Consider the following 72,089-nt stretch of genomic DNA (forward strand, 5'->3'; position numbering starts at 1 on the left):
GACGTGGCAAGTGTAGCCAACGGGCTCCACAACAACTAAATTATCTATTCAGTCTTAGTTACCGAAATCCTTCCGGAGATGACGGGTTAGATGAGGTTATGATAGAAGTAGATATGTTACCGGGGGGAAACAGGTCGGGTGGTAAAGAACTATATCTGCAGGGGTAAATGGTAATAAATATCATGGATTTACTTTCCTCAAATCAGCATTGTGATCGAAACACGTTGCTGGGAGGTCATTTCACTATAGAACGTACGCACAATAGATAGCCTCATTTGGTAGGTCAGAAAGAGCATTCTATTGTACATTATAAGCTTCTCTCCCTCTGGAAGTTTACAAGGACACTTCGCAACACAACCTAGTCACATATACGTATTAGGTGATGAGTGGCATGTAGAAGTGATACGCATACGGAAGAGTGAGTGAGTGGATGTCAACATTTATATTATGAGGAAAACAACGATTCGGAGTATATCCTTACTCCTTCATCGGGTGAATAGATGAAGGAGTAAGGATATACTCCGAATAGTTGTGTTCCTCATAAATAAAGAAGTTGACATCCCCAAAACCACTCTTCCTTTTACGTATGTACTTGTGTCTTTAAGGAGATCGGATCAACAAAACGTAGAATTTTCATGTCAAGGGTAACCTCGTAACTCGTTGCCAACGCAATGTTGGTAGGAAAGTTAAAAGCCAATTCTTTGTGTTCCCAACGTGATATGGTTTAAACATATTTATTTCCAAAAGAGGAGCCGGATTGGTAAACAAGCAGTATGGTGCTTATCTGAATACCGCTCCGGAATACAGATAAATTATAGATATAATAATCGTGCGGAGAAAAACATGATATTAACAAACGATAAACAATAGCTTTCTGGAAATGCAACTATCATAAACTGTAATATAGCCGCTTTTAACGTTAGAACCATTAGTGTCGGAAAATACTTAATAGTAAGTGCAATTTCGTTTTTACTATTACAACACAAATCTGCCTGATAGTACAATGAAAGCATGGATAGATTCTAATAATTCAAGATTACCTTTAGTAGATCCATGAGAGTGGCCGTATAGTATTGATTTGATGTCATATCCTTTAGTATAGAAGTGCATTTTATGTCTTATGTCAGTGTAATTAACGCACGAAAAGAAATAGTGAATTGGATCTTCGTAACAGTAGCCACAAGAACAAGAGGGATTTGAAGATATAAATCGTTGATATTTATGTGCGTTTAAATCGCTGCAACCGAGCCTGAGGCGTGAATGGATATTCTGACAGAATCTTGTTCCAAAGCTTAAATTGAAGTAATTTTGACTATTATTATTTGACCCATTAATCTGTTTCTTAAAACTACCCAAAGTAGCCGTTTCTCTATAATCGGTAGACAAACGATTCCACAATCTTACTTTATCTGGGAGAAATGACTTAGCATAACTTGCACTTTTACTATCGATAGTTTGGAGCTTCAAACGGTCTCGGAAAATGTAGCTTGTTGTGTCAGATACCTTAGGAGGGACGAGATCGCTCAGATATTTTGGAGTTAAATTATTAACCATCTTATAGAAAAACGTTAGTTTTGGGATGTATCTTCGAGTACATAGTGGTTGGAAATTTGTCTCATCATAAATTTGGTTGTGACGTGATATAGCTGGTATATTGAGGGAAACGGTGTTACGCAAAACTCACGTACTCACTCACTGATGTTAAATGCTAGAAACACCTGTAAATCTATGAGCTACTTACCGATTGTGTTTTTCCGGCAAAAAAGACACACACTGACAGGATTGGCCATAGTAGTTTCATGATGAGATTCCGTATTATACATTTAACAATTTTTCCTACTTTACATGTCGTATATAGGTGTACAGAGACTGTGGATATTAAATGTGGCAAGGGTGACAGAAGTAAGCAGACCCTGAAACGAAAACACACTGACGTCATGTGGAAATAATCAGTTAAATAGGGTTTTCAAAGAATCGATTTTCTGTTCAATACATCGCTCATGCACATTAAACATTGGCACATTGGGGAGTGTACTTCTCTCGTGTTTCATTACAAGTGTGTACACTCTGCCTTCTCAGTCGCCCTTGTTATACACGCGAACACGTTCATGTCAATCGTGTTCATTCAAGGTCGCACGTTGCAGCTATTGCTCAACAATGAGACATACACTTACCCACAATGCATCACTTTATCGACCAGTCTCATTCGGCGTTGAACGTATGTTGAATAAATATATGTATAATGACTGAATGGGTTGTTGTAATGACTAAGGTATCCATGAAAACAACCATTGGTAGTACGATGAAACTTAACACTGAATTGCCATAAAGTCGGGCCGGGCTAAGACTGACAACGAGTTTTGGTTTCCCTATTATCAACCATACCTACAAGTTATTAATGACACCTACCTCTTAATAATACACTCATACCTCTCCTGAACTACCACCAGCTACAAACGGGCAACATAATTAGTTATTGCGGGTAAAACGAGCGATCTTTGCCGACTAAGCTAAATAATGACACTTTTTCGTCTCAAAGAGAGTCATTATTATGCAATGAGTATAAATTGAAATTCATAATTGGATATTTCAGATGTGTCAAATATTTAATATAAATTGAATTAGATACGATAAATTGTAAACTGTACACACTCTTGATAAAATATCCGTATATGAGTAATTATATGGTAGTTTCATGTGTCCTGACGTGTTGGTTTGAAAATATTTGCATGTAGTTATTGTACAATATCCACAAACACCTACGAGTATTGGTGAACACCAATTATTAATCAATCTAATAATACAATATATATATATAATAAAGGAAAGCTTTAAAAACTATGTTGTAGACCCGTGGTTTTTCGTGTGAGCAATGTCCTTGCCGTTGCATGTGTTTGTGACGAGCGCCACAGGTGGGACAGAATACGCCCACCTTTTCGCGTAACCCTGTATCGTTACTATGGAAGTTGTTCATATCAACATGCGTATGATAAAGACGGAATCACTCAGCGGCCTCTGTATTCAGCAGAAACGGTATTGATGGGGGTTTACATTCAATAATTATGGCATCTCATAAGCTCACCGTGTCAATATGATTGAAACCAAAACTTCGGAAGTGAATTCACTGATTTGTATATAGGGACGTATAGTGTTCATTGTCCTTTACGCGGGTCATTCGAAAATTCTCGTTCACCCAGAAGCTTTTGTTTTTAGTGGTGCGAGATAATCCTCAATGACAAAAGATGCGCTTCTTATTTCTGTCCCATGTGAACCTTGGTCACATGCACTCTTGGACCCCGTGCTAATTAGTCACTGTGTTATATTGGTTGTTGTGTTGTTATTTGGTCGTATAAGCTTCTGGGTGAACGAGAAGACCCCGTGTCATTCACGTTCTTTACAACCCCATGGCTGGACGTCGATCAGATTAGCAAATTTGAATACTGATGTGTGTATCCACGAATTAAGACGAAACGTGTTAAAGTATGTATCTATTTACCATTTTTCCGAGATATGAGCGTATGTCATGAAAACATGTACATATAAGAACCCATGCTATAAGTATGCAAATCAGATATTCTAAAGCTGAATATCAGTGAAGTGTATACCAGAGATATACTAGACATAAAATCGTTGCTACCGTTATTAAAGTAAAACTGTTTCAATTATTCAGGTACTTCTCCACATAATCAGAATCTGACGAACAATTTTCTTATTGATTTTTCAATCACAAATGAAGTTAACAATTTCACAGTTTGGTTCACACGGCAATGGAAACCATGTATCAATACTGACGATACATACGTACAATGTCGACGTTTCTGATGCTACTGCTGATGCATCTATTTCTTAAAAAGGAAACAGGGATAAATAGAAACTCGTGTTTTATGACTTGGGAAATTTTAACCTCGTCGCAGTAAAGGCTGGGCAAATACTAATAAACTAAGACTCTGTTGATAATTCCATCTAGATAAACATGCTCCAGTGCGTTACACGCCAGTTGTTGTGTCGATATTTATGCACTCATATATAAATGCATCTTATCACTTTGAGAAACCTAGAACTTTGCATTCACCACCATGTATGCTTAGGTAATCCTTAAGAAATATGACATGAATAATTAAAATATTCTAATTGAACTTAATTACGTAATTCATTTTAAGGATATGATAAGAATAGTAATGTTGTATAATTCTAAGTAATTATATGAGAACAAATCAATACTTTTCCTAACGTTCCTAATCTATTTATGAAATATACTCTCCCAAAAAGGAAACGCATCATGGAAATAGCAATTTCATGTAGCAATGAATTAAAACGTAATTCATTTTACAAAAGGTTTTGCTCTGTTTATGAGTCCTATGGTGTTATGTTTTGAAACATCACAACAAAAAGCACCATCCGTAAAATACCCGTATTTAACAGCATGATTGTCAATTTCGGCGTGTAGTGTCACAGAATACACAATTCAGATGCAATGCATGTGAAAGTTGGGGATCAGATAGTCTCAATGATGGGTATAAAAGGTTGATCGCTGTCTGTCGATTATTCACTGTATTTGGAATATTGTTGACGAACGCAAAATGCCACGCCTAAGTGAAGTCAACCGTCATATCGCCATTGGTTTGCTTGAAGCTGGCCAGTTTCAACGTGCAGTTGCCCGACGCATGAATGTTCACCAAAGCACCATTTCACGGCTCTGGGAGAGATATCGCCCTGTGCTTCGACAACAACATCGTCGACATCGAGTTCAATGGTGCACCAACGTTCAGGCCTGGAACCTACCGAATTGGCGTAGAATCTGGCTCAGTGATGAATCATGATTTCTATTGGAACGACGCGATGGAAGAATGCGGGTGTACAGACGTCGACGTGAACGTTTCGCCGACGCTTGCGTTCCCCAGGTGGACAGATTCGGCCGGGTAAGTGTTATGATGTGAGGAGCGATCACCTGCCGTAGGAGAAGTGATTTGGTGATGATCCAGGGCAACCTGACAGCTCAACGGTACTGTGACGAAATCCTACGCCCACACCTTCTTCCAATCATTGATCGCCAGAGGGAGTTGTTTCAACAGGACAATGCCAGGCCCCACACAGCACGTCACACTAGAGACTTCCTCCAGAACCACAACATCAATGTGCTCCCCTGGCCCTCAAGATCACCGGACTTAAACCCAATCGAACATCTGTGGGATGCCCTGGACAGTCGGGTGCGACGCCGTAACCTTCAGCCCCAGACACTTCAGCAACTCGCACAGGCACTACAGGCAGAGTGGGCTGCGATTGGGCAACACGAGATTCTGAGACTTATTCGTTCGATGCCGAGGCGATGCCGTACAGTTCTGGATGCCCACGGTGGCCACCACACGTCTCCATGTGACACTCAATCTGACTTCCTCGAGTTGGTGCCAAAGACGGATAAGTCTGCATTCCCAGTGTGCAATTTCGGTATATTTCATTGACTCATAAAGCCTACAAGATGTTTCAAAATAAACATAAAAATACAGTTGAAATTCCTATATGCGTTTCTTTTTTTGGAGAGTATAGTTTTATTGTTTCCTGTAACAACTTTGTTACTTTATGTTTAATTATGTATTTCTGTCAAGAAATATTCATGGCAGCATTGTGTGTCAAGAATCCATTTGCAAAAAACTATAACATTGCACAGACACGGGTCAGGTCTGAATTATAATGCGTTGTCTCCGGTTCCACCTTTACTTATGTATGACGGACGGATGTGTAGCAAATAAAACGCTAGAACTATATCGGAATCAAGTAATTTGGGTTTGAGTGAAACCTGTACCAGTTGATCGATGTAACGAGGTTTTTATTGTATGTTTGTATACTCTTCCAAACAAGAAACGCATAGGTGTAATTTCATGAATGTAATCTGGTAACTTTAAAGTGAGACAACACACGTAATTATGGACCAGTTGGAGCCTCAGTATAGAAGATCAAATGTTTGTTAACGTGAATAGCTTATGAAACTTAAGGTTAAATAAGTGAAGGCGTCCGTTCTCAGTTGGGCGTTGTCTTCAATATCTGTCGTGTCCACCATGAGCCCTTAAACTGCTCTGCACCGTCTTTTCATGGACTGATTAAGTCTTTATATTCGACCTTGTGGAATTCTGGCCCATTCCTCTTGCAATGCCTGCGACAGTTGATCAAACGTCTTGGGCATCGGTTGACGTTCACGTACGAGTCGGCCGAGCTCATCGTACAGATAGATGCTCGATGGGATTGAGCTCGAAATAGAAGGCCATGGAAGCAATGTAATGTTCTCATTTTGAAGATACTGTACAGTGGCATGTGCTGTGTGAGGCCTTGCATTATATCAACAATTAAACTGTCCTGAAGGCGCATAAAGTTAGAGTTCTACGTGTAGCTTCCCACACACGTACTCTAGAAAACGTGACGCGTCACTGAACCATATACGTCGCCAGTTTTGTAGATTCCAGAATCGAACGTTATTGCACCACTGGACCCGTCGACGTCGATGTAGTCGTAGCAGCACAGGGCTGAAATAGTATCTTCCGGCTCGAACGATTCTCGTGAACGATTACGAATGCATTGCGGCAATACACTACTTAAACCAGACAGTGCACTTGCAGTTGCATTTGCTGTGACAGTTCGATTCCGCAAATGAAGGCCCCGGGTGTGTTTATCCTGGTGCAGTGGTAATCCGAAGTCTACCACTTCGAGGCCGTTCTTGCGTTGAATGAGCTTGTTGATACCGGTCCTATAAACGACTGATGGTGATGTGCAACTGCAGATTGAGACGACGCAGCCTGTTTCGATTTACAGCAGTGAGTCGCGGCATAACGATATTCTTTCATTTACCTAAAACATGCCAATGCCGTCTAAACGCAAAACGGTCTTATATAGGCAATGTCCTTGCTCACTTTTCCTCAGAACTGCAAACCACATTGCTAACCACCTTTTCGCCATGACATTTTCATGCAAGTTGATACTTTCGAACGAAAGCATTAAAACGTTTCCAAAGGTGCGTTTTCGCGCCGTGCATTCGTTCCATGTACACAAACCAGCATTATCATGGCGAAATTGTGACAATCAAACACTAATTTGAAAAACAAATATTTGAACTTTCATCCATCGTTATTACCTATGGGTTTCCTTGTTGGGAGAATATATTTGTTTCAGATTTAGTGGATCCGTGACCGAGTAACCTACATGTATGTCACAGTCTTCAAGGACTTATACCCTGGAAATATGAGTACAAGAGTTCCGAGGAAGAACTTGCTGTACGCAGTACTGTGTTAGGTTATATCTTGTTTGAACTGTGCCCTTTGTTTTGTATGGATTGTAAACGATAATGGGTTTCGCATACAGCGGATGCTTAATGATACGCATAACACTACGACACAACACGTAGTGGAGGGAAACTATTTAATTCCATTTTCACATGAGGGATAAGAAGTATCAGAATTACTTACACATGGGAACCAGAAGCAATACTATGTAACGTAAAAGGGCAATATCTTAAATCTATGTTAAATTACTTGAAAAACAATTATCGTGGAAGAGATAGATGTAAAACGTTATTTTATAAAGCCTTTGTATCTGAAAAAGCATAATGATTTCTAAATTTGACATCATTATAGTCGATAAGGAGCTGTGTTATGATGTATACGAAATGACGAAACACATTATAAATGTACGGAAGACAAATGTTCTGTTTATTGTGTATTTGAAACTAATCTCCTCGATCCTTCTCTCGGGGTGGAGGGGAAGCCAAGTGGTTAAAGCGTTCGCTCGTCACGCCGAAGACACGGGTGCGATTCCCCACATGGATACAATGTGTGAAGCCCATTTCTTGTGTCCCCCGCCGTGATATTGCTGGAATATTGCTCAAACCGGCTTAAAACCGACTCACTCAATACTTCCTAAATAACCTAATTATTAAAGAGAAAGAGGCCCTGTAAATGGTTCTTTATTGGGGTGAAAAGTTGTCTACCCTCTCTTGTACATGAAAGTGTTCCTGAACCTTACAAACATTAAACTATGTTCGATCAGGCAATGGCTGCCGTCTTATCCAACGGCTTGAGTGTTCAAAACGACGCGGTTTTTCGTGCAACTGGAACAGTAAACCGGTTTACTTGTTTAATAATCAACCATCGGCAGAAGCAGCAGAATACATCCGCTTGTCTTTGTGAAACATGATCCTGTGCTCGACAACACGATTAAATAACATATAAGCATTATATACACGTAATGTCAACGCTGGTCTACTTTGGCGCTGCAGCAATGGCTTGAGTGGTATTCCCTGGGACGGGCACCAACTGTTTGACCCTGACATTCTGGGTCATGGGAACCATGCTCTTGATCTTCACCATCTGCTGCTGTTGCTTCACAGGAACGATTCTGCGCACGCGCATGAGTTGTGGTGGTGGAGGGGCGACCGGGACTGGTACGTATTGAATGGAAGGAGGACCTGCAAGAGAATAGAAATCGTGAGATTATTTTCACAGGTAGGTTTAGTATTAAGCGTGGTATTATAGCAAAACACCGCGACTACAAATGGAATGAAACTGGCCGTACACATTGACTTATATAGAAATTCGAACCAGGACCTTCTGTGTGACCGGTCAATGCGTTACCACTAGGCTACCCGATCTCACCGTAACACACATAAGACCCTGAGAGAAAATTACAATTTCTTCATGCCATCTGTACATATGATTAATGAAATATACAGAATTTCTTTAATGTGGAAGTATTAGAGATTTCACATGGGGCGGTACAAACTCATAAACAAGGTTTCACTGTTTGGATTTTACCATATATGTTTTCTACTTACGTTCAATTTCGATGTGCTTTGGTGTTACAGGCGTTCTGTAATGAAAACACAATTTGTTGATTACAGTCATATGAAGGTGCTCTGGTAAAATATACATACTGACGTGTATCCTCATTGTGTTAGTTGAGTTACATTAACTAACAGTACAGTACAGTAACTAGATTAACGTTACGACGTAGCTTTAACCATCTTACTTTACGCGTGGTGGTGGTGTCGGCGGGGTAATGGGTCGCACCTTCCTGGGCGGCGTCCATGTCCTGCGGCAAAACAGATTTTGTTTAGTTTACACATTTGCCTTTAACGATTTTTTTTATAAAAATATACGAAAATGTAAATAATAAATTATTAATCGCCATAGGGCATCTCAGTATTGGTGAAAGAAGAAAATGAGGTGAAATTGTTACTTGTTTTATCATATGTTAGTTTGTTGTTTAACCCGCACTCAGCAATATTCCAGCGATATGGCAGCGGTCTGTAAATAATCGAGTCTGGACTAGACAATCCAGTGATCAACATCATATATCTGCGCAACTGGGATACGATGATATGTTTAAAGTAAGAGCCAACTCATAACATGGGCAGGACACAATGATTGGTTGATCGTATGTTGCCCCCCTCCTACAGAATGTATTGTTGCTCGTGATATCATCCATGCTCGTGTTGTGGTGGTTCTCAGTGCCAACATGTTAGACTGACAGATCGCCGTGACAAAGACGAAATGTAGATGGATGTCGCGTAAAACTATTCAGTTCCTCTCTCACTATAGTGCAACTTGTTCACACCTTAAGCATTGTGGCCAAGAGCGGACATCCACGTATCTTTTTCAGTTACGGTCGCTAAATTGCGATAAACCGATGACTCGAGACAAGGAAGCGAAACAAGATGGCACGGCTCGAGAAAGCGATGGTGATACACGAGAGTATATCGCTTTCTCGCTTCGCGCTGTAATTATTCTGTCTCCTTTCATCGGGCTATATGTTATCGGTTTGTCGTGGCCAAATTGAAGTCGATAAAGCGAAGTCCTCTTTTGGCCACAATTCTTAGGGCATACGAAGATGAACTGTCACAAAGTTATAATGACAGCTATTGGCGGCGGTCTGTAAATAATCGAGTCTGGACCAGACAACCCAGTGAGCAACAGCATGAGCATCGATCTACGCAATTAGGATACGATGACATGTGTCAACCAAGCCAGCGAGCCTGACCACCCGATCCCGTTTGTGGCCTCTTACGACAAGCATAGGTTACTGAAGATCAGTTCTAACCCGGACCTTCACGGGTCCACAAAGTTATAACGTGACACCATAAGCTGACCTGAATGAACATTTACCTTTTAACCTCCACGGGTCTGTTACAGCAGTATCTGTATAGCAAAGCAGACAGCAGTCCGAGAAGACCGAGCGCCAGCAGGCTTGCAAGGACCGTCAGGGCAATGTTGCCAGCGTCGCAGAAGAAACCAGTACATGTGGCTGCGGCTGCTGTTGTTGTTGTTGCCGGAGCAACTGTGGCAACAGTGTTCACGACAGTGCCAGTACCAGTGCCAGTTCCAGTTCCTGTTCCTGTTCCGCTGTTGACAACGACGGTCACCGGTTGCGTCGTCGTGCACGTTTGTCCAACTAGGGTGATGGTGACAGGGTTGCGGCTGGTCTGGAAGCCCGGGTACTCTCCTCTATCTTGCGCATATACTGTCAGTGACGATACCGTCCCTGCTGGGATCTGGCCGCTTTGGATGATGTCGCCACTCGGCGTGACGGTCAGGTAACTGTTGGATGTGGCTAAAATGGTGCTGTAGTTATTACTCTGATAGGCGGAGTCGACGGTGTCCTCAGCCCACAGCTTGCCGAGGGTCGCCCCGAGCTGCCCACAGGAACTGACTGAGAATGATTGTGATGTGGAGTTGGCACTGAACTCAGGCGGGTTGTCGTTGGCATCAAGGATGTACAAGTTTACAGTAGCGTTGTCTATGGCGCCTCCCTTCCGGTCTTGAACCTGCAGCATAATTGTGTTACAGTGACCCAAATGAAATAGTAAATGTGATTAGTAACAGCTTTGCCTTAACGTTACAGTTTCAGAAAATAAAAGTGTACGTATGTGGAGTTGTGTCCCGTTGGAGTAGCAGGATCGGCTGATGGGTTTGAGTCCAAGATAAGCTGTGATTCTGAACCTTGGTTAGCCCTCACCATATCCGTATTCGTAGGTATTCGTGAGTCTAACGAAATGTGTTTTGTGTGGATTCTTATTTTGTTGTCTCTTCAGCAACGTCACTAAATACTTACTGAGTTGCATTATTTGTGTTATGTGTCATATTACCTGTACAAGGAGCGTTGCATTTGTAGGCATTCTTCCTTGATCCACGTCATATACTACAGAACTGCTGATAACGCCAGTGGCCGGGTCGATGGTGAAGTAGCCGTTGTCGTTACCCGACACGATGCTGTATGTGTGGGAGTCGTCCAGGTCCTCGTCAGTAATGGTGAACTCGGGATTGACAGTTATCTGAACACAAAGTTACCTTATAGCATCGCCATAGTATTATAAATTGGAGGGTGAATGTGTGACATCGATTTGTTATTTTATCACACAATACAATGAAACAGCTACTCGTATTTGGTTGTATTTTATCATACAAACCGTCCCGTACATGTCTTGGTTGCAGATTATGGCAATAACCGCCTCCGTACACGTTTTGGCTGTAAAATATGATAATAACCGCCCTAGTATACGTCTTGTTTGGAGAATATGACAATAACCGCCCCGTACACGCCGTGGTTGTCAAATATTATAAAAACCGTCCCTTGCACGTCTTGGTTGTCAAATATTATTCTAACCGTCCATAATATATTGTTTTGGTTGTGAAAGGTCATGCAGCCCACTTGCATACAGATTCAAACTTGTATTAACCACCCACCTGCAGTCTGTCAAGGTTGTAAACAGTTCCCTCATATATTGTCTAGGTTGTAAACAGCATACTTACCGTCCCCTCGTCTAGGTTGTAAACAGCATACTTACCGTCGCCTCATATATTGTCTAGGTTGTAAACAGCATACTTACAGTTACCTCATACACTGTCTAGGTTGTAAACAGCATACTTACAGTTCCTTCGTACACTGTTTTGGTGACATTTTTCGGCCCCAGTTGGGGCAGATCGTTGGCGTCAGTGACCCGGATGTAGAGGTACTGGGTGTCTGGCGGACATTTGCCGTTGTCGGCCTTGATGCTGACATTGATGTTCCGTTGTTGTGTGTTCTCATAGTTCAGAAGACCCGCTAGTTTCAAGTCATTTGCTGAAACAATATGGCAGGTACATGTAATAGAGTTGACATAAATACAAACAGAAACGAACAAGGGACTTGACACTTCCTTACAGAGTGAATGTATTCTTGTCCAAAACAAATGCATCTACTTGTAATTATAGAGGAAAATGGCATGCAATGTTTGCACGTTCTCTCTGTGTTTTGCCCTCAGTTGTGTGACAGTGTGATCCAGATTATGATCCTTGATGTGTCACGTTGATGTTCCCGTGCTTCATCCCTATTGCTAAGCGTCAACGACTGGTGTCATTTAGGGCTTTCGTGCTGCTCTGAGCTGATACACCTTGATATGTCCGAAATACTGTTCCAAAGGCATAAGACCCGTGAAGATCCGGGTTAGATTTGGTCATCAGTAACCCATGCTTGTCGTAAGAGGCGACTAACAGGATCGGGTGCCAGGCTCGCTGACTTGGTTGACATATGTTATCGTATCCCAATTGCGTAGATCGATGCTCATGCTGTTGCTCACTGGATTGTCTGGTCCAGACTCGATTATATACAGACCGCCGCCATATAGCTGGAATATTTCTGAGTGTTGCGTAAACCTAAACGCACTCACTCCAAAGGCATACACACGCGTCTCACTCACTCCGTGACTACTTACGTGTACTGGTCACGTCAAACAAAGTCACGGCGGTGGCTGGGACTGTCGCGATCTCATAATTCATCGTCAGAGATGGTTCGCTGGGTTCAGTGACGAACGTGATCAGCGACGTGTCCAAGGCCGTGTCTTCGCTGACAAAGATCTCTTTGTCGACATTCGCAATCTTTGGTGTCGTGTACTCTGTCACATTATAAGGCAAAATGTATTCAATAATATGATTGCATCAGTTGTTGTTTGTATTATTACTGTTATTATTGCAACAATAATAGCAATGTAAGTACTCGTCTTATAGCATTCGTGATTATGTCCGGGTTAGAATTGATCTTCAGTAACCATGCTTGTCGTAAGAGGCGACTAACGTGATCGGGTGGTCAACCTCGCTGGCTTGGTTGACACATGTCATCGTATCCCAATTTCGTAGATCGAGGTTCATGCTGTTGATCATTGGATTATCTGGTCCAGACTCGATTATTTACAGACCGCCGCCATAGAGCTGGCATAGTGTTGAGTGCGGCGTGAAACTAAACTCACTTACTCACTCCTAAAGATCTTTTCCGCTAAATATGGATATTATCGTCCTCATTGTTACTGATATGTGTTATATTGTGTTTGTTTTCGTTGCAAATATAATTCTATGTTTGTAATCATTTGTATACATTTTTAGCATTTAAAACATTTGAATAAATAGTTGAAAATAATGCCCATTACGTGTTGTACGTACTGTTAGTTACGGTGCAGGACACGACGACAGGGCCGACAGCGTTGTGCTTGTTGTCAGTGACGTTGATGTAGAATGTGACATCAGAGTTACATTCAACATCAAGGTTGTTTAAAGCTGCAATTTGGATTTCCTCTGCATACAGAAAGTAACAAATTAAACATCAACGGCACATCAATGCTGGCAAGCACTGTATCAACACGTAGCACACAACTCAAGGCAATAAACCATATTTATCCTGCTGAGTTCAGGTCTGTTTAATGGGTTTTTGTTGTCGTGGTGGTGGTGGTAGTGGCAGTGGTAGTGGTGGAGATATCAAAAGTCGCCCAACCCTGATGCCAAATAGTGTATACCTTGATTTTCAATAATCACAACGGTGATATATATTCAGAAATACAGAATTTGTTTGGACTTTTCTTCGTACTAATCCAGTTGACATAATTGACTCATCGTGACAGTCATAGCCGTCAATCAGTTAACTGAGTTAACTCACTATGACCGACGTAGCTATCAACCAATTGACGAATTTGACTCACCGTAACCGACCTCGCCATCAACCAGTTAAGTGACTTGACTCGGCGTGACCGACCTCGCCATCAACCAGTTAAGTGACTTTACTCACCGTAACCGACCTCGCCATCAACCAGTTAAGTGACTTGACTCACCGTAACCGACCTCGCCATCAACCAGTTAAGAGACTTGACTCACCGTGACCGACCTCGCCATCAACCAGTTAAGAGACTTGACTCACCGTAACCGACCTCGCCATCAACCAGTTAAGTGACTTGACTCACCGTAACCAACCTCGCCATCAACCAGTTAAGTGACTTGACTCACCGTAACCGACCTCGCCATCAACCAGTTAAGTGACTTTGACTCAGCGTGACCGACCTCACCATCAACAAATTGACTGAGCTGACTCACCGTAACCAGGACTGGGCTTTACTATTTCATAGTTGACTGCAGCAGACGCGGGGACGGTTGTCAACGTGTACGTAAGGACGTCGTTGTCTGTGTCGTTGAAGGTGATGGGACTGGTTAGAAGGGTTGTCCCAGCTGCGGTAGACTTCGCATCATACGAGCAGGTTTCTACAAACGGATGTACTTATATCACATCAGTCCATGCTAACATGTGGGATAACACAAGAAATTTCTTTCCGAAAGGAGTCACGTGGCTTTGTGTCTTCAGTACATGTAAACAGTAAATTTACCAGCAACCGCACTGCGTATATGCGTTTTAGGCAAGACAAGAGTTGGATATTCATGTAATGAATATCTATTAAAAGGACCAAAACCTTTTCGCAGTCATACAATAAGCTCTGCTGAAAAGACTAATATTTGTAACATTCAGACTATTTTTAGAAAAACCGTTTTGGTTTTTTCATCGGCCCCAACCGACCAGCATTGCTCGCACTGATAATAATTTGTTCAATTTGCTTTAAAAGTGTATTGTGTTTCCTAATTTGTTGTAGATGTTACACATTTTAACCTGAAAGTGGTGACGTTATGCGAGGTGGTTCGTTTGTCCGAATCCTTATCTCGACATTTTCCTCAACAAAGGCTTGGTCGCTGTCGGTACACCGGATCCTGATGTTGTAGGCTCGAACTCGCTTGTAATCAGGTGACCCCTGGCTGGGCAGGTAGCGGATGCAGAACTCTGCCAGAGATATCACATAAAAGCATACATGTGAGGAATACACTGCACTTAAATTAGAAACACAAAAGGCTTGCGTGAACCGTTAATCAGTCTTCGATAGAAATAACGGAATTCTCGGTCAAAGACTTCAGCTGCGACATCCGAATCGGTTCATTTACAATATCCTAATTCTCGAGACTTTCCGATATCAGCCCACAGAAAAACCCCGTCAGTTATGTTCTACAATTCACCTGATGCAGGGGCAAGACGTAGCCCAGAAACGTCGTGTTGTAAAGTTGTAAATCCATACCATACGTTGTTATGTGGGGCGGTGGGGTAGCCTAGTGGTTAAAGCGTTGGCTCGTCACGCCGAAGACCCGGGTTCGAATCCCCACATGGGTACATTGTGTGAAGCCAATTTCTGGTGTCCCCCGCCGTGATGTTGCTGGAATTTTGCTAAAAGCGGCGTAAAACTAAACTCAGTCAGTCAGTCAGTCGTTGTTACGTACAACAGTAGCTGTATGGAACGAAGGTGAATATGATTCTATATGATTCTATATGATTCTATATCATTATATTATACCGGCAGGTCTGGAGAGTTTGGTCCCTTAGGCTCGCCAGCAACCGATGATGGCTGGTTCGAATCCCAGTTTGCCCCGATCATATGTCTATGCGTGTCAGCACATACACGTGCACATGGATTTCGCCAAGGTTATGCATTCTTGGATCTGTATCAGTTTAGTCTTTTCTGCCCCGTTACGAAGACACTCCGTGGTGTAACTGGAATACTGTTCAAAGCGGAGTCAAACCCAACTCACTCACTTACAGATTTATACCGGCAATGTTAAACGAGGGACATTATGTGATGCGGATCATTATGGGAATTTCAGATTATTCAGATCAAACAGTACAGAACACTGTGTTTGATGATGCCTAACCTTGACTGCCGTCGATTCTGTAGACATCAAAGAACCTTGCACTTGGTGTGATGGACTGGTCGGACACCTCTATGTTCTTGTTGTCAGGGCTGGTACAGTTGATACACACCAGTTCGGTCTCTACAGCTGTCTCCTCGTGCAGGTTGGCCACGATTGGTGCACCGGAGATCACGGGTTGCTGGGTAGAAGGAGAAAGTCAACTGTGGGTACTATCAGGCGGTTTACTTGTGTATATTATGTAACATCAGAGCAATTACCCAGCCTTGACTATCCTCAGAAATAGATTGCTTTGGGTGAAAATTACAAACTTGCTATGAAAATCATATGGATGAACCACAAAAAAACAGTGATGACACCAGGTGTTCCCACAAAGAGTTTCCTCGCTTTCCTGCTGTACCCTTTATTCACAAAACTAGTTAAATAAATAATGATACAGTACGATTCTACAGCCCAACGCCATACAGTTGTACCCCTGTCAGGTAACGGCAGACTGTAAACAAACACTCAAGTGGGCGGTGAAACTGACAATCTGGTTGGTAATTTTGAATTACGACTACTGTGTTTAGAGCTTCCCTGCCTTCAACCAGAGAAACATGTTTGTGAAATAAATGTGTTTCACAACAATAGTCAGTCTTTATGTCTAAGCAATTAAAAATGGTCGTTACATGGTTAAAGGACACATACCGTTAATTTGCAATTCACCACTGCAAGCTTTCTAGCGGCATCAGACAAAAATCAAATAAATTTAGAATGAGGTTTAGTGAGTTTAGGTTTACCCCGTACTCAGCAATATTCCAGCTATCTGGCGGCAAATATAGAATGAAATGGTGTGTGTGTATGGTACCACAAGAACGGGTTTTCTTATTTATTGATGACATTCCCAAGCTCTTGCTTTTGGTAACCGTTCATCAAGCCACCCGCCACGTACTGTCTTCTCCCGGAAACGTACCCGCCGAATACAGAAATACTGTTTGAAGCGACATGTTGTGTCAAAATATTCATTTTCTCACTCAAGTACAATCCCACCAACTCTTTCAAAAAGCCTATAACTGGTCAATGATGTTATTCTTGTAGCAATTCCCATTTAATAATTTACTTTGATTTTCTGTTAGTTCACTGAATTAAAAACCTTTATAGTGTGACAGCCAAACTGTATGAAAACTGGTGTTTCTAAATCGTAAATGTCAAGTTTCCATGTTTCCTTAGTGTGTGTTTAACGGCTACCAATAACATAGGTACACCTTTCAAATTGGGCATATGATAGTAATGACATTGTACTGACTGACTGAGTTTAGTTTCACGCCGCTTTTAGCAATATTCCAGCAATATTACGGCGGGGACACCAGAAATGGGCTTAACACATTGTGCCCATGTGGTGAATCGAACCAGGGTCTTCGGCGTGACGAGCGAACGCTTTAACCACTAGGCTACCCTACCGCCCCAATGACATTGTACGATCATTTGGTTTTCATTATACTCCTGCTGTCATCACATGCTACACACTATAATGATAAATGTCATACAATACTGACCTGATATGATATACACTTCAGCGATACATGTCATACAATACTGACCTGATATGATGGAGCAATAAAGGAAACCAGGAGGAACACCACCACGGATGTTATACACTTCAGCGATACATGTCATACAACACTGACCTGATATGATATACACTTCAGCGATACATGTCATACAATACTGACCTGATATGATGGAGCAATAAAGGAAACAAGGAGGAACACCACCACGGATGCTATTAGGACCTTCATCATGGTTGTGATTTTATCCTCTAGAATTACCTCCACCTGTCAGGTGGACATGAGCGTTAATCAACGTCACCATCTACGAGGGTTTCTCAGGGTGGCTTCAGGTTCTATTCATGTTAGCAATGACGTGGGTAGGCCTTAACGTACATGTACAGACCCTATGGGCCTGTTTGACTATATATGTTTGCACAATTGTTTGTATAATTAGGCATAGTGTTTAAATATCGTTATACAAACACGTCTGAATTCATTGTCAGAAGGCCGATAGCATTGGTGTGAATAACATGCCAGAGTTTGAGTCTGTTGTATGTAAATAGGTTGGTACATATAAGCTGTCTGCTAATGTGCTGTCTACCATAGTGCTGTATTGAGTTCATAGTTTGGCCATTTCAATACGGTGACCGTGCCGTATCGGCAGATAACACACTGGGAATGACCAATAGAGACCATATCTGGCGTCAACAGGCGGGCATAAAACGTCACGTAGTGTTAAGAAGAAGACGTGCCTGTGAAAGAGCTATAATAGGTATTGGATGTGTTTAATCGAGGGTTATGTTTACAAAGTAAGCACATGCATATATGTTCAGTTAACAACTACGTAGTAAGCTCGTCCTGTCTTACAAGTAATTATGAAGAAGAAATGAGTGAGTGAGTTTGGTTTTACACCGCTTTTAGCAATATTCCAACAATATCACGGCAGGGGACACCAAAAATGGGCCTCACACATTGTACCCATGTGGGGAATCGAACCCGGGTCTTTGGCGTGACGAGCAAATGCTTTAACCACTCGGCTACTCCATCGCCCCAAGAAGAAATGCCAGAATAGAGCTCTTATACAGTTATATGGAAAATGTTATAATGACTTGATGAACACATTAGTGTTATCGAGGTAATATTTCATGTAGAAAATAATATAGAAGAAGCAAGTGTGTCCAATTTTACAGTTACTGGAAGGGTGATATGCTCTCTGTGACAGCACAGTCGACGTAATAGATAGACTCAATAACATGTAATATATAATGATGGTGTTCATTTAACCCCGCATATGTAGCCGTCATCATTTCTCGAATGTCCTATCTTCTTCCTGCAGTGGGGCGGTGGGGTAGCCTAGTGGTTAAAGTGTTGGCTCGCCATGCCGAAGACCCGGGTTCGAATCCCCACATGGGTACAATGGATGAAGCCCAATCCTGGTGTCCCCCGCCGTGATGTTGCTGGAATATTGCTAAAAGCGGCGTAAAACTAAACTCAGTCAGTCAGTCAGTCAGTCTTCCTGCAGTATGTTGGCCACTTGTGCAAGTGCCTGTGACGCATGTTGATGTTGACCTTGACACACACCCCATCGACTTCATCTCACAGATGATCAGATCCGGAGTGAGACAAGCTTTCACAGTGAGACAAGCTTTCTGTGACATGTTAACACAACCCTTCATACGGTTGATAAACGGAAGAAGGCGATGGTGGAGTCGGCATTCTGCTCTTAATTTTCAATGGTGTATTCATGCAGTCTTGTAAACAATGTTGTATAAAGCTACAAATTTTGTTTGTGCACTTCACCAGTTAACGAGCATCAAGGACAAACATCATTCAGTTAAAATTTCGTCTTTGTTCTGAATGTATCATGATTAAACAAAACCATCACCTCTCAGACGTTTCTATTTTGGGAGACTCGCTCAGACTATGCGTTCATGAACCCATTAAATCTAGGAAATGGTTGTGACGTCATATCGAAAGACGCTAGAAAACTCACTGTAAGATATACTTTATAATTCTCCAAAACCCGGCTGTTCTCAATCGCATTACGGGAACATTTACATTTTCTATCCAAAAGGTAACTGTACTAATTTGCAAAGCAGGCCCTGTGATTTGATTGTGTTTTCGGCCAAACGTTTACAGTCTTTCGGCGACTGTTTTCAGCCTCGTAACATTTAACAACGGCTTTGGTTGGGCAGACTAAATTTTCAAGAGTGTGCTTACTTTAACCCTACAGTTAAAGTTTGATCACAAACGTATACAGGAGCTGTTACCTTGTATTATGTATTGGTACAAAATTGTATATATGGTGCTCTGCATAGATAATTAGATATATCATGAATACATTCAGGTTTTCTAATATTCAGTTTATGTTTTTGGTCAAAGGTCAAAATATTTTCTATAACCATAAGTAATCACTGCTGAAATCCAAATTCGTTTTTCGATTCCACGTATATTTTAGAATGTGTTCATGAATCAATAATTATCCATTAGTAGGGTTACAAGATGTTCGCAATAGGATGCGTTGTCCTGCAAATCTGACTGGCACCGTCCCAAACACATGCAAAAGCAAGACACTTTTTCACCTTGACAAACACGTGAAGACATTTCACACGTACTCGCCTACTACCTCATCAACTAAAGAAAAATGCTCGAACAACGGTAATCATTCGGGCCTTTGAATGTCCAAAATAAGTATTGACGAGCAACCGTGTTTTGTCAGGTGGACAAATGGAAATTGCTTAATTTAGTTCATAATCAGTCATCGTTGGTAATGAATAGGAAACTAAATCAATTTCTATTTCATACATCTCTCTGTTGAAGCCATGTTATTAAATAGTTAAAGCTCGGGGCAGTAAGACTTGTATCCATGTTTATGGGAAGCTCGTACAATATGCTATTAAAAAGAAGGATTGGCATTGTGGTCAGTATTTGCTCAGGGCGGTGGGGTAGCCTAGTGTTTGATGAATTTCGTCGTCACACCGAAGGCTCGGGTTCGGTTCCATACTTGGGTACAATGTACAAGGACCCGATATCGCAGGTATAGTCTCCGAAACGGCGTCAAACCATACTCACTATTACCTTCTAAGGGATTCCACACCACGTTTTCACTTTAAACTATCCAGTCTTTTACATTGCCTCTCCCATCCACCTCTACCCGCCTTTTAACAGACCCACAAAGAGTTTGGTTCAACTCTCGGAGCAGTATCTCAGTTCACGCTTTCGGTAACTGTGAAGTTCGGGTTAGAATTGATCTTCACCAACCCATACTTGTCGAACGAGGCGACTAACGGGATCGGGTGGTCATCTCGCTGATTTGGCTGACACATGTCATCGTATCCCAATTGCGTAGATCGATTCTCACGCTGTATATCACAGTATTGTCTGGTCCAGACTCGATTATTTATAGTACGCGGCCATATAGCTGGAATATTGCTGAGTTATGGTTTAACAAGAAACCAACATACTTGGTGGAACCCACGGATACAGTGTGGCAAACCAAGGATCATAAGCATGGCACATTGGCAGTGAGAACCCACGACCACCGGATCCTGACACGTCAAAGAGACGCAACTCGACAGAGGGAATGGCGCATCAGACTACTGGGCTATCCACACACACAATATCACTCGTGTCCTAATAAGCGACACGTCTAAGAAACTGGCGTTCCAACTGGCTTATGATTGTGTCATCGTGACTCCATGTCACAAATCCCAACTTGGAAGTCACAACTTCAACATGGACTCTTCTGGCAGTTACCAGAGGAGTCGCTCCTTGGTACAACCGAAGGAACACCATGCCATATGGTGGTTGTCATCCCGAAATGAAATCTGTCAATTTGATCTCATTCATATTGTAGTTATATAACAAATTTATTCATCATTCGATAAACATTACAGAATAAACAGAATTTGTGAGCTTGGAAAGACATGCTGCAATAATGACTGTTCACTACGCTAAATAATATCACTTTATGTAAAAACACAAAACATTATTCATGTAAGGAATCGTGATTTATTAACAACACAAGACAGTTTCAGGACTTATTGATTCGTGGTCACGGTCTTTGACACCCATGTGTATCGTTTTGTCTCTCGTGCTTTAACCATATCAGAATCGACAGTGCTGACCATCGGAGAGATCAGAATATCTTCGCAATCGCACCATTCTCGTACTGGTCATCTGAAGGAGAGATACAAGTGTTAAATTCTGTTATTGCCTATCGGTCATATACCAAATTCAATACATACTGCACCAAAACTTTAGACTGGCAGAAAATAAAATCCGAAGTCACAAACAAAATCATAGCTCCAATTACTGCAGGACATAGGAACAGCCTGTATTTCCGTCTCTGGAGAGTTCAGTTTATCACGTTTAGTTATAAAGTAAAAGATGCGGTGGTTAAAGCGTTCGCCTGTCATCAGACCCGGGTTCGATTCACCAGATGGGTACAATGTGTGAAGCCCATTCCTGGTGTGCTCCGGATATTGCTGGAATATTGCTAAAAACGGCGTAGACCACACACACTCACCAATGCACCATGAAGTCAAAATAAACTAAATTATCAATCCGGACATGATCCCAGTCTACTCACCAGACTTCCAGAATGGGTCTTTATAGTCTCCGTTAATGCGCGGTGGCTGCTGTCGCATGCTGCAAAAAACAAATGGAAAGTGTGTGTATAATTAAAGTGATGGAAGTGAATTCATACTTAGAACATTTCGAACCAATTCCCTGTCTGGGTCATTCTTAAATGTCATCTGATATTACTGAATTATTAACAGTTTGTAACAGAAATAATTCCCATAACAATTTCTTTGACAATTTGTAAGTTCATGAAATGACACACACAAGATGTGGAACAGCTCGTAACTTGAAACATATTTCTAACACAGACACATTAACGGAATAGACTGAAAATAGTGAGCGATAGCGACATATACGTAGGGGCGGTGGGGAAGCCTAGTGGTTAAAGCGTTGACTCGTCACGCCGAAGACCCGGGTTCGATTCCCCACATGGGCACAATGTGTTAAGCCCATTTCTGGTGTCCCTCGCCGTGATATTGCTGGAATATTGCTAAAAGCGGCGTAAAACTAAACTCAGTCAGTCAGTCAGACATATACGTACGGGTAGTCATTGCGTGGCTGCATTTCGACCCTCTTTGGTTGGCTGCAAAAATGGAGAAGATGTGCATAAATACTATTTGAATGCCTTAAATTGGGATTCATACGGTGGACTGACCGATTGGGTTTAAACACGGTTCAAAGACATGACATCGCTCTGAGGAAATGAGACCCTCCACTTACAATCAGAATACATTTACAAGTACATGACAAGCTGGAAATTTAACATCTTCACTTAGACTGCATATAATGTTATAAATAGTTAATTTTGCTATATTGAATCACTACTTCGTCAAAGCCATGATGATCCGTACCAGAACTGACATCCCATGCTAGCCCTAAAAGGCGACTATAGCGATTGGCTGGGAAGGTTAAGTAGGATAGACTCGCAAACGTGGTTGATACACATCATAGTGTGCAGCTGCAAAAATTGGTGTCAATAACTTGGTGATTGGTTGTCCGGTTCAATTTACAGCCTGACGTCATAGAGCTAGAATATTGCTGAGCGAGGCGTTACAAACACTCCCCCAATACGTTTAAATAATAATCCATTTATATTACGCATTTATCCATGCACAGTGCATGCTCAAAGCGCTGACATATTACCCCTGGCCAACGAGTACAGAACACTCCCTGTGGAGAATACAACCGGTCGCCTGTCAGGCGTTCAAGGTTCAAATTCAGACTACCATCGTATCATACCAGGTACCGAGTTTTACTGCTGGGTGGACAGAGGAAATCTGGAACAAAATCACTTGCCCAAAATGAGCCCACGTGTGTCACATGTGCTTCGTTGAAGGGCAGGACTAATGTCCAAGAAACTCGCAGGATTCAGGCTGCCAAACATGGTCACCGATCCAAGTACTCTCCGCGCCCAACGTTGCTTAACTTCTACTGATTGTGACCTGAGCTCTACGCACAGGACCACACACCACCACAATACAAAACTTTTACAATACTCATTTGTTCTTCAAGATAATTCCCAATTTACAATCCATCCTACCTTGGTCTGAAACAGTCATCACACCCTCCTCCTTCACTTAACGATGGACAGAATGAGGTACCCTTGCTTGCTCCGGCGGGACCAGAGGGCGCCCCAAAACATGATCCCATGGTGCAATAGCGGTAGAGAAAATAGAGCGCCGCCAACACCAGAAGCAGCAGCAGAAACATTAGGAAACAAAACAACACGATGTTTTCAGTGTAATCAAAGAACCCTGGTTTAGGTGTAGTGGTTGTTGTGGTTGGGGTGGTGGTAGGGGTGGAAGTTGTAGTAGTAGTTGTAGTTGTCGTAGTTGTAGTCTGAAAAGAGACGATAACTGTGGCTGTTGTCGACAACGCAGGACTACCGCCATCTTTTGCTTCAACGTATACCAACTCACTCCTGCCGGAATACGAGGCGTCGAACTCGTTAGCATAGATAACCTGTCCATTGCCAAGGACGGAGACGTAGTTGGAGAAAGTGCCGCCGGTCACGGAGAATGTAACGTCGTTGTTTGGTGACGTAAGATCAGCGTCTGTAACGGTAATCCTTCCGATCGCACCTACGGCTTGTCCTTGCGTAACGGTGAAGGCGTTGACACTCGAGGCGAAAGAAGGGGTGTTGTCGTTGACGTCTATAACGTTGATTTGAATCTGTGCAGTACCTGTCGCCGATTGGTCGTCAACGGCAGCTAGGGTGAGGAAGACGCTGGTTGGCATTGCTGCCGTATCTACGTCGTAGTCTACATTAAAGGCCAGTTGTTTCTTTGCGTTGTCGTACTGGAAGCGTTCGCTGTTGTTGCCAGGTAACAGCTTGTAGTCAATGATTGTATCGCCTTCCGGGTCCGACACTGTCAGTCCGCTCAAATCACACGCACCAACGCTTTGCTGAAGAGGAAATATTCTCAAGTTCATGTGGATGTAAAGTATCACCAATGTTGGAAACATGAAAGTTCTCTTTACAGTTTATATAAAAAGATGGATTTCGTAATGTCACGGTCAGAACTTTCGGGCAAGTGAATGTTTACGGCAATGTCAGATGGAGGCTAAAACCCAACCAAACAAGAGAGGGGGTGTGGAGGTCGTGAGGTGAGTGTGTGTGTGTGTGTGTTGGAGGGGCTGGTTGGGGAAGGAGGGGGGGAGAAGGAGGGGTTGTGTGTGTAGGGTAGCCCAGCTCGTGCGCGGAAGGCCCGGGTTTGATTTTCCATGGGTACACGTGGATTCCCTCTCCTTGATCTAGCTGAAACGTTGCCTAAAGCGGCATTAAACCCAACTCACTCACTCGATCACTAATAGTTTTGGACATTACGTTTGTATTGTTTCGGTGACGTGTTTTCGCAGTAATGGTTATTTACGTTTGTAAGCTTAAGTTTTGGGTGAAATCCAATTCTCAAAAGTATGCTTTAATATGAATTCCAAACTGTGTGTTTATCACTAAAACCATTAGTTCCAGACCTTAAAGACATGACATTTTACCTCAACCTTGAGGCAAATTACGGACAATACTCTCAAATGGAAGAACGAGTGATGTAGCCTATTTTCAGACTCATTACAAGCCACAATATTATGGTTAATGAATTTATAAGCAGATAACCAAACATTGATTGATTTAATTCCGGCGATTAAAACACAAAATGTCTCGTGAATTTATAAGTTCGTCTTATCCATGGTCAGTGAGCCTTTATACGTACATAATTTTCATTCATTATGCAGTAGTACACTCGATCGTTGAATTCTGGTGGCTCGTTTACATTTAGTACGAACAGGTTTATATATCCACCGACGGAGTCGAGGTAGCCGTCGTTGATGAGGCAGGAGATGTTGTAGTATGTTGTCGTCTCGAAATCCAGCAGGTTGCCTTCTGTTGTCAGTGATGCCAACTGTATCCGTTTAGCTGCAGGAATTACGTTGGCACAGACAATTACACAGAAGTTAGCCCCCACCCCCAACCCCCACCCACACACACATACTCACCAACTCACACTCACACCCACACAACCACAAACTACATGAATTAATTGGTGTCTGGTGTCTTGATGTTAATACAGCCAGGTAGTCGTATGGTAGAATAAGGCTCCTAATACCTCTGTACAAGCTGTATCTTGAACGGTTGTATAGAGCAAGCTATTTTACATTTACGTTATTTCCTTCATGCTACATGTGGTATTGTCATCATGCTATATTACACATGTGGTATTGTCATCAAGCCATATCACACAGGTGGTATTGTCATCATGCCATAATACACATGTACCATGTCCATCATGCTATAATACACATGTGTTATTTCCATCATGCCATAGTACACATGTGTTATTTCCATCATGCTATATTACACATGTGATATTGTCATCATGCTATATTACACATGTGGTATTGCCATCATGCTATATTACACATGTGGTGTTGCCATCATACTATATTACACGTGCGGTGTTGCCATCATGCTATATTACACATGTGGTGTTGCCATCATGCTATATTACACATGTGGTGTTGCCATCATGCTCCATTACACATGTGGTGTTGCCATCATGCTATATTACACATGTGGTGTTGCCATCATGCTATATTACACATGTGGTGTTGCCATCATGCTATATTACACATGTGGTATTGTCATCATGCTCTATTACATATGTCATGTTTCCATCATGCTATATGACACATGTGGTATTGTCATCATGCTATATTACACATGTTATATTGCCATAATGGTATATTCCACATGTGGTATTGTCATCATGCTCTATTACACATGCCATGTTTCCATCATGCTATATGACACATGTGGTATTGTCATCATGCTATATTACACATGTGGCATTGCCATCATGCTATATTACACATGTGGTATTGTCATCATGCTCTATTACACATGTGGTATTGCCATAATGGTATATTCCACATGTGGTATTGTCATCACGCTCTATTACACATGTCATGTTTCCATCATGCTATATGACACATGTGGTACTGTCATCATGCTATATTACACATGTGGCATTGCCATCATGCTATATTACACATGTGGTATTGTCATCATGCTCTATTACACATGTTATATTGCCATCATGGTATATTACACATGTGGTGTTGCCACCATGTCATATAACACTTGCTATATCACAGTTGTATGTCATGTGGTATTACGATTATGCCTCATAACACATGTGCTTTACAGTGAAATATGATGGGGAAAATTATACGCACCTCCAGTGAGATAGACAAATTTGTAGTTTTCGTTGTCCGGGGTGACGGAGCAGACAGGGGTCAAGGTCGAATAAAGGTCGTAATCCACGTAGGAAATTGTGTAGATACTGGAACCCCCGGTCAGATCTTCATACACGGACACATTGGTAGGAAGATTTGTGAATACAGGGCGAGAGTTCAGATCTATGAAAAATATATCGACATCATAGACAACTTAAGATACATTTCAGGCCTAGTTTGGGCTTCAGAAAACAACATACGAAATCATGTTATATAGGATATATAGCTTCTAAACACATTTTATATGGTGTTCATATGCTTTTGAATAACTTTCAATGCCGTTGCATAGGCATGGTAGTTTTGAGATGTAAATCTACAAATACCTATTAATCACCCTTATCAATATGCATGTAGGGGCACGAATAGACGTACTTCATAACCGGAACTTACTTGTGAGTTGTACGTTGACAGTGAATGGACCAACGACGTTATGGCCATCTGAGACGTTGACCTTTATTGCTACGACATCCACAACGGCCGTCCTGAGATCTTTTACGACTTTAATGATGCCGTCACCTGACAGAAGAGTGAGTGAGTGAGTACACAGCCAGAGATGTAACATATTTTCATGTCAATGTCATACACTGTGTCTATGCATTTTTCCACCAAAATAGGCAGCTGATCACAAGGCAAGCAAAATACACACTTAACATATAAAAATATTAATGTTTAGAAATTAACATTAGCTTCTCTTCATTAGCCTCTAACCTTATACCTGTACCCGGGCATCTATTGGTAATAACAGCGAGTGAGTTAAGTTTTACGCCGCAGTCAGCACTATTTCAGCTATATGGTGGCGGTCTGTAAATACTCGAGTCTGGACCAGACAATCCAGTGATCAACAGCATGAGCATCGATCTGCGCAATTGGGAACCGATGACATGTGTCAGCCAAGTCAGCGAGTGTGACCATCCGATCCTGTTAGTCGCCTCTTACGACAAGCATGGGTTACTGAAGTTCAATTCTATCCCCGACCTTCACGGGTAAGGCAATATAACAGACACTGCAATACATACATGGATATACTAGCAGTATATCTGTGTTAGTGAGTGTTAAGTAAGGTTATAACAACCATGCTTAAAATGAGTGAATTTCTTCTTTTTTGGTTCTACCCAAAGGGTGGCGTGTTTGTTTGTTCTCTGTTTGCCTTTATTTGCCCAGCACATTGAACGTGGCTATATGTTTAGGACATTGTCACCAGATCAACGATGCATGATCTATGTGATTACGTTGTGCACTCACTCTGCCCGATGTCGAAGTAATCCACGACGGGTTCAGTGCTCCAGATGTACGTGATGGGGTCGGACTCATTGTCTCTCACGTTGATGTCGTACACAGTCCAGCCTACGCCCGTATCCACTTGAGCGTCGTATGTCAGAGTTACTGAAGATAGAAACAGCTCGAGTGATGAAGGTACATCACAGCTGGATGAAGGATACGTTTCATAGGAGGAGGAATCAACAAATACGTCGCAAGCAGAGAAGTGAACATATATCGTTGACACAGATATGAGCTTCAACTGTGACTCACGTCGTAGACATAGTACTGAGCTTAATCTTTGACACAATGTGTCATATCCTCAGTGTAGTAGTGAGCTGAATCTTTGACACAATGTGTCATATCCTCAGTGTAGTACCTATCGAGGGCAAAGTAGTGCACTGCATCCTTGACACACATCGTAGTCATAGACGTGAAACGCATAGAAGACATGGTTGACATCATTTATACGTGCATTTATAATCATCTGTCGTAATATTCAAATTATTTGCTCCAAACATATCGTCTTGTGATCGAGTGTTAAACATACCCCCTGGGCTGTCAAATACAAAGGGCGGTTGGTTCGGCTGCACGTCAACTTCCAATACCTTCGTGACGGTTGTCAATTCGTCAGTTGATGTACACTCAATGGTGATGTTGTAGGTGCGTGCCACGTTGTAGTCGAGGCCATCGGTGGCGTACCCGCCAACGTAATAGACGTGGAAGTCTGAAGTAGATAAACAAGGACTGTTTTACAAGCTCGGGTTGTCAGTTCATATCGGCACATATTCCCCTAGTTGCCATTACTACATGTACTTACGTTGTTCGACAATAACTACTTACGTCATTGACACTGACATTGTAACCCGTATACAATGAACGCCATTAAGGTGAATGAGTGAGTGACTTTAAGTTTTACGTCACTTTTATCAAGATTCCAGCAATATCAAGGCGGGGACACAGAAATGAGCTTCACACATTGTATCCATGTGCGGAATCAATCAGGGTCTTGCGACCGGCGTGACAAGCGAACACTTTCACCTCTTGGCTGCTAAAACAAGGGCCAGTTATCCTTGTCTGAAATGTGTATCCGTGTTAACTGTGTCATGCTATCTTAATGGGCTAGCTCTACAAAATAAGCATATTCTTCGACTAGTAAAAACAACCACACAAAGGGACTATATAAGTCGTTATATAATTACAGTAGACCAGACCGCGGCATTCAACCCTATGTCACCTCACATCGCCAGCGGCCGTATACAGCGGTAAAGTTGCATATGAGCAATTTAATAAATAGGTAATATAATGTGCAGAAATACACTGTTGAAACGCTCAGCAAACACTATGCAACCCCTGTGGTAGAACGTGTCAGATGACTTTGGGGACATTTCACCTCAGACACACCTAGATTCCCGTATTTCCGCCACACACGGAACGGGCCACCTTGGGGAAACATCGATTTGATGTTGCAGACGGGACACGTGCCATCCCCGCTGAGGGTGTCGGAACACCCAACGGTGGCGATGTCCACCTCAATCTGGTTGTCTTCGTGGATGTTGGTCACCTGAAAGTCCGTCATCACTATAGGGGGAGGGGTGGTAGCCTGTGGAGGAAAGTAATACTTAGAGCATCATCACGGATGCAGGTTATGTGATGTTTGTTGTTTAATGCGGCAATATTCCAGCTATATGACGGCTTTTTGTAAATAATCGAGTCTGCACCAGGCAATCCAGTTACTGACATTATGAGCATCGATCTAAGCAATTGGGATACGATGACATGTGCCAACCAAGTAAGCGAGCCTGACCTGCCGATCCGATTAGTCGCCTCTTACGACAGGCATGGGTTGTTGCATACCAATTCTAACCCGGATCTTCAAGGGTACATTACATACCAAACCTAACCAAACGAGATACCACAAAGTGATGTAGATTCGACCCACACAGAAAATTTACATCTTAGGCACTGCAGAAAGTGAAAGTGTGAAAGTTGTTCACTGGTACTGTTTATTTCACTACAAATTCATAATCAACAAGAAAAGTAACTTGTTTCAATTGATAGATTATGTATGAAATATTCCAGAACAGGTTCGTGCTTTTATTGTTTTAGCAATATTATATACCATACACTTACGACCGAAAGACGCCTGTGATGAGCTTACAATACTGCTGATGTGCAAGACACTATGTTGTGATTCCGAAATTTCTATTTTAAATAATATTTTTTCACATTTATAAACTATTAATTGAAGTATGTCACCATTATCTAAGAACAGGAGTAGGTAGACAGAAAGTTGATTTATATGGGTTCTGCAAGAAACACAACTGTATGAAATCTTGCAATCATTCTTTGATGTGTTTTCCCCTATGGGTTATTAGATAGGCATCCAATATGTCATGCGTTATCTTAAACTCAAGGGACTATCAGGTATTCAGGTTCTGTGATTGTTGGCGTGTCATCTCGTCCTCAATGACATGATCGTTGCTTCTTTGTTAGCCAGTGGTATGTGCAGATGTTATTCGATTAACACTGCAGGTAATAACAAGTATACACTTGAACAATTAGATTTGGCGTTACATTACTAGGTTGAAGACAGTCGCTGCAACACTCTGGGTCCAACAACAAATGTGATAGCGTCACAGAAAACGTCACCATGTAATAACGATTTTTGGTTTGTTTCAATTGCAGCCTTGATCAGAAGTGTACACGTGTTATGTGACCTGACATTGCTGGCTGTGGACTCATACAGTATTCATTCCACCACTGACGCCAGGAGCTGCATTATCTGAGGAATGTACCAGAAGTATACACCCCTTAACTAAAGATTCGATCAAACAAATTAATTGTTATGAAATTACAATGGCATAAATTATCCAATATTCATCATACTATGAGACAGTGAGAGACAGTCTGCTAAAGCGTCACGTTAAATAAACAACACTTCACATAAACATCGATTTACATGCACATCGATTGACATGAATATTCATTTGTATAGACATCAATTTACATAAACACCTTGCATCAGTGTTTAGGTACAAGCCTTTTTCGTTATGCGACAATCACTGGATTGTCTGGTCCAGACTCGATTTGTTTACAAACAACATCCTACAGTTGTTATACTACCGAAACAAATATTGTTCATTATATAGTCACCATTGTACTATCGAGATTTCTTATGAATGTTGGAAAGGTTTTGTTGGTCCTATTTGTGTGTTGTGGAAGGAATTCAACTTACCCCATCACTAACTTGTGTACATATCCAAAACAGCACACATCCAAGCAGCAGTAGCAGGTGCTGAACCTTCTTGAATGTCGTCATACTTGCTGAAGGTGCATTGTTCGAAATAAAATAGGGGATCATAGATCTATCCCGCCCATGACGTCGTCATCAGCAGTCATCAGGCCATACAAGCAGAAAATGTTGCTAGAATAGAGTTAACATCATTTAACTATAGAATACTGAACAGTTCTCAAGCTTGGACTATTATAGTAATCAAATCAGCATAGGAGACGGTCTATTCCTTCGACTATCCTTATTTACACAGTCCTTTCTCGTGAACGGGCTTGGCTCAATTTCTCATTATCGTGTATTTGTTCAGCAACGCCAGTGTATGTAAAGTTTACGTTAACAACACAAATATTATTGCTAAATGCATGAGGACTGTTGGCTATCAATTGCCACCATACAGAGCTATACAGAGTTATAAATGTACTGTATGACGACCGTCACAGCTATACCCTGACGTTGAGTAAAGACACGTGTGTGCGTGTGTGCGTGTGTTGAGTGAGTGAGTTTAGTTTTACGCCGTACTCAGCAATATTCCAGCTATATGGCGGGGGTCTGTAAATAATGTGCGTGTGTTGGTGTATCATGACACCTACCTATGTACCTGTCTGTAGGACTGTCTGTCTGTATGTTTGTGTATACATTTGCTGCCAAGTTACGAACGTTATGCGGCGGATTTGGTACACGGTAGATTGAGTGAGTAAGTCAGTGAGTTTAGTTTTACGCCGCACTCAGCTATTCCAGCTATATGGAGGCGATCTGTAAATAATAATAATAATAAGTCATCTTCTATAGCGCACAGTCTCCAAACACCAAGTGATTGCTCGCGGCGCTTAATCAGAATCTGATTGTTATTACCCGGGATAACCCAAGCTGCCTGTTAGGCGCTAGAAGGTTATAGTCACATGACTTTATCCAACCGGGTACCCATTTTCTGCTGGGTGAACAGAGGCAAGTTTGAACAAACTCACTTGCCTAAGGTGAGACCACATGTGTCACATGTGCTTCGTTTTGGGGCAGGACTGCAGTCCTAGAAACTCTCAGGAGTCAAGCTGCTAAACACGGTCACCCATCCAAGGACTGTCCGAGCTCGACGTTGCTTAACGTCAACTGATTCGTGACCTGAGCTCTGTGCACAGGACCACACAGCCACCACAAATAATCAAATTTCGATCAGACAATCGAGTGATCAACAGCATGAGCATCAATCTACGCAACTGGGATACGATGACATGGGATCAACCAAGTCAGCGAGCTTGACCACCCGATCCCGTTAGTGACCTCTTCATGAGTTACTGAAGATCAATTTTAACCCGGATCTTCACGGATCTTCACTGTATGTCATCCCACATATGATCTATAGAGGAAAATGCGGGCAATCTGAAGGTCAGAACTTGAACGCTGTGTTGTTGAAGAAAAGCCAAAGCAACCCCATCCGTGTAAGGACGGACATTACCATGTTGGAATGTCAGTACTGGGCTATGGCGTGGAGCTGGACATGGAATTGCCACCGGTTCATGAACCTGATCTCTGTAGCCCATGCAAGTCAAAGTGCCCTGAATATCTCCCCAAATCATCATGGAACCACCCAAAAGTGATTCCTCGCCTTGACACAGTCTTGAACATATCGCTCCCCAAGATATATATGTGTTGAGTTCCTATGTTCTCATGTACAGTTTCTTTTTGTGTCTGATGTATTTAACCTGAGTGTGTCCTATTATTTCCGTATCAGTTCTGACTTGTTTATTGCATTATTGTTGTTATCGGATAGCCATGAAAAACCGTCTTGTCATGTCTAGTAAGATAAGGGGTAATGTCAAGTCTCAGGTTAACAGTTTTCAGAACTTTCTACACTTGACATGTCAAGACATGAAACGTGAGACGAAACAGAATTCACCGCCACATCATTCATTACCGAAAGATGGCTTCGTATGAATTATGTATGCGGCAGTTCATGAAATATGAACTACACGAGCAATAAACACGACGAAATCCTTCCCATTTCCAGGAGAAATCGCTGAGAAGAACAGTCAGCTGTATCGCACCGTACCATGAACACGTGTTTATGAGCCACTGTGAAATAGTGACGATACCAAGTGCATGTATCATGCCCCACCATTGTTACCCGTCACAAACACATGTCAGGGCTAGTCAATTCAAACGAAAAAAACCTCCATTTTGTCATGTTAGTCCAAATTTGGAATGTTCTCAATATGTCAATCATAAGATACTTTGAAGGCATACATCTTCTATATATGCTGTAACCTTGATCAAACATCTGAGCAAATTGAATATGCAAATTTCTCATTTCTCGTGAATCGTATGGTGCAATAACAGATAAACACACTGATGAATTTCATAATTCTTCTCCAATGTCAACTCACAAAAACGTGTCACTGCTTTTCGTTACTGTGAGACAATTAAGAACACCCTGAACGGTACAAACATAAATGATTTTAGTAAGGACTTATGTGTGAAGTTTATAAATGCTTATATGTAGCCTAGTCGTACTTGGTTAATAATTTATCAGCGAGGACTGAAATTCACAACGACTTGTCTTAATGTCACTGAATGCAGGTAGCGATTATACCAAACCTTACTCGATTTAAGTGTATGAGCTTTGAAGCGCTATTAGCAATATTCCGGCAATATCAACCCTGGGCAGCCAGAACGGGTTTCACGCATTGTACCCATGTGGGGAATCGCATCCTGTCTTTCGGCGTGGCTAGGGAAAGCTTTAAGCTCTAGGCTACCTCAAATCCTCTATAGATGGAAAAAGTACATCCATATCCTCATATAGACTTAAGCAAATGTGAAAGTACAGTTGACTGATACCAGAATAGAAATTGTACTCATGAAGACACGAGGGATATGATTTCAATAATTTGTCATTCTCCTATGCAAAAACACGCACAAAAATCAATCAAACTTTCTTTCTATAACAAACGACTTCTTAAGACAGACCAAATTAGCGTATTCTTGTTTGAATGTGTATTCGGGCAAAATGAAACAGCAAACAGAGAATAACCAAGATTGGTTATCAACCAAAACAAATACTGCAGTGAAAGTCAAAGATGCCACCAGGTGTTAGCGAAACTCACACCATATAATACCTTCCGTTAAAACGGTTGTAATCTCTGATTTGAAATGAAATTAACATGATACCAAAATCTGTGTAAAGAACACACAAATAGCTAACTGCAAGCAGAGTGTGAATGTCTTGCATTTACAATTTGAGGTTCATCTGCTGTCCAGTAGGTCCAACAAACACACTGAACGTTCATACAGGTTTGAGGGAGACGTTGAACTATGAGTATTTCAGATAAGAACAGGAAAACAAAATAGGACTGATCAGACAAATAATGCCCCCTGGTATAAAAGTGTGTATAAATATTAAAGATCTTTTATAGGATGATATTGATTTGTCTTGGCATGTATCTGTCACGGGTACTGTCACCGGCAGGATACCTCTTCCCAAATACCCGGTATCATCACAGGTCAGCGCATGCGTGTGATATCGTTAGAATCAGCTCTACTTTAAGAAGATATTTACTATGCTCATGGAAAGGGTGGTATCACTTTATGTATCTGAAACCTAGGGAATATTTGTTTGGAGGTGTTTGACGAACTTGCGGGATTTTTAATGCGATAAAATACATGCCATCCTTTTATGATTCATTCTGCAGATGACCGTCATTGAAAACTTCACCAGCATCACTGATACATGACATCTAAATTCCACTCTGTCTATCATGCAATGCATGGTGTAGTGGTGTGACGTCATTCAACCACAACACAAAATGAACAAACAATGATTCCGTGTAAGGTGAGTTAAAAGGTGAGTTACAAGGTGAGTTACAAGGCGAGTTAAAGGCGAGTTACAAGGCGAGTTACAAGGTGAGTTACAAGGTGAGTTACAAGGCGAGTTACAAGGTGAGTTACAAGGTGAGTTACAAGGCGAGTTACAAGGTGAGTTACAAGGCGAGTTACAAGGTGAGTTTGGCATCACCACCTCCTTGTGTAGGTGTTCAGCTTCTAGACATATTTACATACAATTGAAAAATAAACATCATTCAATAAAAGAACACATCCTGTTGAACAGACCACAGTGAGTGAGTGAGTTGAGTTTTATACTGCTTTTAGCAATATTCCAACAATATCACGGCGGGGGCCACTAGAAATGGACTTCACACATTGTACCCATGTGGGGAATCGAACCCGGGACGAGCGCTTTAACCACTAGGCTAACCCACAGGCCCCAGATCAAAGCGAATGCATAAACAAAATTAATGTAGCATTTCCCAGTGAAGCTACACCCATTGTTTGCAAAATCACCAAGATACACGTTGCCTAACCTGGCATTCTATTCAATAAATGCATAAACAGAACATATGTTAATATATTTTCCCAGTGCCGTTTATTCCTTCATCTGGCGAAACGTACCATAACACGTGAGGTATGCACAGTTAATAACATAAAAATGTCATTACGATAGGCTTGCATATGTCTGATATGTTACATGAAAGAATATCATATTATTTACATCGTTCCAGTCACAATATAGTAGTTAAGAGCTGGAAAAATTCTCACTAGTTTGAAAATCGTTTTACGTTCTTTAAATAGTAAATGTCTTTGTGTACTCGCTGTATATGGAAACTAATGAGAGCAACCCAACACTCGTGTATTGAACGTATTGATTTTAACTGCGAGTTCACCCTTCCAAAGTATTTTCCATTATTCATATAAACAGAAGCCAGTGTTTGCTCTGTAATCCCAACGAGGCCCAGTACTATCTTAATAAAGCGTTATATTGACAAAATAAACAAAGGTTTACCCCAGCTTCTGTCGCCATACATTAACGCCACCCCATTGCTGTTGTGTTGACAGTTGTACGTCAAACATGTATATGTCGCTTGATCATTGGGTGGACATATCTAAATGGGATGTTGACCTATTCTATTGGCTTTAAAGAAAAGTTTGTTTGATTCCTGTGAAAAGGTAGCGTGTTTACACTAGTCCGACATACTTGTACTGAACACATCGATGTTAGTCTCTGATTGATATGTGCCCAGACCAGGGGACTAGATCCTCTCGAGCTCGACACACTACACGTGTAGGGTGATTGTTTAACTTATGCAGGATTTTTACATGTGGTGTCCAATCCTCAAAGAAGACGCCTATATATGTGCTGGATAACGCTACGTTGGATATCAAGTCCCTTCTAAACTTCCCAAACTAATATGGATATTTTTACTTTTTTCAAGTTCTTTTTGTCGGTGTCTTTGTAGTTTCAAGAGTAGATGCGGTAAGTACAAATTGATATTATGACTCTCATGCATTAGTTCTAATGACCACGTATGAAGATGTCAAGGTCCTCTCTGGTGTCGTCGTGATATTCCTGGAATATTGCTAAAAGTGGTGTAAAAGTAAACTCACTCACTCACGTATGAAGAATCATATATCCTGTCAGGCTTGATAACCTACGTTTGGGTTAGTTGTAATGTTTATGCGAATTAGTGTGAAAAACAAAGTCGTAAAGGCTTGTCCAATATGCATACCATGAGGCCTGACAGTTCGAGATACGTGTAGCAATGCTATTAAGAGTGAGTGAGTTGGGTTTTACGTCGCTTTTAGCAATATTCCAGCAATATCACGACGGGGGACACCAGAAATGGGCTTCACACATTGTGCCCATGTGGGGAATCGAACCGAGGTCTTCGGCGTGACGAGCCAACGCTTTAACCATTAGGCTACCCCAACGCCCCAATGCTATTAAGAAGTCATGATCATAGTATGACTGACATGAGATTGAATGCACCTGTTCGTTTCAATATATATGAGATTAATGTTATAGTTTAGAAATGTACCTACTTACTTGTATGCTAAAACTGTTCGTATGGTATCAAAACGATGCCAATAGGCTCAGTTATTAGACACTAATGTAGCGGATAATGTTTGGCCATCCATCAAAGACAGGACTAGACAAAGATAACAGATCACCGTCAAACTGCCGTGTATATGTATTGAATATTTTAGCAGCGTCTGTGCCCACTGACATTCTTTGGTATTAGGTTCAGGGTAGTCGAAAAGATAACATTTCAGGCTGTTTTTCATGCCAGTAAAATCTTTTACAATGTTTTACATTATGGTGTTGTATTATACCAATAGTGAGTTTAGTGAGCTTTTTAACTTTGATTTCTTTGTATTATTCATTGTCGGGCAAACAAAAGTATACACCCATGTGTGATGGTGGTTGAAAGTAAACAATTATTATTATTATTATTATGGTAATTCGATTGATAATGAGTGGGTAACGTTTGTATTTCCTGGTCAAATCCAATATTCAAGTGCATGCTTTTTTAGCCAAGATACAATACCCAATGTATTGAAACATTAAGTCTGCACAATATTCCCTACTTTGATACATATTAAGGCAACGACGCCTGCTCCTAACCCGGTTATCTCCCCCTTCGTCGTGGTCAACCTCCACGAGGACACGCAGATCGAGACACTACTGACCACTGTGACGTGTACCGATAACAGCGTTGGAGGATCAGGGACGTGCACAACCTGCAACATTGTACGTGAGCAGCCGTCAGGGGCGCCCTTCCGGTGCTGGAAGAAGTATACTTTCTCAGGTCATTATATTTAGTTTTCAGTAAAATGTGCTGTCGATTTTAGCGGATCCTGTTATGACTTAGGGATGGAATTGTGAACAGCAGCACCTCAAACCACTATGTCATACCCGCGGGATACACTGACAAGGTTCTGCACAGCGTACAGGAACATATAAAAGTGGGGAGTATTTCAGCTACATGCCAGTTTGATGTAGGAGTGAGTGAGTGAGACAGTTTAGGTTTACACCGCTTTCAGCAATATTCCAGCAATATCACGGCGGGGGACGCCAGAAATGGGTTTCACACATTGTACCCATATGGGGAATCGAGCCCGGGCCTTTGGCGTGACGAGCGAACGTTTTAACCACTAGGCTACCCCACCGTCCCTATATAGGAAGACAGTATAGAAGAAACAGGCGGCATACCACTTTCTAGATACATACTCAAGACGAACCGGAATTCGAGCCCACAATTGAAGGTTTCCAGCAAACTCCACATCTCTACACAGCGACTTCAGACGTCGGGGGCCAACGTCCTCCAAGTGAAATATATCTAAAGTACTATGTTAACACCAGCCCTACTTAATCTAATGGCAAGTTTTATGCATATTGCAAAAATACATTGTTACATTTATAATGTAGAGGTATCGGTCACAGTGAATAGCCATGCCAATTAACGGTGAGGTAGAAATCTATACTTAATTCATAAAGTCTTTTCCAACACGTATCACAAGGAAGATGGTTTTCCAGAGTTACTTGTTTTAATGTGACGTTACCTTTTCATGTGTTTAGAGTTCAACGTGTACTACGTAGCAGGGCAGGCCAACAGCGCACTCAGCTACCGCAACATCGCCAAGTCGTACTTCCTGGACATCCAGTGTGTGGCAGCAGATGGCAGCACGGACACGCAGACTCTGGAGGTGGACATTCAGCCTAACCAGGCACCCTACATCACAGACTTCCCTGGAGGTGAGCAGACCCTCCATTATCCCAGGTCCCTTGTTATTCATGTTAAATTAATCCGACACCTTGACCGTATTGGGAGAAGTTATATCTGCGTTGGCTGAAGTTGGATGTGCAGATCCATGACTACACTGCTTTCAGTGCTTGTTCGAAAACTTAAACTTATCATTACAGAAACCTTGCCTTGCTGTCTGAAAGGTCTATTGGTATCAAGATTAATCCTACACAATGTCATGTTCCAAATCTAGTTCCAAATGTTTCTAGTGTCGCGAACTCTTGATGCAAGCAACACGGCAGTGGACACAACTATCTACACCCTGCTGGTTCGGGACAACGAGAGTGACCCGCTCACCTACACCATGTATACAGAGCCCACAGTGGACTACTTTCAGATTGATACAAGTGAGTGAGTGAGTGAGTGAGTTGGGGTCAACGCAATGTTAACAATATTCCAGTTCTATGTGAGGGGAAAGACCGAAGTAATGAACACGGTATGGTGCTGGCAAATCTTGACATATAATCGGGACTCGACCTCACTATCACTGTTTTCTGGCGTCCCAAATGTCGCGGCTCTTTGCAGCCAATTGCAGAGTCTTAGGCAACCGGGCCTTCCCTGCCCTCGATACATGTGACCTTCTTTTATCGGACTGAAGTCTCCAAGGTATCATATACCTACGTAGTGTATTCACGGGTAGAAATGTCTTTTTAAATGTACAGGAGACGAGTTTGTAGTCAAAATTAGATGATTTGATCTCATGAAAAATGTTGGGTTCAACGGGTAAAGGGTCATCGGTAAACAAACAATTTGGAACTCTCAGCGCTTCGGCATTAAAAGGCACCATGTCATACGTTTTCGACAATATTTTGGTCTATATTATACATATTGGGTCATACGCACTCACTTTAGCGTCCTATTGATGCAATAAAAGACTTATTATCCCTTTCGACTTGCCTGAAATCGATAATTGAAACTTCGAGGCGAACAACCCTTCCAAACTGGGAACACTTGCCATATATGGGATGTACTCAGTACATCGAAAACTGTCGCACGCGGTGTTGTTTGTTTGCCGAACTGGTTTCAATCACAAGTTGTGCGTAGGATATTTGTAAAGAGCGTTCCAAGGAACATAACTCTATGGGGTTCGCTTAAAATAATGTTCGGCCGGTAGAAGGCATGAGAGTCGATTTAATGCAACGTTGCATTAATTCATTCCAACTTTTAATTGAATATTGTAATCTAAATACGTAATTCTTTTTTGGAATAAATTGTATAGTAGCTTCTCTGACGGCTGATAGTTAGTATTGTGAGAAATGTATTTAATTTATTTTGTTTCTAGAGAAGTGTGGGGGCGTGACATTGTGTCGTTAATGCATTGCTCTCTTTGAATATGATTATCATGTCGTACATTTTTCAGACACCGGGGTCATTTCTACTGCAAAAGATTTAAAAACCGCCGTGGAGCCTGTCGTGGCTATAAAAGTCAACATCAGTGACGGAACTAACATCGTTGGACCTTTCACCATCACCACCACCATCACCAGTAAGTTGTGCGACTGTGTCCAGTATGTACACTTCTTTGAGTGGCGGTTGGAGTGAGTGAGTGAGTTTAGTTTGACGCCCTTTTAGATAGGGACAGTGGGAATCTCGTTAATCCATTCATGCGCGTCACTAATTAGATGACGAGGCATTTGGCTACCTTAAGAGAGTCATTAATATCACAGCGGGGGACACCAGGAAAAGGGCTTCACACAATGTGCCAATGTGGAAATCGAACCCGGGTCTTCGGCGTGACGAGCGAACGCCTTAACCACTAGACTACCCCACTGCCCCGAGTGGCGGTTGGAAGTTGGTTTGATGAGTTCCATGGATTGAAATGCCACTCAAAGAAGTTATGGATACGTGACAGCCTTAGGCGGCTCACATTAATAATACCAAAGTTGTATATCCATAGAACTCTCCCCGTTGTTCAGCATACCCACCTTGTATTAACACTCAGGATACCACGCAAAAGACGATAATAAATTATCCACATTGATAAGTTGGCTAGTGCCCATGAGGATAACAGATTTCAGTGTTTCTGATGACAAACAATTTTCAATGTCGATAATCAATATTGCTTTTTCAGATTTGAACACAAGACCCGCATTTACAAATCTCCCAATCAACATCACCATCTACGAGACGGCGGCTGGTGGGGAGAGACTCATACGACTGACAACCACTGACCCTGACATCTATACAACCTTGACCCCTGTTGTTACCGTTGACCCTGGAACAGATCAGTACAAGTTTACCTATGAACAATCATGTGAGCTTCACAAATTCACACACATAGATAAATTATAAGTTCTGCCACAAATCAGTTGCCATTAACGTTGCTAAGTCATCACATTCAAGTTTGTTTGTTTTTAAATACCTGCGTAGAAATTGAGCAAATATGTCCACATGCAAAGGAAAATCAACGCTGACGTTTGAAATAAATGATATATGCCAAGATAGCAGACGCGCTTATCCTTTCAGCGCTACCTCCGTCTGTCCACAACAACTACTGGTCAGAACATCTTGGACGCCGAGACCATCAGCTACTACAACATCTCCTTCCTACTGAACGACGGCTACCTTGACTCTGTGGGACAGTACATCAACCTCTTTGTCCTGAATGTCAACGAAGCGCCACAATTTAACGAGGCCTTATATTTCTGCAATATGTATGAGTCACAGGTATGTGATAAGGAAGAACTATTTAAGAAATAAAGTTCGCTCTACCCCAATGTGTTTTTTAATAAAGTATAGTTTTGCCCTGAACTATTATAATTAAAGCACGAGGACGGTAGTCCGAGACTAATGTTATAAAAGTTCATTTTTATAAAAGTATAGTTGCCCTGAACTATTATAATTAAAGCACGAGGACGGTAGTCCGAGTGCTTTGATGTTATAATAGTTCAGGGCAAAACTATACTTTTATTACAAAACACATTGGGGTAGAGCGAACTTTACATCTTTCTAAGATGCTAAATTTAATACTTTCTAAGGATAATTACGATTAATTTAAGGTAGAAAACAAATGACGGTGTCGGTGACCTAAATTAAGAATCCTCGCACAGGGCTAACTGGTGCGCTGTTCTATTGATGTGTCTGCCCCCCTACGTTAAGACGAACGTTACCAGAATAAACAAATGATAACAGTTTGATGACGGTTTACGTTCGGATTAAATATCTTCTGAATTATTTTAATTACATCTGTCATTAACGTAAACCATATTGGGCAATATGAACGTTGCATTTCTACTATCAGCGTAAGTTTAGATCAGTACATCCAGAGGAAGTTGAGTAGTCAAGCGACATTCCACGATTGCATTGTGGAATGTAAACATTGCGAACGTTACCGTGTCGCTGAAAACTTGTGAGTCGAATTGACACATTTTAACCGTCGTAAAACATAAACGTAATGTTTCCACCAGTGATGTTAGCTGCGTGAAGCAACTGCAAACCAAGAAACGGGATGCAACGGAGTAGTTTACTGTAGGAGGCCGTACGAGGCGATGACAACTGACATGCATCGTGACGTCACTTACATTGTGACGTAATGTAAAATAATTCGATTACGAGGGGGCACACTAGAATGGCGCAGTGACGGGATAACGTCATTCAATTGTTACGTCATCAAAAAACTATACCTTTATTGTCTCATAATGTATTTTTTTTTCGATTGTTCTAACAGCTAGGCATCTTAGAATTGAACATGTAGCTATCATTGAGGGGTAAATGAACAACATCGTATGTACCTGAACACATCTAATCACGTTCTCACAGAGAAGCTTATGTGTGCGCGCGTATGGCGGACCTGCCACTAACATACACAAAGAACTTAGTTAAGCACTCCTGACAAATCCGGCGATTGAATGAGCCCGATCTTAACCCTTTGGAGCATATCTGGGACATGACTGGTCGTCGTGTGCAACAAAGGGATCCTTCTGTACAGAAGCTGGCCCAAATGGAAGCTGCTTTACACGAGGAATGACGAAGAGTGTCACTTCAGAGAATTAGGAGTCTGACAGGGGTGTTATAGAGAGTGCTGGCTGTCATACAGTCACATGGAAAGCATCTTAAGATACTTTCAACTTCTTTATTATATATGATGCGACGTTTCGTTATAGATACATATACCGTTGTCAAGCTATTAGGGTACATGCGGATCTATACCGAAACGTAGCATCATATTTAATATAGAAGTTGTTATCCATAAAGCATCTTACTTTCTTACTGCTCACCAACTTCTATTATGCCAATCAAACAGATCAGGTTGCACTAGCTGTTGACCTTGAATCGTGTAAGGGACGCAACTTGACATTTGTTCACATTCACCAATACATGCAAAAGTAAACATTCCAATGTTCTTTTTCTTAAATGAGCAATTATCATCATAAAAATCAACATGGATTCCAATCAGTTTGTCATTTGTAATGGGTCAAAGGGTCATACGGGTCAAAAAAACTCCATGAGAATTTTTATGTACGTGTTGAAAACCATTTCATTACAAATATACAGGGTGTGCTTAATTAAGTTCTTTGTGTATGTATTTGATATAAGTACAAATTCTAAAATGTATCCGCGGTAGTGTCTCAGTGAACAGGTAAAGTAGTGAATTATTGGTATGATGTAGTCTGGATATTGAGCAGCAATTGATCTGCACGACCGAAATTCATGTCACTGACACTTACCGTCATTACACCTTTACTATCAATGTGTAGATTGATTTTCGGAATTGGTAACTATTTCGTGGGATCACCTGCGAGCCAGTGACCAATTAAACAGGACCTGTTCCTGTGTCAACCCACAGGAACATTCTGTCGGCTACTGTGTTAACCGAACTGATCGTGCGTCATCGTGCCCTGCAAGGTGGATTATTTCTCATGCTACCGCTAGTTTGTACATACTGATTGTTTAACCATCCTCTAACAAACGTGTTTGCCAAATGGGGAAAATTTGTTACACAAAATATTCTCAAGAACAGAACGGTCCAATAACGTTGATGCTATGGCAGTTTGTAGAAATTCCTGTTGGTTTCTGAAAGGTGCGGGCAATGGTCCAGCTAACATCATTATTTCTCTCTTCAGGTGTATACATCATTCTGTGACCTTGGCCTTACAGTCACTGACCCCGAGAGTGACACTATAAAGGACATATTTCTTCTTTCCGGAAACAACAGTGAACGCTTCCGGTACGACGCCGCGAACAAACGGTTTGGCTTTAACACCGAGTACGACATCGACAATGGTGTCTACCCGACATCTGCTGTTTTGACCATCGCTGCAGTTGACTCCAACTCTGCTACGGGAACCGCGCAAGTTCAGGTCACGATCTTGGACCAGAACGACAACACACCAACATTTGCAAATACGCTAAGCGCTTTCTCCATTTCTGAGGGTCGAGCGCTTGGATCCCTGGGGTCGATCGCAGCTACAGATGGAGACTTGACGTCTCCAAACAACGCAATTACGTACTCACAAGTTGGGGGATCTTCAGGACTTCTTCCATACGTGACGGTCCTCAGTTCTGGAGAGGTCAGGTATACCAACACCTTCGATTCCTCACTACACGGGACAACATACTTTGCTCTGGTGGAGGCCAAGGATGGAGGCAGTCCAGCAAGGTCGTCTACTGGAACTGTCGCCGTTAGCTTCGTGACTACGACCTCCACAACAACAACGACTACGACAACAACAACCGCAACTACAACAACAGCCACTACTACTACGACAAAGGCACCTGGATATTTTGACGACCCCGCGAATGTGGCGATGTTTACGTGTTTTATGATTATACTATTTATTGGCTTGGCGATCGGTCTGTATTTTCTATACAGGTGGTGTACCACGGGTCGCTGCTGCGGACAAGGGAGGTAAGTGTGATGGCAACGAAATCCTTATCCCATAACAATGAGTCAGTTAGCCTGGTATTACGTGGCTTGTAACAGTATTCCAGCAATGTAACGGCGGTAGTCACAAGGCTTTAGTTGTTTTACCCATTGGGGAATCGAAACCGGAGCTTCCGTGTGACGAGAGAACGCATTAACCACTCCACCTGTACCCATCACAATATGTACAGAAATGAAATAACTATATAATGTCAAGTCAGGAATCCCGTGACGAAAGACCGCAACAGACCATATGGCAGAATATGTGGCAAGTCTAGATTTCCAGTTTCACGAAATGAAGAAACTCGCATGGTTTCTTTTCATTATATTCTCTGTTTTTATTATGAACTGTTTTTTATGTAAAATATGCTCATTCCAGAGACAAGTTGCTAGTCTAGTTCGGAGAGTAAGCTTAAGCGTGGGATGAAATTCAAACGCGACAGTAGTTTCAGATATATGTAGCTCTCTTTTCAAACCCACGATAACACAGATGGTGCAAACCATAGCGTATAACAAGGTGGAATTGGGGATCCAAAACAACGATGAAAGGATGAAAGGATCCTCAGAGGGCAAAGGGAGACAACTCTGGACGGAAAATTGCAGTGCAGACTGCAGTCTCCCCATGAACCTAGTTACAATGGCAATTAAGATCAACATGCATCGTTACTGTTCCTTGCGGTGACAAAAACTGTCCGGTTTTAACTGTTCCCATGTAAACCAAAACGCGCTGTTTAACTTAAATTAAACACACGCAGTTTATAACGGGGCGACAGTTGTGATAAATGTTGTCAGCCTAAACTGATAAACGTGTCATTTTAATTTGATTGCATTGCCTTATCGGGTATCAGATGAATTTTCAATTGTGTTTTCAGTGGTAAAAGAAAGAGAGTTGAGCCTTATGATGAATATGGGTGGGTATAATAAATGAAATTCTGTTTAAAATGAAATCGATTGCATTACTCGCATTTTTATAAATTTAATTGCATCATGACAGATGGGTACATCTGGTTTTGCAGACAGTTATTAAAGGGCAAAAATGAGATGATGAAAGAAGTAGACGTTAAGGCTTTATTAACAAACTATGAATGTATATATTAGGAAATGAATATCAACAACTTTTAAAGTTACCTAATATATTTAGCAAGTTCAAAATCAGGAGTAGATAAATTTACGAATGACAAGAGTGTGCCATTAACGATTGTACCTATTTCTGACATCTTTTTTCTAATTTTGCTATTCATAGGAACAAGCGGGATAAGGACCCAATATATGGTAAGATTTTATCAGCGCCTGTTGGCATATTTAGTACAGTATATATTTTGTCATCTGTTTTCGTTTTTACGTTTTGTATCCGCTCTTTGTCTGGTGGAATTGGTCTATCCGGTGTAGAATTGTTTTTCATGACAGTGTACGTATTTACATGACAGTGTACGTATTTACATGACAGTGTACGTATTTACAAGACAGTGTACGTATGATACACGGCTGCATATGTGTTTTGTTTGAGTGGGATTCTAGAAGTTGGTGGTGTAGAGATGACACAAACTTGTGGATGATCAATTTTAGCTCGTCATCATGTTATCGTAGCTCATCATGTAACTTTCTTTGATGCTTTGTTATCCCACCATTGTTATCTATATCTCATTATCATATGTACATGTATCTTGTATATAAACTGGTGCACCCATCATTCCATATGCCTGAAAACGGTATAAGAAGCTGTACCGAAACGGTAAAAATAACGGTAAAAATAAAGACGTTGATCATCCATAAATTTTTGTCAACCCTATCTGCATATGTGTCCGTTACTCGGATGACTATATCTGTTACGCGGCATGTACAGTCATCTGTTACTGGTACAGTCATCTGTTACTGGTACAGTCAGCTGTTAATGTTTCAGATGACGACGACTACTACGTCTATGAACGCCCGGCGTCGACCAGCTACGTGAGGATTGGCGGAGTCAACAACACGCGCGCGCTTCCCTCTCCCAAACCGAGGTTCTGACCGGTATTCGTGGACCCATTGCGAATTGTGATCGAAAAGGAAAATCGTCTGAAACAACTTTGTAACATCATAATAAATGAATCTGTTGTCCTTGTTTCGTGTAGCTCGTATTGTAGGTGTCTTATTGTCTCAAAGACAACGATCTTAAACACCTCCACTTGGGTATGTGGCGACAGAACTAAACTCCGCCACCATGGCCTTGTGGATAAAGTGTTGACCTGGGAAGCGGAAGGTCGGTGGTTCGATCCCTGACAGAAGACGTTAGATTATGGTGTTTGTTCTCCTGCCTAGCGCTCGAAATAAGGGGCCTCCGAAATAAAACAAGCACTGGTTCGGCGTTAATATACTATGTTTGAGTGAGATATCCTAGTTTAATTGCAGTTTGATATCTCTGTAGCACAAGATTATAAAACAGTACTAGCACGACAGTCTGGAAGTGCAATAAGTCTAAGTGAATTCTTGGGGTAGCGTTTCACTTCACCTTACTGCACAAAGGATAGCTGTTCAGGAAATTCTTTGGCCATCTTTAATATACTACAGCTTTATGCTCCAAAGCGTTTAATTTTACAGAATTAAATTCCTAAGGTGATTTGCTTTCCATGTTTCAAGCGTATGATTTCATTTTCTACAGTAATGATATGCTGCTATGGCAAGTGTGCTATGCGGTAATTCGAATTCGGCCTTGTAATTACACATATCGCTGAAGTTTGAAATTCGAGATGTTTTCCCTATCTATGGAAAAGGTAAATTTAAAGAACTAAACAATGGTGATAATACAGTATATAATTAGATAACAAACAGAACGAATTTAAGATTTAGAACTCGATTTTGTTGCATGTTTAAAGGCGCTAGTTTATTTCTATTAGGTTTCAAATGCTTGTTGCTCTCAGATATTTTGCACCTGTTTCACGGACGTATGTTAGCAGTCACTGGTTATGAGAAGCATCCACTTCGAATTCCCTTGGAGATATGACGCGCAATTAGACACGTCAAGCAGTCTGAAACTCCGATTGTCATCGTCAGCGTCATCTTATACATCTTCCCAGGAATTCTGAGTGGAAACGGGTAGAAAAAATAATGCTGAATCAAACAGATGTTATCCTCTCGCAATCGGTAGGCTTGGACATGAATGCGATAGGGTAAGAATAACGCCAAGCACCAAACACATGTACAGTTGCATGTGTTTGTTTCGTTCAATTTGATCCAGAATATTTATGGCAGCAGACTGAATGTCACAATGCAAGAAGGCTCAGTCCTTGGTCTGCATTGTGTATTGATTGATTTCACTGAGCTGTGAGCCCGAGCACAGGGAAGATATAAACAGTGTAATACTAGAAAACGTGGTGAAAGTTCAGAGTTTTATTATCACCAACTGTATGTAAAGATGGGCGATCTAAGAGACCAAAACCCCAATTAACGCTGACAAGGAACGTTACGCACAAATCATGAGTAAATACACATGTTTGTTTTTTTAATTATTTTTTTTATTCCATTTCAAGTCTCACATAAAATACATATGGCAAAGAGGACAACATCCAAATATATATGGATATAGCTTCAGTGATGTTTTGCAAGGTTATATATGACATAAAAGACAGTATTGCATACATATACACACACGCACACACATATACATATATACACATGCATATATACATATACATACATATGCACATACATACACGAATGCATATTCATAAATATAACATCGTGAGATTACAACAATTATATATATACATAAGATGTCATTAAAGTTTCTGTGGAGGGGAATATGAAATTGGAGGGGTAAGGTTGAATGGTATGGTTGTAGTGAGTAGGGTCTGGGGCTGATATTATAAGTAGAGCTTAATGTTTAGCACATAGTAAGGTATATAAATGTTTCCATTTCCTTATAAAGGGATCTAAGCTATTGTTTTTCCTAGATATATATTTTTCAGTTGTATATATATCTTTTAATAACTTAAGAAATCCCTCAAGGGAAAGTGTTTGTTGTTTTATACTTGAAACATAAATGAATCTTTTGGCAAAAGTATAATATGGTTTAGTATTTTATTGTTTGAGAACATTCCAAACATGATAGTGAATTTTGTAAATGTGACATCACACTGGAGGTAGGCATTTAGAAATTGATTTACATTTCGCCAAAAGTTTTTAACTAAATCACAGTAAAAAAAATACATGCAATATGTCTTCTGAGGTATTTTTACAAAAAGTACAAGTATCATTATCAACTAGCTTCATCTTCAATAGTTCTTTCTTTGTATAGATTATTCTGTAAATAAATATGTACTGAAAATCTAACAGCTTACAATCATTTGTGCATTTCCTGTAATATCTGAATACATTACTCCACATTATATCCTGCTGAAAGACAGTTTTCCAATACTCTAGTACTTTAGGGGCATCGTTGTTCTTAATCAATTTATCATAGAATATCCTTGAACCTTTAATATTTGAGATCATATCTAGGTAAACTCTATTAATGTTTAATTGATTTAAGCAGAGAGTTCTGTTTCCTACAAGTTGTCTCCAGTTCATTGGAATGTTATTTAACAAATGATGATAGTCTAAGAAGGTTCCGCTTATTTTGTACCTCTGTTTTACATCTTCAAAACTGAGAAATCCATTTTCATTACAAATATCGCTGACATAATGTATACCGCACTTAAACCAATTTCTTATCATGTATGAAGATTTAAAGAAATGAATTAACCAGAGTGGCTGAGCTAAGATTTGGTCTAAGTCATCGCTGTCAAAGGTGTGTTTTTTATAAAATATTCTCCAAGCAGCTAAAACATCTCTCCAATAGGGATTATTTTTGCCAGATAAGCAATCAACAGCATTAGAACCTAGAAAGGACAGTTGACTTAAGGGAAAAATGCTATTTTTAAGTTACATTTCAGTAATGATAATTTCGTAGCGTTAATGAAACATTCAATGTCAATCATTCTGAGGCCTCCATCTTCGTAAGTTCTACTGATATTAGACCTTTTAATCTTATCATTTTTATTGTTCCATATGAATCTATAGATTATTTTATTGAGTTCATCGATGAATGTTTTTGGCGGGTTAGGAAGTGCTGAGAAAATATGTACTAGAGTAGAAATTGTTAGAGTTTTGATAACAGTGATTTTTCCGATTAGAGTCAGGTTTCTTCTTCGCCAACTAGCAAGTAATCTATTAATATGTTCTAGGCGTTTTCTTGTGTTAGTTACCCAAAGGTCTTTAAGAGAAGCATTAAGTGTTATTCCTAAGATTTCAAAGTCTCCACTGTGCCAGTCAAGATAAAAGTCATTGGCTAAAGTTATATTACTACCTGTCATTGAGCCTATCCAGATAGCTTTTGTCTTGTTTATGTTCATTTTGAGTCCAGACATTTGATGGAATTTATTCAGTGTTTCAATTGCAACATTGAGACTTGTTTCAGATCCATCTAGAAATAACTGTGTATCGTCCGCATATTGTCCGAGTTTCTGTTCTGTATCATTAAGTGTTATACCCTTTATATTAGGATTCGACCTTATCATAATACCCCAATACACATGTTGGTTATCTTAGCAATGGTATTACCGATATTACCAAAGATATCTTCCTGTGATTGAACTGAACTTTCTTTCAGGTTTTGTCGCTTCTATTTAGAAGAACGAATACACTATGACACAGGTACAAAACATAATGGTATTCATATGCAGTGTTGAAAAAATATGAATAATAAATAGTATAATCAAATATAATTCTTTTCCAGAATGATTTTACAAAAGTTACTCAATGTATTTTACGAGTCATATCCTTTCCGCGGACAGTAACAAGACAAAAGTCGGATTGTTTTAAATATTTACGGTAATTAACGACATACAGATATTCTTCAGTTCTTTAATGGACAGATTATATCAGGGATGGTTCCCCTTACCTGAAGAAACACTTGACTCCCAATACGGAAATGTAGTACTAAATGTTTATAAGATACGACGTAAAAGTGTCTATGGACACGGGTATACCAGCTATCCATGGTAGATCATATACTTCATGATAGATCCCCATGTTTGAAAACTGACTCATAATTGTTGCTTTGGGTGTTCATTTTTGCAGCATGCGTTTAGTGTTAGTCAGCGCATAACTAAAGTCTTTTCTGTGGTTCTCATTTAATTTGGACACCAATGTCAGCTCAGTAACGTCAAGAGGCAGACAGATCATTCATTTAAGTCACCCCTTATGCACAGCATTATTATGATCAAATAAAACAGATACATATGTACACAGGCCGTTCTTGGAGAATTATGGGAGGGTATGGAGCGTGCATTTAAACAATACCTTTCTTCACATGAAAGTAGAAATATACTGTAAGCCATTAAAAACGCAATTTGACATTTATACTTTCTTTACTCACACTAATTTCAACATATATAAACCTAACTGGCAGATATGTTTTAAGTGAACATCTGTGAATAATTTCATCTAAAAATGTCCAGTCAACAACAACATCAGTGACGCAACAACGATATCAAACAAAGGAGGGGTCACTTGCAGTCAATATCGTGTGTGTCCACCGTGCGCTGCAAGACATGCTCGCAGACTTTGGGGCATTGAAAGACACACATTTCTCAGGAACAGCTGTTGGATGGTCTGCAGCCTCTGATGGTCTGTGGTCTGATCATGACACCACCCCCTCCAAAACGATCATGTTCAAGGACACAGTTTGGCGCAAGTCTTTCTCCTTTACGTCGATAAATCTGTTGACGTCCATCTGCAAAGGATAAGTTAAACCTGGATTCATCTGAAAAAATGACATCTGGCCATGTCCTGTTGCCAAGATTGGCCCCATTTGCTGCCCATCGCTGTCTGGCAAGTCTGTGGCAATGCAATAAGGTTGGACCACGGTACGGGTGACGACACCGGATGTTGAAGGCAGCAAGGCGTCCTTGCACCTTTTGGGCGCTGAAATGACGTTGACTTGTCCCAATTGTCCTCCTTGCCTAATCATCAGCTGTTTGGAACCGATTTCGCAGGTGTGAAACTCGGATATTGCGGTTTTGTCGAGCTGTTATCACAGGTAGTGCACCAGGTCGCGGACGATCAGCAACACTTCCGGTAGCCCGAAAACTTTGTCTGAGTCGACTTACAGTGGATGGGTGCACATTAAAGTGCCTGGCAATCATCACATCTGAAGCACCTTGGTTGACCATACCAATAACCTGATTCCTTCCGTCTTGTGTCAAGTGTGGCATTTTCTCACAGTGATTGAGTTCCACAATTCCTTGTGCTTTTACAGGGCCTGGGTGCAGGTAATGCATGCGCACAACGTGTTTCATGAATGTGGTTGTGTTTACGAAAAATGTCAAAGGTTCAGTTTTAAGTATCAAAGTTCATGTGAGAGGAATGCTCCGGGACTCGAACTCGAAATGGGCCAGAATAACAGCCTTTTATCCCTACATCCTCTGTATCGCAGGAAAAAATTCAATAGAACTTTTGTCAGTTTCAGGACAACAAATACCAATTGCGTTTTTAATGGCTTACAGTATATATATATGTCTCAAATATGCAAGTGAGTGAGTGAGTGAGCGAGTTAATATTTAACGTCACATCGGCAATATCTCAACCATATCGTGACGAAAACAATTTATACAATATAAAGAGTAAACATTTTGAAGATTAAAACATGTCGACGATGGACAATAAAAATACTAGAGAGATAGATGAGAATATAAAACTAGCGAGCAAAGCTAAAACATTTCAGTTAAAGAGGACAATACAGTATAAAACAGTATAAAAACAACTGAAGGTAGATCACCATACTAGGAACCTAAAATATGCAAGTCTGAACAAACAAACAAAAAAGCCGAAATCGAACGTAAGTCAGTGCAAGATCAAAATGGACCCATAAATATTTACTAGGAAAACTGTGTTTCATCCTGAGGACCAAATAACGTACGATAAATTTAGGGTTTATGACAAACCTGGTGGTGGTTATGATAGGAACAGACCGGGGTCGGCAATTAGAGCTGAAATTAGAGTTTGGTTTTACGCCGTTTTTAGCAATATTCCAGCAATATCACGGCGGGGGACACCACAAATGGGCTTCACACATTGTGCCCATGTGGGGAAGCGAACCCAGGTCTTCGGCGTGACGAGCGAACGCTTTAACCACTAGGCTACCCCCATCGCCCCCTGAAGTTAGAAGTACCTTAAGGTACCAACAACCATTTACAACTTGTCATGTACATCTAAGGTGGCAAACAATGAGAGCAATATATCTTCAAACATCCACGATACTCTGTGTCAAAGAGTATGCGACTAAAGGGTTAGAAGGAAAAATTCTTGCACAACAAATTCCAAATAAATCCCCAACGAGTATCGGTTTGCACATTGATGTTTCGATTCTACGCCAATACACCGACAACTGTGCAGTCAATTGTCAAATGAGTTTCATAATGGCACATTAATAATTGATTTGAACAGATTGCATTTCCAGTGTAGATGCCGTGCAGAAATTCCATTTATTCACTCAGGAAAGGAATCTCGTTAAAAATCATTTTTCTGATATAATTCGAACATGTTATTATGGCCAGGAGTCACACTTTGCAGAGTTGTGTTAGTTGGGCGTGCCAGTGTTCTTTTGTCGTGGTTCAAGACTACCTGTAACGTGAATCTTGGTTAAATATCTGCAAGTAAAAACACGCCAATAGACATATACACACACATGAGATCTCACTAAACACCATATGATTGATATACCCATTATGACGACAGTAATGTACATTGATTTATGGCAACATATATACAATGATGAGTTTAGTTTGATATATTGCCCAGTGAATGCATAATTCAGTAACGAAGTAGACCACGGGAGAAATGTTTCAAACCTCTACTACTTGTTTCATTCCTGACAAGGCAAATAACTCACGGAATTGCAGTTTTGAAGGTTCAGTGTAAAGATGATCTAGTTTTGAATGTTTCATGCACTAGCCTGTCTGAGGTATCGAAGACTGCATTCTTAGTTTATCCATTAGCCTTCTAATAGCCTGTAAACGGAGTATGTACTTGTTCGTGATCAGCATTTTCGTGAATAACTGGGGTATTCAAGCTATACATTTGAACCCCAAATATCTAATAAACATAAAAGCACTAATTTTAATGCATGGCCGCTAACAGCCGTCCAGGACTTCCTCATCTGTTCCACCTTCTGCAACCCAGGACACGAATGTAAGCAGGTGCCCCCTCGACTCAACTGGAACTGTGGGGGTGGAGGTGCCTATTCAACATCATCCAGGAGAAACGATTCACGTGAGTAGCCCGTTTATATGTCTTACTCTTCAGATGACAGTGTTACATCATCTCAAATAGTTCTTGCTTCAGTGATTCCCGGGGTTGAACACGTCAAAATTACTCTGTAAAATTGGATGGAATGGTCGGGTGTTTCAATTCCAGGTCTCTTTTACGTCGTTCTGTGAGGGACACAAGAATCAGCATTATATTTCTCGTTTGCGATATTTGGTAAGCAGATATGTAGAACAATGTCGACATCCTTTCTTTCCTGTCGTTATTGTGCGATTCTGCACCATTTTAACTTGCGCCAGTTTAACCAATATCTATTTGAAACGGACAAGCAGTGTGATAAGTCAAATTCTGTTCAAAGCGATGTTGAACCAAACAATAAAAATCTAGCAACAGGATATAGGTTTTAGGGTCTATGTAAATGTTAGTGAGTGAGTATGGTTTACGCTGCTGTTTGCAATATTCCAGCAACATCACGGCGGGGGACAACTGAAATGGGCTTCACACATTGTACCCATGTGGGGAATCGATGTAAATGTTAACAGTAGTGATTCTCGGGTATTACTCAACCCTCAAAACTATTAGAATTCGGGACTTTACTAAGAAAGAATGTAATCCAAGATATACACATGAGCAGTTATTACAGACCACCTGAACTCAAGGGAAATGTTTCAAATTTTCGTCCAAACAGGCTATCATGTCCTAGCATACTGGAGCGCACGTGCTTCACAAAATATATCAAAAGACACGGGTGGCATGTTCTGCGAAGGCGCCAAGCCAACATGAGGAATGGCGTAGATTCCTTGGCCTGTTCAAAGTCAATTACCACCGTCGCTACACCCTGATAACTATCATGGTTGACAACGCTAGACCTCTCGTTCTATAGCCATTAAAGCCCATTTGCAGAACAACGCAACTGAAACGTTACCATGACCCGCACAGAGCCCCAATATGAACCCCATAGAAGATCATTGGGGCCATCCTGGATGCCAAGTTCAAGCATGATATCATCCTGTTAAACAAACCTGAAAGAATTGACACGAGCGCTTGATGGGGAATGAGACGCGTCCGATCCTGAGAATTCGGCGCTGGATTGGCAGTAAGAAGCAGACACTGACCGCTATTATTCGTGCGAGGGGTGGCTACAATTTTGTTTTTGTCCCAATTAGAGTGAGTGAGTTTAGTTTTACGCCGCACTCAGCAATATTCCAGCAAATATGGCGGCGATCTGTCAAATAGGTCGAGTCTGGACCAGACAATAACGAATCAACAATCAACAATCAACAATCAGCAGAGCATGCGCTTCGATCTACGCAGTTGGGATACGGTGACATGTGTCAACCAAGCCAGCGAGCCTGACCACCCGATCCCGTTAGTGGCCACTTACAAACAAGCATGGGTTACTGAAGATTAATTCCAAGGCGGACCTTCACGGGTTGTCCCAATAAGACATATGTTACAGGTACCATCTTAATACTCGGAATTCGTTTTTAAAGCATATTCAACAACATGTAGTGTTTACGTACTCAGCATATAAAAATGTGAGTGATGTTTGATTAATGCTTATGTGTATATATCATTTTATCACTTTCTAAAAGGCTTTGAATATTCACGTGTTCACCTTGTTTATAGATGTATACATTCAAAACGCGTCAAACGTGGATTAGAGTTCAGAATTTTATTTTTGTCTGCACCCTATGATCACATGCCCGGCTCAGACAAAACATAGAATGGCCCGCCAGTCCTTGTTTTACCTCCGCAATACAAAGCTCCAGGAAAGGTAACAACAAGTACCGTCTTTAATCCTCTTTGGGTAAGTCGTGGCAGGAGATCGATACATCTTCAGTCCACTCAAATGACCAGGGACATGGTTTTCACGTGGAATCAGGAATAAGAGAAGCGAAGAATGTCGTTTGTCTGTCTATCACCACAAGACCGAACAGCATAGCCGAAAAATTTACTTACCCTAATAACTGAATGTTGAATTCTACATTTGCCATATGAACAGTTCCATCCTGGATCGTAGACAAACAGTATTAGGTACCCCATAATGACTGTTTATATTGTGGAACAACAAACAGAAGGATTCCATCCTGGATCGTAGACAAACAGTATTAGGTACCCCATAATGACTGTCTATATTTTGGAACAACAGACAGAAGGGTTCCATCCTGGATCGTAGACAAACAGTATCAGATAGCCCATTATTCCTGTTTATATTGTGCAACAACAGACAGAAGGGTTTCATCCTGGATCGTAGACAAACAGTATTAGGTACATAATGAATGTCTAGGTATCCTGGATCGTAGACAAACAGTATCAGAAAGCCTGTTATTCCTGTTTATATTGTGAAGAAGGGTTCCATCCTGGATCGTACAGACATAATGACTGTCTAGGACAGAAGGGTTCCATCCTGGATCGTATCCTGGATCGTAGACAAACAGTATCAGAGCCCATAGCCCATTATCCTGGATCGTAGACAAACAGTATTACCCCATAATGACTGTCTATATTGTGGAACAACAGACAGAAGGGTTCCATCCTGGATCGTAGACAAACAGTATCAGATAGCCTATAATGACTGTCTATATTGTGCAACAACAGACAGAAGGGTTCCATCCTGGATCGTAGACAAACAGTATCAGATAGCCTATAATGACTGTCTATATTGTGCAACAACAGACAGAAGGGTTCCATCCTGGATCGTAGACAAACAGTATTAGGTAGCCCAGACTGTCTATATTGTGGAACCGTATATCATGACTGTCTATATTGTGCAACAACAGACAGAAGGGTTCCATCCTGGATCGTAGACAAACAGTATCAGATAGCCTATAATGACTGTCTATATTGTGGAACAACAGACAGAAGGGTTCCATCCTGGATCGTAGACAAACAGTATTAGGTACCCCATAATGACTGTCTATATTGTGGAACAACAGACAGAAGGGTTCCATCCTGGATCGTAGACAAACAGTATCAGATAGCCCATTATTCCTGTTTATATTGTGCAACAACAGACAGAAGGGTTCCATCCTGGATCGTAGACAAACAGTATTAGGTACCCCATAATGACTGTCTATATTGTGGAACAACAGACAGAAGGGTTCCATCCTGGATCGTAGACAAACAGTATTAGACAATGACTGTCTATATTGTGGAACAACAGACAGAAGGGTTCCATCCTGGATCGTAGACATGACTGTCTGTATATATTGTGGAACAACAGACAGAAGGGTTCCATCCTGGATCGTAGACAAACAGTATCAGCCCATTATTCCTGTTTATATTGTGTAACAACAGACAGACTGGTTCCATCCTGGATCGTAGACAAACAGTATATTAATGTGTGGAACAACAGACAGAAGGGTTCCATCCTGGATCGTAGACAAACAGTATTACGTACCCCGAGATGGGTAAAGAGAATGCATTTTCTGTGAAAGGCGGTAGAATATCGAAAAACAACAGAGACAATACACGACGTAAGCATTAGGGGCGTGCCCGTATCGGCTTTCGGAACATTGGTGGTTGGTCCCTGAATCATTGTGATAATTCTGAATTCAGAGAAAATGTTTTAAATGGACTTGATTACGATATGTTAGCTATATGTGAAATCGTTTTAACTGATAACAATGTTTTGAAATCGGAATGTTCTATATGGTTTGGAAGAAACCGTTCTACTACTCGTCACCTATCTGCCCGACGTGGATCGGGCGGAGTTGGCATGTTTGTCCAAAATGACTTTTTAGATTTATTCCATGTGACTGTTTTAAACGAATCTGCTGATGATATACTATGGTTAAAACTTATTTCTAAATCTTCTGTTTCGTATTTTGCGTATTGTGTGTTACTTGCCTCTGCTGGGTCCACTCGACCTTCTGACGCTTTGCACGCTCATGTTAGTCAATTTCAAAATGTTGGTCATTATACATGTGTGGTGAGTTTAATGCCCGCTGTGGCAATACTCCTGAATTTATTGCATGTGTTCCTCGCACTGTGCTTGACGAGACAGAAAATGGTCAAGGTGATTTGTTAATAGACTTCCTTACGAACAGTAACATGTGTATGTTAAACGGTAGACTTTGTAATGAAGATTTTACACATGTGTCTTATAGAGGGATGTCTGTAGTCGACTATGTTGTGTGCCATTAGAACAGTTTAACCAGTGTGCAGATTTTCAGGTTCACCATATGGACGCTTGGCATCTACGTGTCATTTGGCTGTTAGAATTGAACATACAATATACATCGCACAGTACCCATTTTCCTCTTAATCTTCTCAAATGACTTTCGTAAGTTCGAAGAAGCCTGGTCGATGTAGAAAAGTCTTAAGACTTTCCATTATAGGTCTGTATCTGTACATCTGAAAAGTGTAGAGTTTCCGTTCACCGTGTCTAAGCGTGATTTATGTGCTTGGTGGAAGTACACTCGAGATATGGAACGTTTTGGGTCGTTTGGACAATTCAGTACAGAGATCTTCTTCGCACCTTTTGGGGCGGTGGGGTAGCCTAATGGTTAAAGCGTTGGCTCGTCACGCCGAAGACCCGGGTTCGAATCCCCACATGGGCACAATGTTTGAAGCGCATTTCTGATGTCCCCCGCCGTGATATTGCTGGAATATTGCTAAAACCGGCGTAAAACCAAACTCAGTCAGTCAGTCGTACTTGTGTTCGAGTTTGTTTTCGTGAGTGAGTTTAGTTTTACGTCGCACTCAGCAATATTTGTGTTCAAATCAATCACCTTGTATGTATATGGTTTTGCAGGAATGGTGGACTACATACTTCATAAACGTATCTTGGGGGGACCAGCGATGTTTATTCAGTATGTACACTGACGACTGAATTCGGTTTGCCAATATTAGCAGAGCAGGAAAAGTCGACCGGAAATAGATAACCGGTTTCGGAATGACAGGAATGTCAAGACAGGGATACAATTGTATCTCCAATGTTGTAGAAAACATTCTACCTATTTCGGAAAACAATAACCCATTCAGACATTGCATTCATGTCGGATCAATATTTAGGGCACATATCAGATCTGAACTTGAGCATGCGACATCTTGGTTGACGTCGACTGCGTCTGTCAGGCCAAAGGTCTACAAGACTGCTCCAAACAATGGACCATGCATCCAGTGCTGAGGACTACTCCGACGCGTAACACAAGCGATGCAACATCGCATTTACTTGTGCAACCTTTGGCGATCCGACTCCGCGGATCATCAATTTAAACGGCTTGATGGACAGTACAAGACCAGTTTCCAAAAGACAGGGAGGTCCAACATTCCTATGGTAATCCCAGACGATTGCCGCCTGCACCGGCCTATGCCATCTGGACATAATCCCAAGAAAAACTCTTTTTTCATTTCATGTCTGATGGAATAAACTAAGCAAAGACAGAAGCTTCACGTGTTACTTAATGTCCCAAGCATACCCATATAGAACGTCTCAAGGGCAGAACATTTGTTCCAAGATCATTCAAAAAGTGTTCGAAATGGGATTGAGGTCAGGTGATGTCGATGTCCTCTCCATGCCGTCAATGCCAGTATTTTGCAGGAGATTTCGTGGTCACGATATCCTTCTGCTTTGAGCTTTCCACGAATTACGATTAGACGTGAGAGCACGTTCCCACAGAGATCTCCCCAAACCATTAATCTACCTATATGAATTCGAAAAACTTCCTGTATGCAGCAGTGGACACTCCGACGCCACGTTCGGTCTCTTCCGGTGGCAAATCGCAGCGTTAAACGTGATTAAACACAACCCGATTCCACTGTCTCTGGTTCCAATTGTGCCCAGCGTAGACGTTCATTATGGATTACTCGTGTCAGAATCGGCCCAATAAGTACGTCGGGCACGAAGATGGGCAGAGCGCTGGCGGTTTTGTATAGTCTCGGCTGTTATGCGACCCCTAAACAATGCGCTACTGGTTGTCGTTGCCTTCGTAAACCGATTACGGAAATGACGGAGCGAATTTGATTGTCCTCTGCATGATTCGTACCCGTTTAATGCACACGTGTCCTCAGCTTGTGAATTGTCCGTTTTGCGGCATCTCATGGCACGTACAACAGCCACAGTAGACTGGCCAGGCTGGACTGTTTGTAAGGCGTAGCAGGAGAATTGTTTATGTCCCAAGCATTGCAACGTGTTTTTCCTAATCACCAGCAAATTCTGCACACCTGTCAATGGTTCGGAGCATGTCACCCCGCCCACGCCAGAACTTTCGGATGCACCCGATCGCGGGCAACTGTCATCAGACTGATACAACGACTAAGCCAAACAGGCAATACGTCAGACAGGCCTAGGAGTGGCCGACCACGTGTGACAACGCCCGGTTATGATCGCCAGATCCGGACAATTCATCTGAGAAATCGTTTGTGAACGACAACGGCAGCGACGACACTAGGATATCGTATCAGTCGACATACAGTGTACCGGCGACTAAGAGAACATGGTATTTGAACACGTCAAACCTACCGCGGTGTGCATCTAATTCTTCAAAACCGACGTCGTCGATTGACATGGGCCAGGCGAGTTCGAATTCGACGTTGGCAGATGCGTGATTGGCGACGTGTGATGTTCACCGACGAGAGTAGGTTTTGCCTGTACAGTAATGACGGCCGGGTTCGTGTTTACAGACGAGTAGGTGAACGTTTACGTTCAGCAAGTCCGACCGTTTGGAGCCGGTAGCGTGATGGTGTGGGGAGCGATCTCAAAACAAAACTTGTGATTATTCATGTCAACCTGAATGCTCGAAGATAACGGGATGACGTTTTGCGACCAGTTGTGTTGCCATATATCCATTGTCTAACAAAATAACGCAAGGCCTCATACAGAAAGACTGACAAACGACTTTCTGCATAACGCTAATCCGATAGAACACTAATGGGACTACCTGAATCGACAAATCAGAAGACTACCAGCGCCACCTGTCACCGCTCAACAACTGGAACAATGTCTCCTACTGAAATGGCAACGGATCACGCCTAACGTCATTCGTCGTCGACGTGTTTTGGCGTGTATTGATTGGCGCCAATGGTGGTCACTCTCACTATTTATTCAACATTTTATGACATTTTGCTGAAAAAACGCCTTGTTGATTTGTGTAAAAGTTCAGTCTGTGATATCTTTCAAGCGGTACTTTCTACTTTGTATGAAATAAAATTGTGTACTTTGGCTGTAGAATTGAATACTCTATTAAAATTAAACAGACGTTTATTTTATATGTGCTTTTCTTTTCAAGTTTGGTCAAACACACTGTATACTTTCTTTTGAGCACTAGTTTATGATCATCATGTTTGAGCACCGGTAACATGAACATAGAAACCCCGTTCGTATACATACCCTTGATATTCGGCATGATACACAAATATCTAAGGTGTGTAAAACTTTGAAAATGTACATACAGTATAAGGAAATGTTTTCCAGCATAAGGAAACTTAGAACGAAATCGGAAATTTCAATACCCATTGCAATTAAAAGAAATGCATTATAAATACTCTATCATCATGTATTTTCTGGTGTATCTGTTTTTGAATTCATGATCGAAAATACCTGGAAATCCGGTCATAGCATGCATCAAAGATGTGCCTGTGCATTCGAAACTATATGATGAGCGTTTGTTTCAAAGGTATAACATGTATTTCATACATAGTTTGCGTTCATTTAATCGTGTAAAATCGGACCTTTTGAGTATAGTGATACAAAACATAAATTATGTAAAATTAACGAGCTTTTAATTTGTAGTTACATTATCACCTGTAGTTTGCAAGGTCTTTATTCTTGCAGTAATCGGAAGCAAATGCCGAGGGGATCATGAGTGTGACTCTGTCATGGGCGCCATTTGCTTCAAAGGAAAATGTTTGTGTCTGCCAGGCCTCAGCTTTAATGGAAATCGGTGCACAAGAGGTAAGCGTACAGTCCCTTGTGACGATACATTAAGCTTTAACAATACCACATGTAGGGGAAGGTGGCAGTGTTTAACAGTGCTTTAGCACTAAACCTATTTGAAGGTAATAGACAAAACATTGAATCTACCAGCAGTTATACTACACTATGAGCCTGCCGACATCTAGCAGACTCATCACTGAACCTACCAGCAGTTAGACTTAACATTGAACACAAGAGGTTAGCAGGCTAAACTCTGAATCTGCCAGCAGTTAGCAGACTAACACTGAATCTGAAGTTAGCAGACTAACACTGAATCTGACAGTAGTTAGCAGACAAACACTGAATCTGACAGTAGTTAGCAGACTAACACTGAATCTGACAGTAGTTAGCAGACTAACACTGAATCTGACAGTAGTTAGCAGACTAACACTGAATCTGAAGTCTGACTAGTAATCTGACAGTAGTTAGCAGACTAAACACTGAATCTGACAGCAGACTAACAGAATCTGCTGACACAGTTAGCAACTAACATGATATGACAGTAGTTAGCACTAACACTGAATCTGACAACAGTTAGCAGACTAACACGAATCAGACAGCAGTTAGCAGACTAAACACTAAATCTGACAGCAGTTAGCAGACTAAACACTGAATCAGACAGCAGTTAGCAGTTAGCAGACTAAACACTGAATCAGACAGCAGTTAGCAGACTAAACGCTAAATCTGACAGCAGTTAGCAGACTGAATCAGACAGCAGTTAGCAGACTAAACACTGAATCAGACAGCAGTTAGCAGACTAAACACTGAATCAGACAGCAGTTAGCAGACTAAACACTGAATCGGACAGCAGTTAGCAGACTAAACACTGAATCAGACAGCAGTTAGCAGACTAAACACTGAATCAGACAGCAGTTAGCAGACTAAACACTGAATCAGACAGCAGTTACAGACAAACACTGAATCAGACAGCAAACAAACACTGAATCGGACAGCAGTTAGCAGACTAAACACTGAATCAGACAGCAGTTAGCAGACTAAACACTGAATCAGACAGCAGTTAGCAGACTAAACACTGAATCGGACAGCAGTTAGCAGACTAAACACTGAATCGGACAGCAGTCAGCAGCAGTTAGCAGACTAAACGGACACTGAAGTCTAAACACTGAATCACTGAATCGGACAGCAGTTAGCAGACTAAACACTGAATCAGACAGCAGTTAGCAGACTAAACACTGAATCGGACAGCAGTTAGCAGACTAAACACTGAATCGGACAGCAGTTAGCAGACTAAACACTGAATCGGACAGCAGTTAGCAGACTAAACACTGAATCGGACAGCAGTTAGCAGACTAAACACTGAATCAGACAGCAGTTAGCAGACTAAACACTGAATGTATAAGCAGATAACAGACGAGTTATACATCTCGATATCAGCCGGAAATTATGAAATATACCACAACAATAAATTATAACATAATCAGCTACATGAACATTCAATATTGGGAGCTTGTGCTAACATTCTGTATCGGGAGTCCACATATGGTACTATGAACCATTACAAATGACTTTTAGATGAACACCACCTTGTGCTAACATTCTGAATCTTCTTTCTTGACACCATAGACCAGTTCACCTATCTTAGGCTCACACAGCTTACTCATATAGTGGAGACAGAAACAGGTTTATTGACACCATAGACCAGTTCACCTATCTTAGGCTCACACAGCTTACTCATATAGTGGAGACAGAAACAGGTTTATTGACACCATAGACCAGTTCACCTATCTTAGGCTCACACAGCTTACTCATATAGTGGAGACAGAAACACGTTTATTGACACTTCCACAAATCAACAGACAGTGAGATTTCCTCTTCCTTTTCATTTTTATAAACATATTTGCTATTCGTGTGAACGTTTCTGTCTATATTTTACTGTTTAGGAAAGTTATCATTCCCTTGCATTAAGATACGTTGGATGCGTTTCTTTTTAGCATTGCTCTGTAGATGTGTAACTTAAAATTAGATGTCTTAAGCGTGGACGGGATATGTTTTTATATATTGAGTTTCCCCATAGGTTGTCTTCAGTATGGAAAGAGCTTGTCCACATATGACGGACTCTCTACCGACGGACACAACACAGACAATTTAATCAATGTCAATGAAAAGGAGTGCCTTGCCGCATGCCTGAATCAGTCGACGTTTCTCTGCGTATCAGCCGAACTTGGCACCAAGGCTCGTTGGTTAACTCACTGTCACATGAGTGAGGATGGATTCCTTGACGCGCGGGAAGAGGACAGATATACAGACAGTGATGATTATGTTTTCTTTACTCGAGACTGTATGCCCAGATACTTGATCCGATGCAACTGAACCAGGTTGCACGGTATTAGAATAGGCGAAGGGACGGGGAGGTGAGGTACTTGTAGTGGTTCCCACTCGTCTTCTCCACCCCTCCCCCGACATCTTAAACGTTACTTTACTCCACACAAAAAAACTAAAATGAAACATTTAAAATCCTTCCCTCCACCTGTTTTAACGCCCCCCGACCACTGAATGTAGCGCCTCCTCTGTTGCCGTCATTTTGCATGACCCCGACACCAACATCTGTTTGTATTTGTGTGTTAATCATTTTAGATGTGGAAAACACAGTACCAAGTCCAACTTTGACCTATAGAAAATATTGATGCATTTCACTCTTGAACTATAACATCTCTTGTTGAACTATATATGGTGCATGTATTATACATACTAGATCTGAAACCATCACTTCATTCAGGATGGGTGTTATTAAAAATAGACTATTTGCCACTATTTCAGGTAATAGAATAAACACTCATATTTTGGTTTCATAATATAATAGAAGATTATCGAAATAAAGGCTATTGAACTAGCTGTTTAAACTGTTGCGTGAGAAGGATGGAACGCTTCCCATGGTTACTGTGGAAAATGGAGAGTAAAATAAATCATTCATGCACAGTGTTTGTCCTTGTAGTATCATTGTTATTGCAGTAACATTTATTGATACGATTCACCACCTAATGTACCTTTAAAACTTAAAAAGTTTGTATGACGTCACCTTGAAGAGGATTTCATTATTTTACAGCACAGTTTGTCCGTTTTCAGATGGAAAGCTGGTCTGGGACAGGTTGAAAATGTGGTGAATCCCATGTTGTTATGAGAGAGTGTCTTTTTGTAATTTGTGTTAACATTGATTAAGTGATAATTATTATGGGGCACAATGTTTAAAGTTTTGAGTGTGGGTTTTGGCTCGCATCTCGCATCATATATGTTCAATGGCAATAGTATTTTTAGCGGTACGCCTTTTTGATAGCACTTCAGAGTTGGCTGGCATTATTTTTTTTGACTTCCGGTCGTATGTTCGAGAAAATGGCCTAATGTTCTGAGAGAATAATGAGGGAGACTAGCTTTGCTAGACTGCTCGAGAACTGTGTAAGAGCTATATAAAGGCTGGTTGTTGTGTAATGCGACACGGGACTTATTACAGGACTGAAGTTATACACATCTGTCTGCCACCGTCGAGTTTGCTAAACATTTCAAGACTGACCGTGCTTGCCTAGTCAACTGTTGTCATTGTAAACAACCTTCAATTAGTATATCTGTTCTCACTGTAAATGTCAAGACTGGTGAGTAAATATTTTATATTTGTGACCCAATATTTTAGATTTGTGACTCAATTTCATTGTACTAGATATCTTTCTTGCCAATCATTGTAGCTTGCTCATTGTTTGTTCAATATATTATTGAATATTTTAGATTTCTAAAGTGTTCTATTTTGCTTGCTCAAAGGGGACTCTTAAACCTATTGTCACGGCAAATGAATAACCGTAACAATGAGCACCAACGGAAATACTGCTACTGGAATAGATATCATAATAAGGGCGATTCTAGGATTCCCACTTGTAACCTGCGATCCTTACACGTCCAAGGGACCCAACTCTGTATATGGATTTACGGCGAACAAGACAGTACCGCAAATATTCTTTCAAGGTTATCTTTATCACATTGTAACAGTAGACCAAAGACGAACTTAGCCAGTTGTATAATTTCGTGAACCAAATATGTTAAAACATTTGTCGAAGGAAATACTGTTAAAACATTAAAGCATTATCACCAAGTGTTGATCATTATATCTTAAGTTATTAAGATGTGACTCTTTGCATTGGGGGCTTTAGGAATATTCAATTTATCATCTGGGTCACATGATTTAGGTTTGACGATTTCTTCAGTAAAACAGCTTTTGCTTGGCTGTATGACAAAACGTTTCACCATGATACATTTTTTACGAAACCGTATATCAATGTGATTCATCATTCGTCTTGCAAAACACCTGACACGATAATGTGGCAGTGCAACAACTCGTTTCATGTGTTTAATCCAGCTTTTATATGGTCCTCCTTGATGAGAATTCTATAACTTCCAACTGACTTTATGAAACACTGCAAACTCATGGCTTGCCTCTTCCCTTCCTCAGGTAATGTACCTGTAAGCGATGTCCCTGTATCAAAAACGATCTCATGGCAACCATAAGAAGCAGCAGTACGCAAAGAGCTTGACGGAATGACAGTGGTTACAGTTCATCAACACCCAAACATGAATTGTTTGCACTATTTGTAGTTTTGTTTCTACCATATTTAAAAATATGTTGACGAAAATGGATAGGAAATGGCATTAAATGGCTGTAGGAATGTCTGGTATCAATATGTATGCCCAGTTTGTCAAAAACGCTGACACACAACACGGCTTGTCCCCACCTCACCATGTTCTGAGAACTTTCCTACCTTGTCTCTATGTCTGAGTTTTAACAACAAACAATAGGCTGTAACACTCAAAAGCCGCAAGCCGCAACTGCCACAACGACTTCCCCCGATAGACCACTGCTTCACTGGAGAGATGGATCATACAGCGGAGTTCAAACACGTCGGCATATACTTCCAGTGACTTGCACCTTCCATTGAAGCTCTGCTGTCTTGCAGATATTAACATTAGTGTCTACACCTGCCATGCGCATATGTCAGCTGAGATAAATACGTGTCTGATGTTTGCTGTTGTCTGGGATAGTGGATAAACCCGTGGTGTATGTTTAAATGCTTGTAGTAAGAGGCGATCAGGTGGTCAGGCTCGCTGACTTGGTTGACACATGTCATCGGTTCCCAATTGCGTAGATCCTCATACTGTCGATTACTGGATTGTCTGGTCCAGACTCGATTATTTACAAACCGCCGCCATTTAACTGGAATATTGCTGAGTGCGGCGTAAACATAAACTCACTCACTCACTCAATAGATGTTCACAGCATTTTGATGACTGACTGACTGCCTGACTGAGTTGACTTTAGCCGCTTTTAGTATTCCAAACATCCTGGGGGACACCACAAATGGGCTTCACACATTGTACCCATGTGGGGATTCGAACCCGGGTCTTCGGCGTGTCGAGCCAACGCTTTAACCATTAGGCTACCCCACCGCCCCGCATTTTGATGAAGGTGACCTGTAGTCAAATGGCAGACAAGACCTCTGTGAACACGGATCAAAGTAGTTTGATGGGTTACTCCAAGCGGATCAATAAACAAGTGAAAAAAAAAAAGAAATTTATGGAGGCAAAAGGGACATTTATTTGTTTGCTTTTTGTGAATATAGTGTCCTTTCCGAGGTGGAAACAAAAATTTACCCGAAATCTGTGCGTAAAAGTCCAGTGTGAAACGAACAAATGACAAAGACATGTGATGTAATAAACAATTTGAAATTAACTAAGCCTGCCGAAATGCCAAGAGGCGAAGGCGACCTTTCAAAGCACCTAACTAAGTTTACAAAAGACTACAAATCATTGCAAAAGAACACAATACAAACACAATCATTTTTATTATAGTAATGATAGTTGTGTAACCTGTGTTCCTCAAGCAACATTCGTGAAGCTTCCCAAATAGCAGTCATGGGTGCAAGGTGTTCTTCACACATTTGCTGGTCTTCATGAACGTGATGTGAAGAAGAGAAAAGTTCGTCCCATCAATTAAATGCTACCAATTATTTCTGTTCTGGAACTAACTCAAACACAGTGCGGCAGACTCCACTGGAATATTCCTGATATTCTCCGTCCTGCTAGATTCGTCTAAATATAGAAACTAACACATCACACCCCTGTACCGAATCTTAACAGAAACAAATTGGATATTCCTCAACAACAACACTGTTCCACAGTGAATAACAGTACCTCATACGATGCGGATACGAAGTGGATTTATGTCCATCATCACTAACCTCACTGACTGACTGAGTTTTGGTTTTACGCCGCTTTTAGCAATATTCCAGCAACATCACGACGGGGGACACCACAAATGGGCTTCACACATTGTACCAATGTGGGGATTCGAACCAGGGTCTTCGGCGTGACGAGCCAACGCTTTAACCACTAGGCTACCCCACCGCCCCCACTAACCTCAAGTCCTAATACGACGACAGAGTTGCCCAGATTGAGTAAAATAGCCACAAACGTCAATGAAATTTCGAGAAAAAATACATAGATTAGTAATAAACGATGTGTTGCATCACCAGGTAACAAGTGATGTAGTTTATACATTTGTCATTGTTCTACGAAGTATACAAGCATCGACAAACGGCTACCTGATTAAAAGGGTAAACGAAGTAACCAGTAATAGAATGGTCTCTGTGACCGTCAAATTGCCAATGCAGAATGGAGTGACATACCCGGTGTAACTGTTACGAAATGTCAGTCGGATATGCATAAAAGTCACATCCTGACGGAACAGAATGAACTGAAAGTCAGCAGAAACTACCAAAATGCTTACAGTTTGTCCCGAAGGCAACGGCGAGGACATGCTCGGAGAGGGCGGGACTAGCCAGTCAGGAACATTCGACGATAGGTAGCATGCAGGCTCTGGAATATGGCTAACAGGTGCAGGCTGCGATAAATGTTGATTTAATTCGTCAGAGACATGGTATTGCAGAAACACTACTTGAAAGGGAAAGACCTTAAAATGCAAAGACGCAATTGGCTCATCCTTAACAAAAACTTCTTGTATTGCATTTCAGGAAGTGTTATTGAAAATTTATATGAAGGTAGAAGGTGGGTACGATTGTTGGATAGATGCAGGGGTGTCTGTATTTTACCTTCGTGTCTTTGTTATCTCTCATTGGAGGATTCAACTAAAATTAGTGGTGCAAACGACCTTTCTGACACTTTTCTCATGTCCTTATACTAATACTGAGGTGTATATGTTTAAGACAGACTGTGTTATCAGTCATTTCGTGTAAAGACTGAAACTTTCAGTCAATTCGTGAAATGACTGTTTTGGTCAGTCAGTTCATGAAATGACTGAAATTTGGCCCTGTGAGTTACACTATCTGACTGAAATGGATATAGGCATACTGAATAATTGAATTTCTAATCTTGTTTTGAGTATTCTGATAGTTATGGTGTGGACTCTGAAGCAACATATATATCACAACATCATTATCTACCGTCCTGAGTTGCCTTCTCAGGGATTAATTCTTTCCTGGAGAAGATTCATAAGTGGTAAGAGATTTCAGTCATTTCATGAACTGACTTACCAAAATAGTCATTTCACGAATTGACTGAAAGTTTCAGTCATTTCACGAAATGACTAAGAACACAGTCTGACTGTAACATATATACATAGTGACCCGAACAGTCGACGTGATTCTATTGAAGTGATGGATTATGTATCATGGAAAGGTGGAGTAAAACGGCCATATGGCGAAAGCTGACGCTGAGACCGCTGCTTGTCCACCAATGTCGTAAAAATAAAGCAGCAGGTGGAATGCAACTTCAGGCCAGGCGTTCTTTAGATGTGATCGTGTGTGCGAAACATGAATCTTTAGTTTCGCTGTGGCTGATAACTACTATTCAAAACTGTCAGGTATTTGTCACTTTTTAAACAAATGTCATTGGTTCTGGGGTCTTTCTAAATGTATCTACAAAGCTATACCATAAATTATTATATTTACATATAGCCTCTAATAACTCTAGAAGAAGTTGATTGTACATTTTATGACACTTGTTCATTTCACGTTCGACCCATGAAGGTCCGGGTTAGAATTGATCTTCAGCAACGATTGCTTGTCGTAAAAGGCGACTAAGGGGATCGGGTAGTCAGGCTCGCTGACTTGGTTGACACATGTCATCGGTTCCCAGTTGCGCAAATCGATGCTCATGCTCTTGTCCAGACTTGATTATTTACAGACCTCCGCGATATGGGTGGAATATTGCTGAATGCGGCGAAAAACTAAACTCACTCACTCATTTCACGTTCAATGCTGAATATAAACACAAAATATGTAACCCAATCTGTTCAACTGCCCAATGTGTGCAAACAACTATCTGCTCATTGCATGAACTGGGCACTAGTGAAACTAATTCTCCAAATATTTCACCATATGTGCTACCAGACTGCTCATTTCACCCAATGGACAGGTAATTGTTCCGCCCAAGGCATGCAACTGAACTTGGTTTTGTTTTACATGTTATGTTTAAAAAGAGTAGACTCATTTATTAAGCCACCCGACTGTAGATAAACTATAATAAATAATAACCAAACAACCACACTTCTTGGTCCAAGTCTACTGTCAGGGAGTTTTGGGCAGTTTGTTAGCTTGGTAACACGTGTACGGGAAAAAAATACTTGCATGTCCAATTTGACCTTAGAGAATCTACAATGATTCCTCCCTGGCATTCGTTGCTGGGAATGTGAGCATACAACCTAATGATGGTTCGTTAATGCGCACTTTTCTTGGTCTTGATTTACGTTTGGCAGTCATCGTCAACAGAGTGTCACTGTACAAGCCTGTTTCCATCGACTACATGATTGTGTAAGTTGTCTACAGGCCGCCATCGCAAGCCAGATACGCTTCTGTGGAGTGTCAACCTGCAGTGGAGGAAAGTTCCAAATGTGATGTATCAGTGACAAAAATAATGACCGATGCACTTATTTGACCTATTTGACTTATAACATACGTTCCCGAATTATTTCAGGTGAACAAATGACTAGATTTACAGTCCGTTTGGCTCAAAAGCGGACCGATGAATTGCAATCTAACTCGAAAACTAATAAACATAACATACTCAATGAAACGCTGATCATAATCAAAACATCATACCCACTCTGTGAGGTTTTTGCAGAATTTTTGTCCTAAAAATAAAAAGGTTGTTTAACAAAGTATCATTAAAATATTGACACAGTTCACTGTTTGATACGAGGGAGGAGTGCAGAGAAAGGGACATACCCCATGGTAACCATCACTGGATTGTGTGGTTCAGACCCGATTTGTTTATAATCAACATCATAAAGCTGTTATAATGCTGACACAAATATCTGCTCATGATAGAGTCACTATTGTACAATCGACTTTTGGCAGAGATTTCTTATGAATGTGGGAAATATCAAAATATAGTATTTTCCTATACGTCCAATGATATGGCATTTACCAAGGCAACGAATCAACCCTGTATTCACGAAGACACCACATATGTACGTATAGTTGGTACTAATAATAGCTTCACTAATAACACTGAATCTGTATTAATATTTTAATGATTTTGGGAAATAATAAAAAGAATCACTTTTAAACAAATAATGGAGTTTGTTTCAAATTAGACTGATTAGCTCAACTGCAAAGTTTACACAGGTGAAAGGAATCTGGGATTTGCAGCCAACCAGGTAGATTATGATTTTTAAATCTAGTTTCATCAGCTATTGGCAAATAGGTCAGCAAATAGGTGATTATATGAATGCCGTACATTCCTGTTAACTAAATCGGCGGATTAGCATATAAATACATAATGAATAACAACAGTTACGCAATACAATAATAATTTGTAATGGCCGTGAATAATTAATCATCAGGTTTGACAGAACGTTTCGTATTCTGTCAGCAAGCTCTTCCATTCATTCGTTTCAAGTTCTG

At 41.1% G+C, this 72,089-nt stretch overlaps 3 protein-coding genes across 3 annotated transcripts; 1 reads left to right on the forward strand and 2 right to left on the reverse strand.

Moving 5' to 3' along the window:
• Positions 1 to 8,094: 8,094 nt before the first annotated feature.
• On the reverse strand, positions 8,095 to 17,847 carry LOC124257381 (protocadherin-like protein). The gene is made up of 12 exons (XM_046691427.1): positions 17,732 to 17,847; positions 16,023 to 16,200; positions 14,938 to 15,105; positions 14,373 to 14,537; positions 13,452 to 13,583; positions 12,731 to 12,910; positions 11,909 to 12,099; positions 11,126 to 11,311; positions 10,146 to 10,804; positions 9,010 to 9,072; positions 8,816 to 8,850; positions 8,095 to 8,449 (listed from the first exon to the last, which is right to left on the reverse strand). The coding sequence occupies exons 1-12, from the start codon at positions 17,798 to 17,800 to the stop codon at positions 8,244 to 8,246; spliced, it is 2,232 nt and encodes a 743-aa protein (XP_046547383.1). The 5' UTR covers positions 17,801 to 17,847; the 3' UTR covers positions 8,095 to 8,243.
• A 3,692-nt stretch (positions 17,848 to 21,539) lies between these two features.
• On the reverse strand, positions 21,540 to 31,610 carry LOC124257400 (cadherin-related family member 1-like). The gene is made up of 11 exons (XM_046691446.1): positions 31,419 to 31,610; positions 29,585 to 29,783; positions 28,731 to 28,907; positions 28,166 to 28,306; positions 27,314 to 27,439; positions 26,864 to 27,046; positions 25,342 to 25,544; positions 23,673 to 24,538; positions 22,674 to 22,715; positions 22,140 to 22,198; positions 21,540 to 21,727 (listed from the first exon to the last, which is right to left on the reverse strand). Exons 1-11 carry the CDS (start codon positions 31,542 to 31,544, stop codon positions 21,687 to 21,689), a joined length of 2,163 nt encoding a protein of 720 aa, XP_046547402.1. The 5' UTR covers positions 31,545 to 31,610; the 3' UTR covers positions 21,540 to 21,686.
• Positions 31,611 to 35,280: 3,670 nt separating this feature from the next.
• Positions 35,281 to 47,066, forward strand: LOC124257382 (cadherin-23-like). The gene is made up of 12 exons (XM_046691428.1): positions 35,281 to 35,295; positions 37,903 to 38,107; positions 38,878 to 39,054; positions 39,313 to 39,450; positions 40,464 to 40,589; positions 41,175 to 41,357; positions 41,413 to 41,423; positions 41,570 to 41,770; positions 44,167 to 44,951; positions 45,839 to 45,877; positions 46,210 to 46,238; positions 46,867 to 47,066. Exons 1-12 carry the CDS (start codon positions 35,281 to 35,283, stop codon positions 46,971 to 46,973), a joined length of 2,016 nt encoding a protein of 671 aa, XP_046547384.1. The 3' UTR covers positions 46,974 to 47,066.
• Positions 47,067 to 72,089: the final 25,023 nt, after the last annotated feature.

The sequence above is a fragment of the Haliotis rubra genome, unplaced genomic scaffold (assembly GCF_003918875.1).
Source record: "Haliotis rubra isolate DU_JTF1 unplaced genomic scaffold, ASM391887v1 Scf66, whole genome shotgun sequence".
NCBI classification, from domain to species: Eukaryota; Metazoa; Mollusca; class Gastropoda; order Lepetellida; family Haliotidae; genus Haliotis; species Haliotis rubra.

What these genes read in the sequence shown, in the direction of transcription:
- LOC124257382 (XM_046691428.1), top strand. An exon ending in GCAATATGTATGAGTCACAG is followed by an intron (nt 41,771 to 44,166) that starts GTATGTGATAAG and finishes TTCTCTCTTCAG; the next exon opens with GTGTATACATCATTCTGTGA. An exon ending in GGATAAGGACCCAATATATG is followed by an intron (nt 46,239 to 46,866) that starts GTAAGATTTTAT and finishes TTAATGTTTCAG; the next exon opens with ATGACGACGACTACTACGTC.
- LOC124257400 (XM_046691446.1), bottom strand. Translation starts at nt 31,544, where the DNA reads ATGATCCCCTATTTTATTTCGAACAATGCACCTTCAGCAAGTATGACG. An exon ending in GATGACTGTTTCAGACCAAG is followed by an intron (nt 22,716 to 23,672) that starts GTAGGATGGATT and finishes CCATTTTTGCAG; the next exon opens with CCAACCAAAGAGGGTCGAAA. An exon ending in AGACCCATTCTGGAAGTCTG is followed by an intron (nt 21,728 to 22,139) that starts GTGAGTAGACTG and finishes TCTCTCCTTCAG; the next exon opens with ATGACCAGTACGAGAATGGT.
- LOC124257381 (XM_046691427.1), bottom strand. Translation starts at nt 17,800, where the DNA reads ATGATGAAGGTCCTAATAGCATCCGTGGTGGTGTTCCTCCTTGTTTCC. An exon ending in CAGAATCGACGGCAGTCAAG is followed by an intron (nt 15,106 to 16,022) that starts GTTAGGCATCAT and finishes TATCTCTGGCAG; the next exon opens with AGTTCTGCATCCGCTACCTG. An exon ending in AGACCCGTGGAGGTTAAAAG is followed by an intron (nt 9,073 to 10,145) that starts GTAAATGTTCAT and finishes GTTTTGCCGCAG; the next exon opens with GACATGGACGCCGCCCAGGA.